Source organism: Poromitra crassiceps (assembly GCF_964638095.1).
Source record: "Poromitra crassiceps genome assembly, contig: HAP1_SCAFFOLD_157, whole genome shotgun sequence".
Lineage (NCBI taxonomy): Eukaryota > Metazoa > Chordata > Actinopteri > Beryciformes > Melamphaidae > Poromitra > Poromitra crassiceps.
In genome coordinates this window covers 68,667-140,755 of record NW_028152211.1, presented here as the reverse complement: position 1 = coordinate 140,755, position 72,089 = coordinate 68,667, and the positions used below count along the sequence as shown (strand labels likewise).

Genomic DNA, 72,089 nt, shown 5'->3' with positions numbered 1-72,089 from the left:
CCTAGAGGGATTACCCGTAACCATCTACATAGATGACATCCTAATTGTAACGGAAACAGAAACGGAACATTTAGAGATTTTGGAAGAAGTAGTAACCCGATTGGCCAAGTGGGGGTTTAAAGTAGGGTTGAAAAAATGTAGCTTAGGAACGCCTAAGGTAAAATACCTCGGGTTTATCCTCGAAGCTGAGAGCAGAACAGTGGATCCAAATTACTTTGATGGGATAAGGACGCCCAAAACAGCGCTCCAAGCGGAAGGGCTCCTGGGGAAACTGGAATATATACGCAGCCATGTTCCAGGCTTTGCGGCCCGTGCGAAACCCCTACACAAAGTAAAACGTGGCCTCCGGACAAAAAGACCCGACAGACGGGGTGTGATAACACAGGACCGTAAACTGACGAAGGAAGAGATGAAAGCAATAGAAGACTTTGTGCTCTACTGCAAAGAGAAAGCAATAACCTTAAAGCCGCTCGAAGAAAGCCCAATAGAAGCTAAAATAACGGTGGAGCAGGAAGGAGGTCATATCATAGTCTGCCAAAACAGACAGCCGGTATTAGTGGAAAACACCAGCTGGAACCCAACGGAAGAGAGATACACGTTAGCAGAAAAAGAGTTGACTATAGCCTACAAATATTACCCATATTTGAGAGCACAAGTGGGCGAGGGCCAGCTAACGTATATAACCCAGAACATCACTAGCACGGTGACGAGAGATGGAATTGAAGGAGCTCGAAGCCTGAACGGACGTTGGGATAAATGGGTTGTTATGATTAATGACCCAGCAGTGAAATTTAGGAAGGAAGGAACTAAACCTCCTCCGAAACCCAAAGGCATAAAAAAATTAGAAAAGGCAAATTATGTGCTGTATACCGATGGGTCAAAAAAGGCGGAGGACGACAAAAAGGCCCATTGGGCTTTTGTGTTAAAAAAGGATGGTATAACCATACTGAAAGAAAAGGGGCCAATCGAGGGGTCCGCCCAAACAGCGGAAGTACAAGCTGTGATCCAAGGATTAGCAGCATGTAAGATTAAAAAGCTGAGCCGCGTACATGTAGTCACCGACTCTAAATATGTAAAGGAGGGTCTTGACTATGACCTAGATGTATGGGAAAAACGTGAGTTTCAAACTAACACAGGAAAACCCCTGACTCACTCAGAACTCTGGAGAGTGATGTCTGGATTAAGAAAGGCGTTTGTGCTAAGCGTGGAACATGTTTACAGCCACACAAAAGAGGAATCCGAAGCCCATATCGGAAATAGAGAAGTGGACGAAATGGCCCAAACAAGAATGATGACAGATATCTTTGTGCCACAAAGTTGGCAAAAAGACAAGGAGGGTATGATCATCATTCCAGAAAACGAAAAGAATTAATTTCATCAAAACCCACCACAAGGCACTAGGGCATTGTGGCTGGGCACGGTTTAAATTGTTCCTAAGAAAGCATGAAATAGCTTGTACCACCAAGTTTTATGCCGTATTCAGAGGAATGAAAAGCCAATGTGAAGAGTGCGCCCTAAGAGGAGGGCAATCAAAACCAAAAGTGAAGCCGCTGCAAATCAAAACTGAGGAGCCCGGCCGGCACTTCTCAGCAGATTTAAGGGAAGTGACGGTAAACGGAATGGATGGCCATAAACACTTTCTGCTAATAGCTGATAACGCGGGAGGAGACACAGTGGTATATCCAATAAAAAAGGAAACGGGCAGGCTAGTAGCCAACCGGATGGCTATACACTTCTCATCGCGAAAAGCAGAGACACTGAGGACTGACAATGGTTCACATTTCATGAATAGCCAAGTGGCTGACCTAATGGAGGGGTTGGGAATAACACACATCCAATCCATAGCGTACGAAAGCCATACCAATGGTGTGGCTGAAAGAGGAATTAGGAACGCCAAAGGCTATATATTAACAACGGTACAGCGAGAATGGGACCAACCAATCGGATTGGCCATGCTTAATAGGTACCTGAGTCAAGAAAAACTGAAAAGATCTGAGAAAGTCACTGAAATAGACCATTCTCCTGCGTTTCAGAAAGGAGAAAAAATCTGGCTATACCAGGACAAGAAGCCAACGAAGACCGGGGTGAATACCCGACTTAGAGGCGAAGCAGAAGTCACCGAAGTCACAGGGAACGTGGTTAAATTGACGGACGGACGGTTGGTACATCCGTACCAACTTAGGTCTAAATTGCAAGGCGAAGACAAGTAGGTCTAACTAAATTGCAATAATAAATTAATTATTATTATTAAATTAATAGTAATTAATGATAAAACAATTTTTGCTAGTTTAGATAATCAAGCTAGCAAGCAAGAAGGCAACCTTAAAGGTCCCATTCCGTGCAAAAGCTGTTTTTACTTGTAAATGCATATATACTGCTGTCAGCCCTCCCTGTAATGAGTGGTCACACGCTCAGAACTGCCACAGTTGGATTTGTCCCTATCCAGCGTCCCTCTGCAGTCTCCTCCAAGCCACACCCCCAAACGCTTCGTTTGCCCAGAGGGGAATCTGGGGGAATCGGGACGTCACTAGCTTCCTCCTGCATACTACGCGGGTCTCTCTCACACAAGCTACCTGCACTATTTAGTCTATAGCCACAAAATTAACACTTCTAGCTGGAGCGACGCCAACTGTACGTGATCCAGCAACTGCAGAGGTGCATTCGGTAAGTCTAGGCATTTTGAGATGTCCTCTTTAGCGTAGTACCGTTTAGTTAACGATAACTCCCAACCTAGCGTGCTGGTCCACAGACGCTAATCTGATTGGCCGCTGGGAGCCTGGGGCGGGCTCTCCCTCAGCGGCCAATGGGAACTGTTAGTTCTGAATATATTATAGAAACAAGCCGTTCTTGGGAAGCAACCAGAAGAGGGAGTGAGAACTCCGTCACAACAAACGGGTTTGCTATATTTTCGACAGATTAATCCAGAATCATGTTTTATGGACCAGAGACACACGTTTTTAAGAGGTTACAGCTGCACGAATTGGGACCTTTAAAAAAATAAATAACTCTCTTAAGAAGTAAAAAAGCACTCTCCTCCATGGCCAGCCGGAGCTCTGTGGGATTGACTCAGAGACACTACCTTATCTCGGCCAACACCGGGGGAGAGGTTTATGTGGGTAAAAATCATGGAGACATGGGGGTGTATTTGGATTTTGAATCCTACACGCCTGGGCAATGTGTAGAATGCCGCAATCCGGTCTTTGAACGGATATGGGAGGACCTACGACGTCACAGGCCTAGTTTGAACCGAAATCCCCCCGTGCAAAACGGAGGAATAGAACTGGCGGGTCAACATAGAGTGACCTTTTGCAAAGAATGCAAGGAGAACACCATGTCGAGTTGCACTATTTCCCGGCAAGATCATCCCTATATGGGGGATATCAGAGATGGACACATGACGGTCCCCATAAAGGACATCAAATGTTGCTCCATGGGAAAGAAGGGTGTAATAAGTTGTACCCCCGGGGTGAAACCCAAGGTTTGGGGGTGTAGTGTTCTGGCACACAGAGGGGAACCTGAGTTGGTGCCGGAACATGAGGACGCACGTGTGAGACGGGCATTCCCAGAATTGGTAATGGCCAAAGGCACTCCCTTCGCTGGAGGAGGGGAGACGCTGCAAACCCTAGGGGCACTCATGGGAGAACTCATGAGGTCACAAGGAATAGTGACTAAACTAGAAACCTTGTTTGGCCGCCGGGCCCGGAAAAAGAAATGTACCACTCAAGGGGGAACTTACTCTAAGGTAATACAGGATCAGATGGATTGGGTGACTACAGGTACTCAGCCTAAGCCAGATACAGGGGATCCTACTTTTAGAGAAAGATGGGATGTAAAGGTGAAGCTTCTCAGTAAAGGCCCCCAGGGGGTAGAGAAGTACCGAGAGTGGCAAATCACTAGGGTAAGAATGAGAGAAGAAGTTAAAAACAAAAAGGGAGAAGCAGTACCGGGCCGCGTTAAAGCGGCCATGTACTATGTCCAAAGACAGGAAGATTGGCAGGTGATTGTGAGTGAAAGGCCCTCACCTGAAGCCCCGGAAATAACCCCGGAACTGGAAGAGGAGATTCCTATAAGGAAGACCTCCAGTGCAGGGAAGAGAAAAAGGAAGCAAGACCTGGTGGTCAGATTTGAACCCAGCAAAGGGAAAATCCAGGTCCAGGCTAGAGTTCACCAAAGACAGGAACAAAAGGTTCCTGGGAGAACTTCACCAAGATGGCCATCATGCCCATCTGCAGAGCCTAGAGCAATCTGTCCAGTGGATAGCCCACCAGGATGGAACCTCAGAGAGGAGGGGGACTCCGGAACGGAGCACTCAACCTCTGGGGAATGGATAGCATAAAATAAAGAATAAAATACCTGTCCTCCTTACTGTGTTTAACAGATGGAGACAGAAGGCGAGATGGAGGCCTTACCCGAGATGGGGCCTGAACCTCGGAAGAAACAAAATGGCTGTTGCTGGAAGACCCTAAAATGGGTTTTTATAATAATCACTATAGCGTTAGTAGCAATGCCTTTAGCCCTGGGAGTCAGGGTAAAGTATGAAGTAACCAATCACACTTCCTCTGTACAAGAGGGGAAGTTAGTGTCACTAAAAGTGATAAAACAGGAGGTACCCCTGAGTCCTGGTCCCCATAAGAATTGGATTAAGACTTTCTGTTCTGTGGTCATAGGCAACCCTCAGTGTACTGTGACCCGCTTCGGCCGAAGTGGGACAGTTAAGGTGACACCCCCAAATGGGGTGAATCAACCTGCAAGTACCAAGGAGGGATTTGAGGACTTAGTCGAGTCATCTTCAGAAGGCCTCAAATATGCGGGCCCAGAAGAACCAGACCCAGGAACAAAGGAATGGCAGCGGTGGACAACTAAAGCCTACCACCCAGATAATGACACAGAGTGTAAAACTCTGAGGTGGATTTTGAAAGGGCCTGAGCTAACGGCTATGCTAGCTTGTGGAGTCAAGGGCACAACGCTAAACATGACCAAAACCACTCTGCATGGCCAACTAGAGATTCTGTCCCTATATGGGACAGAAAGAAAGGGATGGTCCCTAACTAACCTCAAGGCCCACATGCTCCTTGATGGAACCGAAGTGTACACAGTCGGACTGGAGTATGCACTGTTTCCCCCCGAAGGCGAGATACAGGGAGATAAGAGGTTGGCACAAAATGGTTGGTCACCCAGTGAGTTCTTTGAGGAACTGTGGGAAATTGAGGCGGAACCACAGCGACAGGAAAAAACTAGAGAGACCACGATAGTAGGGGCACCAATGCCCACACCTCAGTCAAGAGGGAGAAGGGTTTCACATCGGAGAAGGAGGGAGATAAAGAGGCTCCTCTCCAGCGAGGAAAATAAGAAACTCTTTGAAAAAGAAATGAGAAAGCTGAACCTAGATATAGATCAATGTCAGCAGTTGCTCCTCACTCTTGGGGTTATGAAGAACCGAACTAGTCAACAGGAGAAGGAGTTAACTGTTTGTAAAGGGATGCCCCCTTCTGAGCAGCTCACGCAGTATGAGCAGGAGGGTAATCCACAGCCTAAGCTGCATCTACCAAGTCCGGTAGAAACACAGGCTGACAAAGAGCTCTGGGAACAACAACAATCCCAACAGATTTCGCCTACCTGTAAATACTGCCCCCGCCATCCTGTAATCGGGAAGGAGGGGTGGTTTGAGTGGACATTATTCACTACCTGGAAGGATAAGTGGAGTAAACCAGCCCTGATAATTCAGGACTTACTTAGCTATAACCACTCAGATCGCACTGAATGGTACATTCGAGTACCGGACGTAGCCAGTAGCGAATGGAAAGAGTACAAAGAGCACAAGCAATCCAGCTGGTGGCCTATGACGTTAGCTTGCATAAAGCGCCGCCTGGGGATTAAAAGGTGCGATACCTGCATACCCGGAGCATTTCCGGTAGGCAAGAATCGACGGTCAGACCTGACTAATCATACCCAGAGGGGCGATGCTCGAGATTGGTCGGCAATACAGGAATATGAACACGTAATTTGGGCATCGGTACATGAGTGGGAAATCCCTTGGCGCGCTGATGGAATATATTCTACAAAACCGGGTACATCATGGCATCAAGGACGTGACAATGTGACGGTCTATGCGCCAGGTCATGGCCGGCTACGAACCACGTATTGGCCGGCGGGGACTAAGTGGACAGGCCACTTTCTGAAAGCCGCTAGGGTTTGTTCCGCGGATAGCACCGGTTATGACAAGTTCATGTGGTACCAGTTCTTCGCCTTAGTTGCGGGGGAAAGGTCAGAGGGAAAGACCAATCAACTAGTGCTCCCTTATGTCTACGCAAGGCCAGACGCTGGAGAATATAGGTTGATACTCCCCTATTTAGAGAAAATGGGGGCCGATAACTTATATTATTACAATCGAAATCCCGAGGGAAAGTTCAAAGCACAATCTTACTACCAAAAGCCTGATGACTATATTTATTATAGAAATAAATATAACTGGGCTGAGTTAAGAATGCTGCGAACATGTGTGTGGACCATGAACACCACGTGTGGCCCAAATTTCCAGGCGATGTGTCATTATAACGTTTCCAAGGGGTGTGAAGGAAATTGGAAGGAGGTACGCAAAGTAATGTTTGTTTTCGATAACCCTGAAGCAGGCAATCGGTATACCGAATTACACATAACCGAAGCATGGAAATTGCCCCCTTACCTGGTAAACAATGAGGAATTTCCTAGCCTTAGTCCTGACCAATTGACCCTGCAGACCCACATAGGTAATCTATTGAACTTCTGTGGGCGCAAGGAGATGGCAACTTGGGTTAGATATAAGGGGGTTTGGGACCATGCCTATGGATACCTAAGTCTGCAAGGGGGTGGAGAATTTGGAATAGGAAATATGACCAGCTGTCATCCCCCTATCTACATAGAGATGATGCAGAAGAGCTGGAAGGTTCAAAGTGGAAAAATAGATCTAAGGATCCACAAGGCATTAACTGGCCTACTTTTAACGGCCTCAGTTACAGTGCTAAAGGAAAATATGGTTCATGCAGGTGTAACCATAAAGAATTTTGCAGAGGACACTTATCAGGCAGCTGTGGGCTGGCTAGAAGGACTTCTCTGGGGAATGTTAACCTTCGCCCTTACTGCAATAGCGATAGTAATTGGCATGGTAATAGTGGGCAAATTGAGCTTTCTGGGAATAGCACAGTGGTGTAAACGAAAGCGCTATAGCCCAATAAAAAATGAATAGGAAATGCGTTCATTTTTAGAAATAAGGAGGCCTTATGAAGAAAAGGGAAGAATGCACATACTTAAAATAGCCTCACGCTCTTTCACAGGTCTCCCGGAAGAAGTCAACAGCCGTGCAGAGGATCTAAAAAATTAGCCAATAGAATTAAGTAGAAATGAAGACTCTTGCAGAATTCTCTATAATCTATAATCCTGCAGAAACTTGCGAAATATGGATTAAATACAACACTGCAAGACTAGAAGTGGGGTTAAGAATTGAAAGGGATTCCTCTCTTACATGGTTCCTCACAGTGGACAAACGGGAGGATTCAGATTTTGAAACAGAAAGGTCCGACCCTTCTTATGATCAGGCTGATCATCTGTTAGGTAATAGGTGGCACCTAGTAGGGGTAAACACCTGTTGCTCCTTGTACGAAGTCAGGAAAATGGCTACTGAAGTCCTAGTAAAATTAGGACAGCATGATACTCCTGAGTTTGAGAAAATAGCTCAGGAAGCCATAGAGGATCTTAACAGGCTGAAAGAGGTTCATCTGAGAGATAACAACTCTTTGGAGGAGTGGGGACCAAACCGAGTAACTATATTTCATGAACCCACAAAAATGTATGCAGAAAGGCAAGCAAGGCAGGAGTTCTTCGCCGCCATGGATGCTGAGGAAGAAGGGGCCCCAAGCAATGGGGATGAATGGGAAGACGAGGACTCGTTCCTTGGGGACAACTCAGTTTAGGAAGTGGTCTTCTGTAAAAGAACACCCGGTCCCCAAACACCCTAGTCTACTTTTAGTTTCCCCTAGGAGCCCTAAAAAGAAGAAACTTGTTCAACTCCCATTAACGCGGAGTTAGATAAACAGTTGTTAACCCATAGAATAAGGGTGGCATAGGGGTTCTGTTTTAAAAATAAATACTAACAACTAACCCAATTAAAATATGTTAGACGGGAATTTCCCTAGGAGGGAATAGCCAAAAAAAGGCAAACACCAAAAGAAACAAAAAATTAAAATGCCATAAAATGGCGCTGGGGGAGTGGTTTGTATCACACCACTCAAAGACGCAGTCATATGTCAAATGACGCGCACATAGCCTGACCAACGGGGCATCAAAATCAGTTGGCCCCTCCCATTAAAGGGGTGTGACCCTGGGAGGGGTAGATAAGGCTGAGCCGCAGAGAGTCACCTCAGACCTAGGAGTGACTGCCGGCAGAGCTAACCATCCGAGTACGGTTCTCTCGGTGTGTGAAATTTACATGACGAGGAAACGGATTACCACCAGGCTTGCGAATCCATCCAGTTTAAGATATCGTAGACGAGTGAAACCAGAAGTGGAAAGAAGGAATTTACCAAAAGAACTCAGAACTCTGAAACAATTATTAAGTTTAATAATAATAATAGTAATTATTTATACAGGAATAGCGATAACTGGATATGGACGAGCAGCAGGACAATCCGGAGCCCATCGAACCCGAGACTACCCGAATCGGATCAATCAGTTTAACACTGGGTAATCCCTCTCCGGAGGTAAGAACAAAGTTTGAATATTTACAAAAATATTAAACAACTACCAGGAAACCCACAGACGCCAGATGTCTGGGGTTATGAATAAGATGGCTAAAAAGATAATTACTAAGAGATCTAATGACTACGATTGAGTGATACCCTTTATTAAACAACAAATAAAATGTTTAACAAATAGGTTTGATGCCTGGAAACACATTAGGTATGGCTTTATATTTAACCTGTAAAGTTAAAAACATTTTAGCAGATTTACTTGGACCATAATGAGCAAAAAATAACATGTAATGTATAATAGGTCAAGTGAAGTGTGACAAAATATGTAATGGAAAATGTGTATGTTTTAGACAGGACCATTGGAATATCCAGGACATTCAACCCACCTGGGCATCAATATATTAACAGGAGAAATCACAGGCATAGAAGCGGAAGTATGGCCAATAGAGGGAAAGGTGGTTCGAACCCGCTATAGAGTAGCACATATATACCTGTATGATCCTTCTGCTAGGGGGCCGGACAACGAGTTGTACCGGTGCCCTCTGACGGATCCCCGAGCAACTCGACCCAGATGGGGACCAGCCCCAACCAACAACCAGGCCTTCCAGATAGTGAGACTGACGCCCCCCAACCCAGAGGTGGGGCAGCTGTACCCATACCTGGACTGCCTGAGGGAGAGGCTGCCGGAGGTATATCGAGACCAGCTGGTCAAAATGAACGAGATTCCCTCACCAGTGATGGGAGAGGGAGGAAAAGAAGAAGAAGAGGAAATGACGACAGGCGACCAGGCCCCCATGGTCCCCGAGCAAAAGGGAGCTTATATGATGCCTGGAGAAGCCCTGACAGAAGCCCTGACACCAGATGGCCTAGCTGCCCTGACAGCTGTCGAGAATGTCGTCGCCCATTCCGCAGGCCCTATGTCCCCAACCCTGCAGCCTCCTTCCAGCAACGCGGGAAGCGAGGAAGAAGAACAAGACCTAGAGGTAATAAAACCTTTTGGTATAAAGGTACCATGGCCGGTACTAAAACAATATTACCAAGATGTGATGAGATGGTCACACCTGTCCGACGGGGAAAAGACACCAGAAGCAAGCGAGGTCCCCGAGTATCAGCCCAAAACCCCCCCGTCACCGATCTACGAGCCCACGAGCCCAGAGATGACGAGTCCTTGGGGAGGTTCCTTGCGGGACTGTCCCTGGGGGACGGGGTGGCGAGCCAACCTCCGCGTCACTGTACCAGACAGGCCCGCATCGGCGCCACCACAACTCTTCGAGGGAATGAGCAGAGGCCTTCTCAGCCCAGAGAGGGACTGGATGAACTCATCATCTACGTTGGAGAGCTGGCACCTGCCAAGACAGTCAATGCTCCTGACAAGACACAGACACAGAGCACAGAGCTGCCAATGCATCCTTTGCGACGACCAATGGTGCCAAGACTCGGCCCACCGTGTTGTGCACACCGTGCCGTGCACAGCGGCCCCTTCCATTCAGCAGTTGGAGAGCTGCCAATGCACTCATTGCGTCAGCCCACCAGGCACACCTGCCTCCCCCATTCAGCAGATGGAGATCGCCGCCCCTCTTCCCCCATCCCCCAGGGGGTCAACGCCGGAAAACCACAGAGCGGCAGAGGACGAGGAACAGGCCGAGGCATGGGGCCCCGAACAATCGATCCTGCAATCAATCCTCCTACAGCCCCGGCGGAGTTCGGGAGGAAAAATCCAAAAGGGAAGGATGATGCTAACCCGCCTCCAGATGTTCAACAAGCCCGGGCGAAGAGAAGTGTCCTGGGGCATACAGAATTGGCTCGCCAACACAGCTCTCCTCTCAGAAAATCACACGACAAGAAAACACAGACAAGATTCCCACTCTGGGGTCCTTCCCCCAGTGGCCGGCGGGGATGGGACTCACCAGTGGCCGGGGCAGCAACAGCCCGACCATCACTTCAGCCACCTCCCCCTGGATCATTTCCTCCTCAAAACAGAGCAGGAACTACACGAGCGATCAGCACTAAGCCGGGCATTTCCCGAATGGGCCTACGAAACCTTTGGTCCCATGGGAGAGAAGATGAAGCAAGATGGAGAGAGATATCAGAAAGAAGAGGAAACCGCCCGCCTCATGCGCCAAAACCACCGCCTTCGCCGCCGCAGCGTACGGATCGCCAATCAAAGATCCAGATCAGAGATCCAGAAGATTGGCTCAGGGATCCAGACGGCCAGCCCCGCAGTCATAGGGAATATGTCTGCCTAGAAGAAGAGAGACGGGAAGAGATCCCCCTGAAGGTTGGGCCAACCATGATGGCAATCTACAGCCTAAACTACATGGGGGAATTCCGAAGGATGAATCCGGGACAACTGGGGTTTCCGGTTCGTGGGGGTCCCTGGTATAATTGGCAGAAAATTGTTGCGATACGCCCCGGGGTGGTACCATCCTACATGTGGTCTGTGCTAGACGCCGCCCACCCCTATAGAGAGGGGAGGGCAGAAGAGGAGTACAAGATCTTCCACGAAAGAATCCGCTTCTCAGCGGGCAGAAGTGACCCCTATGGCCCGGTGGTGACAGGGCCATATGCCGATCCCCGCTTCCAGCATGTCACCTTACCCCCAGGTGCTGTTCCAGTGAAAGTCACCCAGCTGAGGGGAAGGGAAGGGGACTGGTGTTATGTCAGCACCCTGGAAGATCAACCCCTCTGTATGTCTGTATCCCGTTTCTGGCCCAAGGAGTAAGGAGGGGCTGGGAGTTGACATACAGAGGGGGAAGGATACCAGCTAGCGGTTCGAGAGAACATTAATGAACAATATCACGGAGCCAGGCTTGAAGACAAATGGATCGCACCAAGAGCCCTCCTATAGTAAAGGAGGGTGTAGCGATTTGTGATATTAGAGTTACTATAGCAGGCCTTTGGTACTTGTTTTGACATGCTAACTCATTATACCGCTGGTTATGGTCCTCTAGTGATAAGAGTAAGAACTGAGCGCACCATGATTCATGAAAAAGAATGGAATATGGAGTTATGTTGGGCTTGTTTTTAATTGTGTTTGTCACAATGATATATCTCATGCTATGTTTAGTGATGCATTTATGCTGTGTAGTGCTTATTACAGTGAGCTAACAAGGATGGCATTGCTTTTTAACCCTACGACATTATACTAGTCCTGCTTAAAAGTGTAACAGAGTGAAATGTACTCTTCTCTCTGAGAGAAGATATGTGCCTGAGGCCTAATGTTTGACTATGCAAAACCTTTTGAAGAATGAGCAAACTGAATGTTGGCCGCTATATCAGGCCTTTAGCTGAAGTAACCCAGTAAAATGATAAAATGTTTCTATGCATGAAGAAGCCTATCCATATACTTTTATTCATGCTATAATCCTTTTATTCATGTTATATTCTGCTGCAGTAATTGCTGTGTTATGCTTAGGATGAAGGAGGAGAGAAAAGCATGTTGGCTCCAGCTCTCCTGGGAGAGAAGATATGATATGGAAAGGAGGGGAGGTTGCCACTGAAAGGCCAGGTGTTGGAAACTAGACAAAGCACTGTCTGGACTCCCTCTCTCCCTGTCAAGGGAGGCGATAAGGATGGACGATACACTCTACAGCGTGACCAAATATGGCGGAAGGCCAGCTAACTAAGTGTATGTGTGTGTGTAACTTTGGAGCGTCCTGCAGAGATAATTGGATATTTACTCTGCTCCCAGGCTTTTAAAGCCGTGGGAGGAGGGTTGATACCAGGCACCTGTGCGGTACGCCCGACACCATATGAAGAAATGTATCTTTGCTTAGATAAATTAATGAAAGGACCCATTTGGATTCCCCAGCTGCCTACAGATAAAATGATGAGGCCTGTCAGATAACAGAAGGGAGGGATGGGTATAAATTAAAAACAAAGTCTACTATCTATGTAGCATAAGGTTCATGAAGAGGCCGAGTGAACTCCGGAACACTTAAAAAAATTGGACAAGGTCCAGCAAAATTTCAAGCCCAGCCATTGGAGGAAAGGAGTCACATTTCTCTGGGAGGGGGGCGACTAGATAGTATAACCAATAAAACCCCTAACTAGTCCACTAGTGGGCAGGGAGCCAGGGCTGGCCACCTGCCTCAGCCGTCACATGACCAAAATGAGCTCATGAGAAAACGGGCCCAAGGGTGGGGAGGTATCTGGCATATTGCCAGATGGAATATCGACTATAAATATGGGACGCTCTCTAAGAGGAATCAGATCATCCCAGCTCTTTTGAAGACTGCTTTGTATCCATACCTTGGTAGCTTTTGCTAGCAAACTTTGTATTTTAGACTTTGTCTTTTTAACACTTTGTAATACTCTAACTTTTGATTTTGAACTTAAAAATAAATAATTTTTCTTTAAACTCGATCCACCTTCCTGTGTCTCCTGATTCATCGATCTTTTGAGGTCTCCAGGCTTCCAGCCTTTTTCTTCTTCATAAGATCAGTAAGTATCCCACAGCTTACACCCCTGGCCCCTTAGGGGCCACGGGGTACTTAGGTTACCCCTCCCTTGCTTGAGTTGTTGCAATATGTGTGAACAGTTGCAGTGAAGGAGTGAACCGTAACACTTATCACTCGATTTAAGGTAGAACATTTCTCTAAGGCTTCAGGCTACATAATCTGTACCTAAGCAGGGGAAAGTGCCCCGGTGACTACTGACTGGGACAGACTTTTTTAGTCTGACACGCTGAGGGTGGTCATCAACGGGGTTTGTCTGTTGATAGGATCCTGATGAACAGAGCTCTGGTCTGAAATACTGGTGATTGCTAATCAAAGAATATTTGTTGTGTGAATCAGCGGGTATGAGAAAATAAGAGTAATTAAACACTGCTATCTATGAATATAAATTTATAAATAGAAAAGATTATTTGTACTCTCAACTCCGGTGCTTCCGTAGGCCAGTAGGGTAGGGGACCACGTTCGACCGATTAAAGCTGGATTAGCAAAGCCGGAGTATAAATATAAAGAGCATGAGGTCGGAACCTAGAACGACTGAGTAGCGGGTAACTGAAGGAACTCTCTTATACCGGATGAGGGTTTTCTCCCCAGGCATCAAAAGGTGCTGAAGGAGATAATATTTTGGTATCGCCTCAAAAGTATATTATTGAGTTAATATATTTTGATACTTTAAAAATATTCCATAAGTGACCTGAAAGGTCGTGTCTAGGGGTCCTTTTATTCAACAGTACATATTTGGTCCACTACAGGGAAAAACACCTTGTACCCCGTAAGTATCCCGTAAGTACAGGGTACAACACATTGTACCCCTTAAGTACCCTGTAAGTACATATTTGGTCCACTACAGGGAAAAACACGTTGTACCCCGGAAGTACCCTGTAAGTACGGGGTACAACACAGATCTTGTTACCCTGTACTTACAGGGTTATTTGCGGCCTGTATTCTAAAGCGTTACCGACATTGGTAGAGGTAGTGACAACACTGTCCTGAAAGGGGCTACTTAATCAAGCGATCTACTCCACTTACCACTGTCTTTCTTTCCCCTCTTTCTTTCTTTTCTTCTGTTTCTTTTCAGCGCCAGTCAGACAGAATAATAATAATAATAATATGGAATTTATATAGCACTTTTCAAGGACTCAAAGACGCTTTACACTAAACACTAAAAGGGCGGGGGCGACAAAGGTGTAACAGACAATAGACAAACACGACACAGACACACAGGGATAGGCAGGGGGAACTTAAGAGAAGGCAGAGGAGAAGAGAATGGATAGAACTCTTCATTTTCCTTCATTGACTTGCAATTTATATTTTGGTTCTTCAGTTCAGCTTCAGCAGTGCAGAGCTACTCTTTAGGCATATTTTACTTTCACTTTTGCAAGATGCTGCAGGCTGTTGCAAATGGGCGGTTCCTCCATGCTGTAAGTCCCATATAAATTACATCACAATCGGAGCACTGCTGCTGATTGGGTGGTTGGAATGTGAGTCATGGACAAACAAGTTTCATTATCATCCAGGAACAACTGTTAGTTGGTGAAATCAGATTGTGCGTGTGGCACAGCCTTCCTCTCTTTGCGGATCATAATAACGGTGAAGATGAGGAGCCCCGCAGGGCTACAGCGCGCGCTGACTCTTTATACACGGTGTGTGGGTCATCATCTTCATCACCGCCATCATCATCATCAGTCCACCTCAGTGGGGATCATAGGAGCGCCTTTCTCTAAAGGACAGGTGAGGCATCATGTCTGCAGCCTGTCAAGCTGTGCATGGACATGGACTCATGTAGTGCAGCGGGGTAACACTGTAGAATAAGGGTCACTAAATTAATGTTACTTAGGTTAATTAATGCTTAATAAACATGACGTAACACTTATTTTAGTGACCCTTATTGTATTAAGTGTTATGGCTTAGAGTAGAGCATTGAGTTATACACTTCAGGACAAGGAGAGTGAAGACGCAATATTGTTTGATAATTTGCATACGTGCAGCACAAGAGCCTATTATCTTTGAGTTCAACTGAATACCCTGAAAAGTCTCCTATTGCTCAGACGTTTTCACATCAAGGACTCAAATTAAACCACGGGCCCCCATTTGATAAAATGTTGGGTGCCCATCTGATTAAGATGTTTTGCTTTAAGATGATTTATTACAGAAAGTGTATGAAACCCATGACCAAAATAGTCATTGTGTCATTGTGTTACTTGGATGGATGGAATTCTAGTGAAAATAAATTATTCACCATTTTTTGGGGGACCCCCTGGAACCCCCTCAAGGACCCCTGGCGGTCCCCGTCCCCACATTGAGAACCACTATAGACGGCCATCAGTGATGTAACTTCTGAATAGATGCACTGGTGTGTTTAACAGAGCCAAATGGAGGCAGGAGTCACATAGGCTATTAGAGGAGACAGACCACAGTTCAGCCGACTCAATGTGGACACATTAATAAAGCTAAAATAAGTGTCTTCCTGGTTTTGCTAAATATGTTCTTGATGCCATGAAAGTGATGCCCATCTCCTACTTGGCATCCTTGTAATAAGAAGCTGTCAGAGCCATGTGGTTATCTGAAATGTAATCATCCTTACTCCCTGAAGTCAAGCAGTACAGGTGAAGTTAAGTGACAATACTACTGGTCCTTTTTTGTGTGTGAACTACAAGAGTGCAAGAGTAGTGTCTCATTCATAAAACAGGGTGTTTATCCTTTGCCGCTTCAAAAAGTTGACCCACTTCTCCAGGCACTACACCACTGGGAATGGTTTGCCCGTCCCATTAGCAGCTTACAAAACATTAGGCATTTTAAAGAACATTGGAAGTAGTCTAAAACTATGCTCAGTAGATTGTGTAACTTTTAATTGTGGGTAATGGGTATAGTAATTCTATAAGGTCTAGGTATTTGTCATGCTACATTAAGCATAGCGAATTGTGTTCTAATATTTGTATTTTGTGATGTAGTTTTAAACGCAATGCCTTTATATGCAATTTAACCTGAATTGAAGATTTGTGTGTCTATGGTGTGGATATTCTGTAACTACAAGATTGGGTGGTATGGCTTGTGATTGGGTGTATTGCTTGTATGCATTATCTGTATAGGCTGTGTTGTTGTGTGTATTATGTCATCAATGTGTGTGAATGTGTTGAATGTATGCTTTTTCTATATTTCTATACTATATTAAATAAATATTAAATGTTGTTTTATGGTATGGACTCTTGGAAGAATTGTCCAATAGGGCTAAACGAGATCCAAATAAACAATCAATCAGACTGTGTGTTTGATATCTCTCTCTGTAGCCCCGCGGCGGGGTGGAGCGGGGACCCGACCTAATCCGAGCTGCAGGGCTGGTGGAGAGGCTGCAGGCGCAAGGTGACACCCCCCTTTGTCTCTGTGTGTGTGTGTGAGTGTGTGTGTGTGTGTGTGTGTGTGTGTGTGTGTGTGTGTGTTTGTGTGTGTGTGTGGGGGGGGGGGGGGTGCATGCGTGCATGCGTGCGTGCATGTGTGTATGTGTGTGTCTGCAGGGATATGTGCTGCAGATACACGTGTGTTGAATGTGATGTTACAGGATATGTTTCTCACCAGGTAGAAACCAGACCGATGCTTCTCATTTGAAATATATTGGAAAATGTCTGGTACAGGATATACAGACTCTCCATACAACAACAAACACACACACACACACACACACACACACACACACACACACACACACACACACTATATATATATAAATTTAGTTATTGAACTAAATTTGAACTGATGATGACAAGCTTTTTTGTTTGCAACACTTTCTATGAAGTTTATATAATATACATTCTGATCGTACACCTTATAATGCCATCACAATGCATTCTAAGTATAGATATAATCATGCATACTGTTATAACATTATAAACACATTAACTGTTTATGCATTATTATAACTATACTTAGAGTGCATTATGATGGTATCATTCTGCGCTTACATTCTGTGTTGCTGTGAGCTGGGATAGAAGAGAGGATCATGCGTGTGTATACCTCATGAGAGATCTGAGTCATGCACATTCTCTCTCTCTCATTAATGGAGCACAGCAGACATGAGGCAATAGAGGAACTTGGGCCACTCCCCCTACACATCCTGCTTTTCATTTAAAGCCATAAAGGATTGGAACAAACTCCCCACTGACCTGAAAGTCTGTACACATTTTAACACTTTCTCACGTGAAATGGATTATAAATAACCAACAATATGATATCTGTTGTGTACCATGCAATTTATTATTTATTGTATTGTTGTTTTGTTTGTGCTGGCAACCCTGCCCTGGGACTGCAGATGGAAAATAGTAATTTGCTATAATGTGGTGCAAAGCATATTTTCTCTATGAGATCAATGTTATCTTTTGCACATGGTCCCTGACAAATAAACATAATAAACTAAACTAAACTAAACATAGCTCTGTGTGTGTGTGTGTGTGTGTGTGTGTGTGTGTGTGTGTGTGTGTGTGTGTGTGTGTGTGTGTGTGTGTGTGTGTGTGTGTGTGTGTGTGTGTGCGTGTGTGACCTACATGCCTGTGAAACCATGCCCTCTCTCATGCCATGCCGGTACTAGGAAAAGCATTATAGAGCAGTGGTTCTCCACGTGGGGTCCAGGAACCACCAGGGTTCATTGATGGGATTCTTGCAGGTATTCTGGACAAAATACAAACATATTCTCTGATTTGGGTCTGGGGGAGAAAATCTCAAACAGGAGTCTGTGGCTCAAATGTGGACTAAATTAGGGTCCTTGACATGAAAAAGGTTTAGAATGACTGTTAACAGAGCAGTGGTGTGGTTCTCAAAGTGGGGTCCGGGGACCCGCTGGGGTCTTTGAGGGGGTCCCAAGGGGTCCTCAGCCAAAAGGTGGATAATTGATTTTCACTTTAATTTGATTTGATTTATTATTGATTTTAAAAGACAACACAATCAAAGGGATAAAACATGCGAAAGTGCAAACACCAGCATGGTCCCTGGTCTTATAATGACCCATCCATAAGTAACACAATGACAGAATGTATGTGTGATAATGTAACCAGACAGAGACCCAAATGCAGAGACTGAGAGACTGAAGATGGTTTCAAAGGATTTACTTGGAATGATGGAGAGTAGTACAAGTCCAATCCAACAAGGCAAATCCAAAAAGAGAAGACAGACATAAACTAGAACGACCGCACAGCGGATTTATGCCTCCGCCATTAGTTCATTCTTAAGTCCAAATCGCCATTTGAGGCAAATTGGAAGAAATTCTGTCAAGGCGCTCCTGAGATGTTGCGTTAAAGAGCTTGGAAATTGTGTGTGTGAGGTCACAGTGACCTTGAACTATGACCTTTAACCATCAAAATCGAATCAGTTCATCGTTGAGTCCAAGTTAATGTTTGAGGAAAATTTGATTCCGTCAACGAATTCCTGAGATATTGCGTTAACAAGGTTGAAAATGGCGTTCGAGAGGTCACAGTGACCTTGGCCTTTGACCTCTGACCACCAAAATCGAATCAGTTCATCCTTGAGTCCAAGTCGATGTTTGAGGCAAATTTGATGAAATACCATCAAGGCATTCCTGAGATATCACGTTAACAAGCTTGGAAATGGCGTTCGAGAGGTCACAGTGACCTTGACCTTTGACCACCAAAATCTAATCAGTTCATCCTTGAGTCTAGGTCGATGTTTGAGGCAAATCTGATGAAATTCCATCAAGGCGTTCCTCAGATATCACGCTAACGAACATTGGACATACGGACGGACGTACGTACTGTACGGACGGACGGACAACCCGGATGCATAATGCCTCCGGCCTGGCTATCACCGGCAGACGCATAAAAATGCATGCATCTGGCAAGAGTTAGACCAAGCTGATAAAAGCAGTCAGAAAAGGGCAGCTAGCAACAAGCTAAGCACATCAGACAATCCAGCAAGACACATGAGCTCACAGTCACATACTATCTCAAGATTCAAGATTCAAGATTTTTTATTGTCACTCCGTAGTACAAGTATCACGTGTGAAATTCTTGTGCTGTGGACTCCGTTTACAACATAGTACAAAATATAACAGGGCATATGAGTGCAAAAACAACAAGAGACACAACAAGCAATAAGGCAGTAGAGTGATAAGACAAGTCAGAGACAGTGGCATATTCACTGCACATAGGTGCACATGGCATGTGTATACTTTAGACGTACTTAAACATTTTAAATTCGACATTGTGTTTGCACATGGCATGTGTATACTTTAGACGTACTTAAACATTTTAAATTCGACATTCTGTTTGCACAGGTGCAAATAGCATATACTGTACCTAATTAAACATTAGACATACGTAATGGTAGCAGCTACAGTACGGTACAGTACAGCTACTACACTATTTGTGGTGATTGCCTAGATCAAACCACAGCACAAACACACACATGTCACATGACAGACAGGGAGGAAACAAAATATCAATTAGAAGTACATGACAGATCTAACCCCATGACAGGATGACTGTTTTGGTCACTGGTTCCTTACACTTTCTGTAATAAAACATCTAAAGGCTAAAATCTTATCAAATGGGGGGGTCCATGTTCTAATTTGTGTCAGTTTTGTCCTTGACAAAAGGTTTGACAATCGCTATACACTACAGTATAGAGAGGACTTAGCTGCACACGTGTGCCTGTTTGACATTGGTCGGGTCACTTATTGGGAGGTCGTGAAGCGTGCAAAGCACACTAGAAATGAGCGTGTAATATTTCTAGTTAACATTCTGTAGGCTACATATTTGATGATGAGTGAATGGGAAATTGCATGCACATGAAAACACCACAAAATTACTAAGTAGAGGAGAGGAGACGAAAAGTAGAAGTGTAATACAAGAGAGAAGTGTAGCGAACAATTAGGCTAGAAAAAGTATTTCATACAACTATTAATCATTAGCTTACATATTGGGTTTGAATATGTCTGAGTAATTTATTAATTATGTGTCCAGAATAGCTGGTTCGGATACCGTGGTTAGCTGCCCAGTAGGTTTAAGGCTGTTTTATGGTTAGAGTGTCGACAGGTGTCTTACGAAAAGTGTCAGACGAGACTATAGCATATCGGGAGGGATCGAGACATCTGCACAAGCTGTCACTCTCTCTCACACACACACACACACACACACACACACACACACACACACACACACACACACACACACACAGACACACACACACTAAGAAAAGTCTGAAGAGAAAGAGTAAAGATGGCTGTGGGCGTGGCCTCATGTCTGTTTCCTGTTATTGACTGCAGTAGTGGTGATTGTGGTCTGGATGCTGTCTGCAACTTGCTGTGTATAGTGTTCCTGGGGAGTGCCGTGCATGTCAATGTGGGAACTGCTGTGGTCTGTAGGAGGAAGCTCTAGCAATGCTTCCCACTATGTGCAAAAGTTATGCATCCAGCCTGTGAAATTTTGTATCAGCAGACTGTCAATAAGAATTATTTCAACAGACTATCTGCTAGGTACTTTTAATTAACACATTTTCAACAAACGATGCAATTTACAAGTTGATTGTCAAGTATACCTGCTCAAATGAAGGCAACTTACAAACTATGGTTAATGGACTGTCTACATTCAGTTAAGGTTACGTTTATTCTAACCTGACACATGGTTTTGTTTTCACAAGTGTGATCTCATCTCATGATCTCGCACGAATAAAGCTGCCTTGCAAGGTTCAGTTTATTATGCACATAAAATAAATTGTTTGGGGCAGGGGTTGATTCCCAAACTTTTTCAGCTTTCGATCCAAAAGATAATTTTAATGTTTCCTGGGGACCCAAACTCATGAATATACATGAGTTGCCATGACATCGATCTTAATTAGTAAACTATCAATAAATCCAAAGAACACACACACCTGGATTGAAATAATTATATGGAATGCATTTAATCAATAAAAAATTCACATCCACAGCAACATGTACTTCAATCATGAGAGGCCAGTTGGTAGGATTAGACAAACTTTATTTAGCAATCGGCATGCATGGCAAATACTTTGGCGCTTGACTCCATTGGCCAGTGGCGCTGCTCTTGAGGCAAGAGGAGGGCACCTGCATAGGCTAGGAGATCCCCCCCCCCCCCCATGGGGGATCAGGAGTCAAGACTCGTTGGTGGCGGACTGGGGAGGTGGGTGGGGCAAAACAACGCTTCGGAGGACGGCTTCGAGGGAGATGGACTGCCGTGAAGCTACTGCTGCTATGATCGGCCAGAGAGAGAGAGGTGACGTAGAACCCTTGCTATATATATAAGGATTAACTGACGTCATATTTGAAGTCATAGCAGACGTCATACTAGGACTTTGACTGACCACGTTATGCTAGGGCTTGACTGTCGTCAGGGGATGATCGGATTATGCATGAGTGGCCTTCAGCTTGAAATATGGTCTGGAGACCTCACTTCAATCATGAGAGGCCAGTTGGTAGGATTAGACAAACTTTATTTAGCAATCGGCATGCATGGCAAATACTTTGGCGCTTGACTCCATTGGCCAGTGGCGCTGCTCTTGAGGCAAGAGGAGGGCACCTGCATAGCCTAGGAGATCCCCCAAAAGGAAGATCTGATTACCGGAGGTTAATTGAGATCTGCAGGCGCCAGTAGTTGATTGTACTTTTCTGGCCTTCGACCTTTTAGCGACTTACAGCTATTTGCGGCTGGCGCTCCCAACTCGGTCGGGCCTTCGATCTTGATACAATAATGTTTACTTGGTACGTGCTTTTCCTGCCTTCGAACTTTTTTGCGACTTACAGCTATTTGCGGCTGGCGCTCCCAACTCGGTCGGGCACCTCGCGATAGCGCTTCCCAGCTTGGCCTACCTGGCCGCCTTGGCGCTTCGCGATTGTACTTTTCCGGCCTTCAACCTTTTTAGCGACTTACAGCTATTTGCGGCTGGCGCTCCCAACTCGGTCGGGCCTTCGATCTTGGTACATTAATGTTTAGCTTGGCGCTTCCCGGCTTGGCCTACTTGGCTGCCTTGGCGCGACTACCCTGACTTTCTCCGGCTCTCTTTTTCTCTATCCCCCCCAACGCTTCCCAGCTTGGCCTACCTGGCCGCCTTGGCGCTTCGCGATTGTACTTTTCCGGCCTTCGACCTTTTTAGCGACTTACAGCTATTTGCGGCTGGCGCTCCCAACTCGGTCGGGCCTTCGATCTTGGTACATTAATGTTTAGCTTGGCGCTTCCCGGCTTGGCCTACTTGGCTGCCTTGGCGCGACTACCCTGACTTTCTCCGGCTCTCTCTTTCTCTATCCGCCCTTCTTTTTAGCCTATTTAAATTTTTATTTTTACATGTTTCACCCTCTCCTTCCTACTGCCCACCTCTCTCCCATTGTGCGCATGCAAGCACACACACACACACACACACACACACACACACACACACACGGGGTCAGCTCGCCATTCCGAAGTGTCGGCATTCCGATCATTGACTTCTATGCTTTCGGAGAGGCGGCCCTTTTTATCTCCAAAAAATGTTTCGCCGAGAGGTTAGGTTCTGGGGGAGGTTAGGCTTAGGCATGGGGGGTGGGAGAGGTTAGGTTTAGGGTTAGGGTCTGGGGGAGGGTTCTTTCGCAATGGCGAGGCAGATCTCAATTTTGTCGGAATGCCGGTATTTCGGAGTGCCGACATTTCGGAATGCCGAGGTGTCCCCCACACACACACACACACACACAAGCTACAGTAGCTAATCAAGTTGATATTATAGTAAACTGACATATTAACATTACCTGTCACAATCTGTTGCTGTTTTACTGCCAGTTACTTCCACTAAGAGTTAGAGAAGTGTCAAGAACCATCTGGGTTCATTGCTTTTGGTGCACCTTTAAAAGCCCTCTGTGTCGGCATGTAGGCTCTAGGCTGTTTTACTAGCCCTGCATGTCGACTGGTATAGGCTGCAGCCATAGGTGATTCTAGACCTTTCAAACAGGGGTTGCATAACCCCAAAGTCAAATGTTACTCCGATTGGGGGCTTTCCGGATAAAGAAATTTGGTAAATTTTAAAATAAAATGCATTAATCTGGGGCACTCTGAGAGCAAAATGAAGAGGCTAGTATATATGAAGAACTACACACATCACATTAATATCCTCTTAAGTATGCTGTGGCTTTACAATGATGAAAAAATAATTGTCTCCTTAGCCTATTCTATCTGCATGATAGTGTTTCTCAACCACTGATACGGCCCAGAAGTCACATGTTCACGTGCCTTCTCCGGACCGAGGCATGGGTCCCTGACGTTGGGCTCGGACCCGGCTGCTGCGGTAGTCAGAGCCGGGGGTGTGACAGGCGCAGCCTGCGTGGTTGTCACTCACCGGTCGTCCACCGCCGCGCTTCCCCCCTCATCTTCGTCGTCCGAACTGAGAACAATGTTGCTGCTGCCGCCGGCTGCTGCTGAGGTGATGGTGTTATTGTTGCAGTCATGTTTCTCTGTATCAGTCCTAGTTTTCTTAGAGAAAAGTTGGGTTGACCCTTTTAGCCATGTTAAATATCTTCTGTCTATATATGTGTCTATATATGTATACGGCAGTGACAGGAACCCGGGGGTTGAGACTCAGGGTGGGGGTAGCGTCTTTGGGTGAAGCTCGGTTCTTGAGCGCAGCTCGGCTTCACGGATGGAGTCCCAGCTCCATCAGCCACCGTGGTTCCTGTGAGCAGAAGATAGAGATGCAGGATTATGCAGCCCTAACTAGCATGTCTTTAGCTGTTTGTGGGAGGAAACCGGAGTGCCCGGAGAAAACCCACGCAGGCACGGGGAGAACATGCAAAGTCCGCGTGTGCTGCCCGTAATTAGCATGTCTGTTGATGTTGTGGGAGAAAACTGGAGTACCATGGGGAAAACCCATGCAGGCACAGGGAGAACATGCAGACTCCACGTGTGCTGCCCTTAACGGAGGAAGAAACTTAGGGTTGGGGGGGGAGAGTCGTGACGACTCAGACAAATGGGGGAAAGATGGAATGGTTGTGTTTATATATGCTACAGGTGATTAAGTTGATAGAACACAGCATCAGTGAGGTGATTGGATAGAGTGCAGGTGAATAAAGTAGTGAGGCGTAGGTGATTACATGGTGTGCTCTTGTGTTCCTGAACTTCAGTTATCACACTAACTCCATTTCACTAACACAGACCACACCATAGTTTGAACGAAAATATGATTTATTGTAAGTGAGTGTTGTGTGACAGTGACAGGAACCCGTGGGTTGAAACTCAGGGTGGGGGTAGTGTGTTTGGCTGATGGAGTCCTGGCTCCATCAGCCCAAGAGTGCTTCAACATAAAAGTGAATGGGCTCTTCGGATGTCGTTGAGGTTGTCGCGGATGTAGCTGTGATAGGCTTGGGAAGACGAGCGGCCTAGGATTTGGACGGTGCAGTCCGGGAGACCTTGAGTGGAAGCGGTCGTCACCGCGCCAATGCGGAATGAATGGCCGGAGTACAAATCTGGAGAAATTCTTGATCTGAGGATGACTTGGCAGAGGTGATGGTGGAACCAGAAGCGTGTAGTCACTTTGCCCGATTCTGTGGTGAAGAGAGGATCTTGGGGAGAGGAGTGTTGTGCTAGTCTCCTGTTGACGTAGTTTAGAATGGGCTCGTAGGGGCTCAGAAATGATTTTAGACGGAAAAGGAAAATGGGATGAGACAGTCCGGATTGGTCGGTTTTGCTTAGTTTGAGGTTGAATTGGAAGGTGTCTGGGGTGTGGATGGAGATGTCAGAGAGACTGGTGTGCCATGAGGGGTCATAGGTGGAAGAATTGGTTGTGAATTCTGAGCAAGATAAGAAGCCGAAGAAACCCAGGAGGAACATGGATTCCAGGGTGGAGTTGATGATGGGGGTTGAATACCCTGGTTTGGACGCACCGGGTGAGGAGGTCGGTTGTCAGGGGAAGGCATTTCGGTGGAAGCCGAGGTTCATCCTTGTGAAGGCCTTTAACTAGTTACATGGGGGTGAGAAATAGAGGGGGCCAGAGCGCCGGTGAGCAGTTTAACAAAAAATTTGATACCGCAGAGGTAGACTTGGATGGTGGATGATCTAATCCTGAGGACTGAGTGAACGTAGATGATGTAGCTGGTTACAGAGATTATGTCGACCGAAGGGAATGGAAGGTGGTGCGTGATGTGGAAGGCTTTGAAAGAGCACCATCCGGAGTAGTAAGCTGATAGGGTTTTTGGGGCCAGGCTGTTTAAGATGTGATGTTTGGTGGCGACAAGGTGGAGGACCTGAAGGTTCAGTGGAAGATGGTTGCTGAAAACGGTGGGACCGGAGTTGGATGCTGGTCAGAGTCTGGTGCCAAGGTTCTGAATTTCTGGAAGGAGAAACGAGAGAGGGAGTCAGCTATTGAATTCTGGTACCCGGGAATGTGGGCGGCTCGGAAGACGAACTGGTTTTTTGCTGAGACCAAGGTGAGCCTGCGGATGAGTTTCATGATGTGGAGTGATTGTGAGCGACCTTTGTTGATGATATCAACAGTGGTCCGGTTGTCTGTGTGGAGGAGGATTACTTTGGTGGACCACTCGTGCCCCCAAACATGGGCACTCCTACATGGACAAGCTACCAACGGAGGCGGTCGCATTTTCTACTCGTCTCCCTACTCCTACTCCCTTCCCCTCTCCCCCTCATCCCTCTGCTTCTGCTACCTGGAGCCAATAACACCCAGAGCAAACTTGCATTCGTCTACTCGAAATGACAAATATGGATTTATTGGATTTACTAAGCTGGTCTCTCAACGCAAATCAACTAAACTTTGCGGGGTCCGGGGAACCCCCACTCTCTGCCCAGACGGATCTTTCGCCGCGGGATACGGGAAGACAACAGCGATTGACCCTAGGCTGTGGCGTCATGAAAATTGAGATGGGCGGTCAGTGAATTTGAACTGTGAAAAATGGATTATATCTGGATATATCATGGAAATTCCACCGATCTGCAATAAGAGAAATGAACTAAGTTGAGAATCAGAGACTTGACACCTGCTGTTGACTTTCTGGTCTGTGTGACCTGAAAGGAATTCCAGGCAACCAAAACATCTCTAATCTGGACTCTCGTACTGCCAAGGACGCAGCTCTCCTGATATTTCGTCTGCAACTGAGCTCTTGTCTCCAACCCCCCCCCCCTAACCCCCCCCCCCCCCCCCGCCTCCAGCAACTTCCCCCCGCTTTGCAACCCCCCCCCCCCTTCCCTCCCACGACGAACCAAACCGGCGCCGTAATGGCAGCCTCCCTGGTGTCGTGGTGTGGGTTGTCTTTGCTGGTAACCCTGTACATTTACAACAAATGTATCTGTATTGTATAATATTGAAGTGTGCCTCTATTACTTTTCTAATTAGTAATAATGTGAATTCTGAGTTATTTCATTTATATGCTTTGTCCAATCCAAATTGCTGGCGCTGTTCAATGGCGACCCGGTTTTGCTCTCCGACTCTGAGAGCGAACCAAGCAGAATTTCGCTCGTGATACTTGTACCATGAAGTGACAATAAAGTTAATCTCAATCTCTCAATCAAAGGATAGCTGCAACGATGATCGGGTAAAGCTCGAAGAGTGCAGAAGATGGATTGAGAAGGGAAATCTCCGGCGGCCAAGCAGAGGCAAACCACCATGGTACCCGCCAAAGCCGATGGAGGGGGCAGCATCAGTGAACAGTTGGATGTCTTCTGGGTGGGTGATGGAGTCCTCATAGAACAAGTGGATTCCATTCCAGGAGGAAAGAAAGTCATGCCACAGAGTCAGCTCAGTCCTGCAGCTGTCGTCCAGGGTGATGTGACAGTGCAGGGACGGAACGGCGGCGGACAGGGACAACAAGTGGGAAATGAAGGAGCAGCCCTGGGGGATCATGTGGATGGCGTAATTCAGGTGCCCAAGCAGTGAAAGTAGCTGGCGCTTGGTGCACCAGCGGGCGAGGAGATGGTTTGAGATCTAGAATGAAATGCGGTGGAGCTTCTCGGTCGGGAGGGAGGCCTGGAAGGTGACGGAATCCAAGGTGATGCAGAGAAACTCGAGGGACATGCAGGGCCCCTCTGTCTTCTCCGGGGACATTGGAACCCCGAGCTGCAGAAAGGCAGACTTGAGGGTGGAGAGGTCATGTGATGGGGGTGCCGACGGTGGTGTTACCATGAGGAAGTCATCCAGGAGGTAGACGATAAACGGAAGTTTATATTTGTTCATATTTGTTCAGGATCCAGCAAAGTGCGTAATAGAGTGTACTCACTCGTGCGAGGACAGAGAGAGCTTATTGACAGTTCGCCTGTGGTGCCAACGAACCTCCGGCTTATGAAGGTAAATAGCCTATGTCCATTGTCCAACAAGTTTTCTCAAATGTGCAATGTGATACAAGTTTCTCAGTGAGTTATAGTTGATTGCCTCACTGAATTATCTGCTAATACCCAATTTTAGCAGCATAATTTGATGTCTTGGCGTGGCAAGGCTGTGCGTAATGACATATCCAAAACAAATTCCAGTTTCCACTGTGCAAATACCTCTCTGCGCTGGGAGCGCAACGGTAATCTCCATGCAGCGCACCCAGCACAGAGAGGTATTTGCGCGTAAGAGGTCCTTTTCAAAGCTCTTAGCGCAAAGTAATTGTGCGCTTCTGACGATAGCATAATGCCATCTATCACCACATTTTAGTGCTGAAATGCCTGCTTTGGCTTGTGGCAGCCAATGCCCAGTACAATTATCACAGGCATGCGCTTGTGTCCGCCCCTAATTTGCATTGTGCACGGCGTTAAACGAGCGCAAACGCTAAATTAGCGCTTTTGGGAAGATAGAGCCCAACATCTTCTGCAAGGTGTCTCCAGACTCTGCCAGGATTATATCATCCGCATAAAGTAAACATTACTAAAACGACATTGTCAAATTGTAGCCCTAAACCAAAAATGTTGATCTCCAGGGCTAGATCATCTATCTATATATACATTTGGCAATGTGGACTCTGTTTCAATGTGGACTCTGTTTCAATGTAGCCTGATATTCAGACTGCATCGTCAACTCGTCAACTCATTTCCTCTTCTAGTCTGAGATTGCATCACTAGAGACCAAGGTGCCTACGGCAACCGGCCGGCAGGGCACTAGGGCAGCCGCAGCAGTCTTGCTCTGCCTGCTGGAACAGAATCTCTCTGGGCTCCCTGGCTAACACTGATTTGGGAGTGAGCGAGGATGTAGGACTGAAGTGGTAAGATCTGAAAATATGTATCTCATTCCAGCGGCGGTTGTACGGCGGTTGTAAAGCACTAATGTTAGTGCTCGCTAATGCTAACGTTAGCCGAGCACAGCTGCCTTTCATAGACAATATGAACAACCGATGCCATTTAGCTGGAATCCTAACGAAGGCACACATTTTCAGAACTTGTAACAATGGTCCAACTTACTTGCTGACTTCTCCAAGTCCTAATTATCTTTTGTCTGTATAGCCTTTGCTAGGAGACATGTTCCATACAACCCCTCTGGCCCACCTACTAGTCACAAGCTCAAGCTAACATAGCTAGCAAATACTAGCCAGCTTCTCGACCGTAGCTAGCAACAATTTTTTGGCAACAGTTGTCCACAGTCCCCAAGAATGTCTTATCGTACGCTGCAGTACCTTGGTAATCGTTAAAACCAAACATACAAAGTCGGACGACTTTGGCTGCTTAACATTAGTAGTAGTAGTGTTAGTAGTAGTGTTTCTGTTGTGCATGACAACAGCATTAGCCAATCAGCGCCCGTGATTGGATTTTCAACCGGAAAAATATTGTTTGCACATGGCGATGCCAGAACAAGAAGAGCAAAATCCACAACCGTGGAGTGGATGTGGCTTTGAAGGTCTGTAGCCAGGCTAGTTTCAATGTGGACGCTGTTTAAATGTTTGTGCCGGCCACAGCTATGCCACTTTATGTGCGATTGGGCTAAAACTTTGAGGGGGTGTAAAGAGCACGCGTGCAGGTGACCTGAGGGGGCCAGATTATTTTTATTACGTGATTGCCCTAATTACCTATGTCATCGGTGAAGTCATCAATGATGTCATACCATCGCTGATGATTTCTACAGTGATGCCATACATAGGCATTGTGACATCACTGATGTCATCAGTGACACACCCACAGAGAGACTGAGGGAGAGGAGGGGGAGAGAGAGAGGGAGAGTCTGAGGGAGAGAGATGAGAGGAAGAGAGAGGAGAGGGAGACCAGTGGCTATTCTAGAGTCTGTTGGGGCCCTAGGCAAAGATTCCCCGGGGGCCCCTCCAACCAGCATTCATCGCCATTATTTTATAAATAACCTGAGACCAACAAAAAAGACATTACATAATAATTAGAATTCCTCAAGTTCCTAGGACATTATTTCATTAGCCTATTCATGACTTTAATACATGGTACAAAATTAACCTTTTTGTCCACCGGCCAAATTAATTAATCGTTTTTTAGATGCATCGCAATGAGTCACGTGACGATTAAAATCGATTCACAATGTTCGATTATCGATTTGCAAATATATATATATATATTTTTTTTTTTTGCATTTTTTTTTTTGCAATTTCTTTTTTGCTTTATTTGCAAAAAATATGGTATTTCGCCCGGAAAGCAGTTCCTTAACTGTAAAACGAGACCAAAACCGAAGTACTGGAAACTGGAATCACTGAAGAAAGCATGCAGGGTGGCTGTAACATGTGATGCGTGGACTTCAGTCGCAACTGAAGATAATGGAGGTACATTTGTTTGTTTACTTTAATTAATGGATACTGACAAATATACCTTGCTTAAAAAAAATCCTGTTTGGTGAAAAAGATGCATCGAAAATCGTGATTAATCGTAATAATCGTAATAATCGTTTAATAATCGAATCGTAGCACCCTTAATCGTAATCGAATCGAATCGTGAGGTGCCTAAGGTGGCACACCCCTAATTCAAATGTTACCAGCCACTCAATAGATTATATTGTTTGTTGGTTTTTGGCTGGTGGTGAGTGAAGCAAATATATCAGCCAATTGCATATTTACAGTATACATTATTTGACAAGCGAAAAAATGAGCTGCTTAGAGTTTAAAGATAAATAAACTTAATAAGAAGTAATTTGTACCTGCGTACTTCACAGTTAACAAACAGTGTACATCTTCACATAGTTGATACGGGCAACAACACAAAACGCAACGCGTTTCAACCGTTGGTTTTCGTCAGGCTGTATGGAAACCAACGGTTGCAAGCTTGACGGGAATGATTCACATACATTTTTTTTTAAATATTATATTTTCAATTTTAACAATATATGAACAAAACAAGCTCAGAGACAGGATAGGAAAAGAAAGAGAAATATCAACATTCATTATAATGGGGTGCTCCCATCCATATAGGGTGCTTATGTACTTGTAAGAGATGTCGTGCATGGGGTCCCATGCAAGGCGCCCAACAGGACCCAGCCGGGCAACCAGCCGGGCAAGCCCAACCTCGTCGAGGTAGGATAGAAATGGGTCCCAAATAGTTAGAAACTTTTTAAGTGAGTTGGTTCTCAGGGATCTGAGCCTCTCCATCCTTATAACAGAGATCATGTCCGTCAACCACAGTTGGAATGAAGGTGAAGAGGGGGACTTCCATTCTTTCAGAATTAATTTTTTGGCAACAGTTGTCCCCAGTGCCAGATAAGATATTTCAGGGATAAGAGTCTTTGAACCACTGACATAATCACACACATTTCAGGATTGCACCGGTGTATTCAGTGATTTACGAGCTGTGTGTGTGTGTGTGTGTGTGCGTGTGTGTGTGTGTGTGTGTGTGTGTGTGTGTGTGTGTGTATGTATGTGTGGACAGGCTGTGCAGTGAAGGATTATGGGAACTTGGAGTTTGAGGAGCCGGTGGCTGACGAGCCAGTGGGCAGGGCTAAGCGGGTGCGAGCGGTGGGCGGAGCCAACCAGAGACTGGCCGAGGCGGTGAGCGCCGTGAAGAGAGATGGACACACTGCTGTGATGCTGGGAGGCGACCACAGGTGGGTATGTGTGCGTCAAGTCAAGTCAAGTTTACTCATATAGCCCTAATTCACAAGCATGTCTCAGAGGGCTTCACAGAGAATATGTCTAGCTAATTCTAGCTGACACAACAGTAGCAAATTACAGAATAAAGCTAACACTTTGAACAATTGATAGAGAAATATAGAAAATATAGAAATATAGGAGAGAGCAGAGGAGAGAGCAGGAGAAGGGAGGAGAGCAGGGGGAATGTGAGAGAGTGATGGGGTGGGGAGGGAATGGGAAATAGTGGATGGTTTGTCCATATTATTTTATGTCAGTAGACTTGACTTGCTGTTCTACTGTGTCAATGTTAGAGGTGAGACTTGAGCCTTTAAGACTTGAGATTGACTTGGGCCTCAAGCAAAGTTGAATTGGTCATCTGTAAGTCAAGAGTGTGTTGTCTTGAGGTGTCTCTCTCAGTCTGTCTGGCTCTTTGGCTTTCTCCCTCCCACTCCATCTGTCTCTCTCTGCCTCTCTCCCTATTGCTCTCTGTCTCTCTCTCCCTCTTGCTCTCTCTCCATCTCTCTCTCTGTCTCTCTGTCTCTCTCTCCCTTTTGCTCTCTCTCCGTCTCTCTCTCTCACGCTGGGGACACACCAATACGCAGAACTTGCGCGCATGCGCCGTGCAGCGCACCTCCGCGCAGAAGGCGCTCTCTGTGTCCACACAGAGAGCGCAGCACACTTGCACGCTCTGCTCGTCCGCTATATATTTTGCCCCAGATCTACTGTCTTCGTTATCATGGGTAGTAAATAACGACATAAATATATAAAGTAATATGTTTGGGATAACTGTTAATGTGGCTACCTTCGGCGTTATAAAATGCAATTGCATCATATTTAAGTCTGTTCTCTTGTTTTCCCAGTGCGTGCTGTTGTAGAGAGAAGGCGAGTCCTAGCTCTCTACTTGTTGCTTCGCAGGCAACGAGCCCCTAGAAGCAACTCCCCCTCTCCAACTGCTCTTTCTCTCTTTTCACACTTCCAAAGGGGCAATCAACAACGTAAATAAACATTATTTTACTTTAAAATTGGTTTTATTTGACGAATGTCCGATTTCCGAGTTCCTGCCTGCCCTGATCTGATCTGTTCAGCTTGACAGAGTCGCTCACGGGCGCAGAGGTCCGTGCACAAAAATAGAAATCTAGGCTATCTTGCGCGCCCTGAGCGTCCGCGGAGCTGCGCGCAAGACAGACGCTTGCGGTGTGTTTTCACAGTCACTCTCCATATTGCTCACTCTCTCCCTCTGTCTCTCCCTCTGTTTCTCTCTCCCTCTGTCTCTCTCTCTCTGTCTCTCTCCCTCTGTCTCTCTCTCTCTCTGTCTATCTCACTCTCAATCTTGCTCTCCATCTTGCTCTCTCCCTCTGTCTCTCCCTCTGTTTCTCTCTCCCTCTGTCTCTCTCTCCCTCTGTCTCTCTCTCTCTGTCTCTCTCTCTCCAGCCTGGCGATTGGCTCGGTGCTGGGTCACGCGGCGGCGCTGCAGCAGCAGCTGGCCGTGGTCTGGGTGGACGCTCACGCTGACATCAACACGGCATTTACCTCGTCCACAGGAAACCTGCATGGACAGCCCATGTCCTACCTGCTCCACGAGCTGCACGCCAAGGTCATGCTAGCCTCATATAACACTGATGGCCCGTGTCCTACCTGCTCCACGAGCTGCACGCTAGCCTCATAGCACACTGACAGCCCGTGTCCTACCTGCTCCATGAGCTGCACGCTAGCCTCATATCACACTGACAGCCCGTGTCCTACCTGCTCCATGAGCTGCACGCTAGCCTCATATCACACTGACAGCCCGTGTCCTACCTGCTCCACGAGCTGCACGCCAAGGTCATGCTAGCCTCATATCACACTCAAAGCCCCTGTCCCACCTGCTCCACGAGCTGCACGCTAGCCTCATATCACACTGACAGCCCGTGTCCTACCTGCTCCACGAGCTGCACGCTAGCCTCATATCACACTGACAGCCCATGTCCTACCTGCTCCATGAGCTGCATGCCAAGGTCATGCTAGCCTCATATCATACTGACAGCCCGTGTCCTACCTGCTCCACATTACATTACATTATGTCATTTGGCAGACACTTTTATCCAAAGTGACTTACAATAACACATTTTTGTCAGCAATAGAGCAATCAACTATGCAACACAGTCTATGACAACTACAACTTCTGAAGGAATAGTGGTAAAAGTTTAGCTTTTTTTTCTTTTTTTCTTTTTTTTTTAAGAGAGAGAGAAAAAAGTTAGTTCAAGAGGGGCCCAGATGGAGCCTGAAAAGGTGTGTCTTTAGTCTTTTCCGAAAGATCGGCAGTGATTCGGCCGAAGGTGGAAGCTCGTTCCACCATTGAGGTGCCAGGGACGAGAAGAGTCGCGAACGGGATGAGCGACTTGTGAGCCCCAGTAGTGGAGGAGGGGCGAAGCGTCCTGCGCTGGTGGAGGAGCAGAGGGAACGGTGAGATATTTGGAGCCTGACCATAGATTGTAGGTACAGAGGGGCTGTCTGGTGTACTGCCCTGTAGGCCAGAACCAGTGTTTTGAATTTAATGCGTGCTGAGATGGGAAGCCAGTGAAGGTCCCGGAAGAGGGGAGTGACATGAGAGAATTTGGGTTGGTTGAATACCAGACGGGCTGCAGTGTTCTGAATGAGCTGAAGCGGTTGGATGGCTGCAGCAGGTAGCCCAGCCAGAAGAAGATTGCAGTAGTCCAGGCGAGAGATGACAAATGCATGGACCAGGAGTTGTGTTGCTTCCCTTGTGAGAAACGGATTTTGCGGATGTTGTACAGGGAAAACCTACAGGAGCAGGCAGTTGCTGCGATGTAGGCTGAGTTGGACAGCTGATTGTCAAGGATCACTCCAAGGTCCTTAGCTGTCTGAGAGGGAAACACAGTAGTGTTGTCAATGGAGATGGAAAGGTCGGTGAGGGGACAGTCTTTCCCGGGGAGGAAGAGTAGCTCTGTCTTACCAAGATTGAGCTTGAGGTGGTGGGCAGACATCCAAGCACCAATGTCTTTGAAGCATGCAGCGATACGTGCCTCGATTTGGGTGTCTGAGGGGGGGGGGGAGAGGTAGAGCTGAGTGTCGTCAGCATAGCAGTGATAAGAGAAGCCATGCGATGAGATCACATGGCCAAGAGATCTGATATAGAGAAGGAATAGCAAGGGGCCCAGGACTGAGCCCTGGGGCACACCTGTGCTAAGAGTACAGGATCTGGATAGGGATCCTCGCCATGGTACCTCGAACCTGGTATGAGCGGTTAGAGAGATAGGAGGCAAACCAGGAGAGTGCAGATCCTGAGATGCCTAGATCAGAGAGAGTAGAGAGAATAATCTGGTGATTCACTGTATCAAAAGCTGCAGACAAGTCAAGGAGGACAAGGACAGAGGAGAGGGATGAAGCCTTAGCAGTGTGTAAGGCCTCGGTGACTGAAAGGAGAGCTGTCTCAGTAGAGTGAGAAGCCTTGAAGCCTGATTGTAGAGGATCCAGTAGGTCATTCTGGGAGAGATAGAGAGAAAGTTGTTCAGAAGCAGCCCGTTCAAGGGTTTTGGAAATTAATGAGAGAAGAGAGACAGGACGGTAGTTCTGGATGGCAGTAGGGTCAAGGGAGGGTTTCTTAAGGAGTGGCTTGACTCTAGCAGTCTTTAGAGGAGCTGGCACAAGACCAGAGGACAGAGAGGAGTTGATAAGGGTAGTGAGGAAGGGAGATATATCAGTGGAGATGGATTATAGAAGAGAGGAAGGGATAGAATCAAGGGGGCAGGAGGTGGCACGGTTAGACCTGACAAGCTCAAGGACCTCTTTGGGGGAGAGGGGAGAGAAGGAGATGAGCCCAGTAGCAGGGGTCAGAGAGTTGGAGTCGGGAGTATTGCAGCTATTGACTGGAGGGGGGAAGGAAGAGCTGATGTCATCTACCTTCTTAGCAAAGAAGGTTACAAAATCATCAGCAGAGAGGGAGGATGGTGGGGGAGGTGAGGGAGGGTTGAGGAGAGAGGAAAAGGTGGAAAATAGTTTGCTGGGGTTGGAGGCAGAGGACTGGATTTCAGAAATGAAGAAGGAGGTTTTTGCTGTTGAGACAGCAGATGTAAAGTTAGAGTGGATAAGGTGGTAAGCAGAGAGATCCCTGGGGTTCTGTGTTTTTCTCCATTTCCTCTCAGCTGCCCGAAGCTCTGTTAGATGAGTTCGCAGAGATTCAGACAACCAAGGAGCAGGGGGAGAGGATCGAGGAAGTTTCGAGGTGAGAGGGCAGAGAGAGTCAAGAGCAGAGGAGAGAGAGGATAAAAGAGTAGTGGAAGCCTCCTGAGTGGATAGGAGAGAGAACTGCTCAGCTGAAGGGAGCAGGGACAGGACAGCCGAGGAGAGGGCTGTCGGTGAGAGAGTTTTTAGGCTGCGTCGGGTGGTGATAGTATGAGTGGGAGCTGGGAGGGAGATTATATAGTGGTGGAGGTTATAAAGTGATGATCAGATACAGGGAGAGGAGTGACAGTGAGGTTGGAAGTGCAGCAGGATCGGGTGAAGACCAGGTCAAGCAGGTTCCCTGCCTTATGAGTGGGTGGAGATAGAGAGAGGGAGAGATCGAAGGATGAGAAGAAGTTAAGGAAGAGGGGGGATTGCAGGGCTACTGCCTGGATGTTGAAGTCACCCAGAAGAATGAGTGGAGTGCCATCCTCAGGAAAGATGGAGAGGAGGGTATCCATCTCATCAAGGAAGTTGCCAAGCGGACCAAGCGGGCGGTAGATCACCACAATGTTGAGTTTGACAGGTAGGGAAACAGCAACTGCATGGGACTCAAAAGAGGATATAGAGAGATGAGAGAGAGGAGTAACCGTGTAGGTCCATTTTGGTGAAATGAGGAGACCAGTGCCACCCCCACGCCCAGAGGCTCTGGGGGTTTGGGAGAAAGAGTAAGCCACAGAGAGTGCAACTGGAGTAGCAGTATTCTCAGATATGATCTAGGTCTCTGTGAGAGTTAGAAAGTGGAGGGATTGAGATAGAGCATGAGCTGAGATGGTCTCAGTTTTCTTAACAGCTGACTGACAGTTCCAGAGTCCTGCAGTAATAGTAAAGGGACTTGTGCACTTTGAGGAGGAAAAATTACATGGGTTACTACATCTGAAGCTGCCATATCTACGCCGTCTATGGGCTGATGTTATAACGTGGATGGGGGAAAGACACATAGGTAGAAGAGTAGGTAGTTAGTAAAAGAGAAGTAACACAAAGCCCTATTCTCTGGCCTACCCTTGATGGACTCCCGCAGATAGACTCCCTTTGTCTTTGTGCCCAGAGGCTGCCGCTTACAGCTGCCGCTGTAGGCTGACTATGCTAAGAAATACAGGATCAACAGAGGTGCTCCACGAGCTGCACGCCAAGGTCACGCTAGCCTCATATCACACTCAAAGCCCGTGCCCCACATGCTCCACGAGCTGCACACCAAGGTTACGCTAGCCTCATATCACACTGACCTGTCCTACCTGCTCCATGAGCTGCATGCCGAGGTCATGCTAGCCTCATATCACACTGACAGCCCGTGTCCTGCTAGCCTCATATCACACTGGGTGTCCTACCTGCTCCACGAGCTACACGCTAGCCTCATATCACACTGACAGCCCGGATTATACAGGGGTTCCCACACTTTTCAGACCAGGTACCACTATGTACTAGCCTGGTAAACCAGCTGGTCACGTGCACTCACATTTCATTTAGTTCTGCGGGACCGTCTGGCCTCAAGCCCTGGGAGGGCTTTAAGCAGAAACGGCAAAGTGGAAGAGCCAATTGCACTGTGATTGACAGTGCAAGTTGACCAATCAGGAACACCAGCACTGCACTAACAAAACAATAATGGCCGCCTCCTTGCCTGTCCCCATAAAGTGCAGTTATTGCAGAAATAGACTCAATAATAATCAAACAAGTATCGCCGCAACCGCAGAGTTTCTCGGCGGAAAATATGTTTTTGCCGTTCTCCTGAGTGGATTTGGGTTTGACTGGATCCAACGCTGATTGGCTGAAGGAGTTGTCTGTCAAGGCAAGTACACCCGCCCAACCTCTGCCCACTGCAAAACACAGGGTGAAGGCTTCAGGCCAGACGGGAACGAAGAACGAAATGAAATGTGAGTTCACGTGACCGGCTGGTTTACCAGGCTAACTATGTACCAAACCAAATTTCCCAGGGAGCACTTCCACTGTGGATACTAACTATTTTCCCCCATTAAATACAATTTTCTGATTTAACATGCAATGGCATCAGAAAGGCTAAATAACAACATAAGGCTACTGGTTCAAAAGACACACACACACACACACACACACACACACACACACACACACACACACACACAGGCTGTGAAAAACAAGACCCCAACATTTAGCCGAAATTTGCAGCATTATTTAGCTACCTTCCTGACAAGATAGCATGACATAGTTGATACCGCCTTAGGTCTTCTAGTTTCATATGATACCAGTACAGTATCTTCAGTCAGTCAGAAACTTCACTCTGGCTTTAGAACTGAGCCTGCTAGCCTCTGAACATAGATTTTCAAAATCATGATATTTCCCGAATATCGCAATATTTCCGAAAATCGGTCTCAATACTCTTGAGGGTTACTGTGTACATCTATGTGTAAAAACTGATACATGTATCTATTTAAAAAAAAAAAATTGGGAACCACTGTTCTAATCTAATAATATTTGGACAGAGAGCGATCTGTCACCAGATTTCACTATGTTTAGAACTTTCTGTTTAGAAATGAACAAACTTCCATCAGAGAACAAAGCATTCAAAGTGTGGTAAATCAAATGTGTCTGCATTAAGATATTTGCTCTGGATTTAATAGATATTAGATAACACAACAAAGATTACATTTATATAATTATATAAATAATGTTAGGATGCTTTTAGATAACAGAACAAAGATTATATGTATATATTTTTTTTTTATCAAAGACTATAATGTTAGGATGGTTTTGGGAAAGCGGACCTTATGTCACTGACTATCTGTGAATATCTGTGCCTTCAGATTCCTGCCTTGCCAAACTTCTCCTGGGTCAAGCCTTGCCTAGCAGCCAAAGATATCGTCTACATCGGCTTGAGAGACGTGGATCCAGGGGAACAGTACGTTTCTGCATTTGTTTCAACTGAAAGTTGTATTTGTTGTTGTTGTTGATGGTAGAGAACAGATGGAATGAATGGAAACAGCGAGTCCCCATTCATATGCTCCCCATATGAAAAATACATTGCATTCAAAGAAAAAAGGAAAAAGGAAAAAAAACATGGCTCCTGTTGAATTAATCGAGGACTGAAGCCTTGCAGTTGTTGCCGGCCACATTTAAATTAAGCCCTACTTACCACTTTGGAATATGTTTTTATATATTCATTTTTGTGCTCCCAAGTAGGCTAGATATGTTTGACCCCGCCGATCGATTGCAGCTGAACGGTGAGTGGAGAAATATCACTAAACCGGCGTAAAAAGGTTACATAAATGTCTTCAAAGCGCACGGTGCCGTGTGCGCAATGGAGATGAGGCTGACGTTGGGTTGGACATGGTCATACATGCTAGAATAGCCTACTTAGTACATATTAGTACATATTAAATTGCTTAGATGTAGTAGGCCCTACTACATCTAAGCAATTTAATATGGGATCGCCTGCACACAGATGATTCATATCTAGGCTACTCCTGCATTTTGCAGCTGCAACTGTGTTGCTTTTTGCTGCCAATAATATGTGACCACAAAATAGTATATATTTTTTTATAAATTAAATCCATGCCCGCACGTACCGTGTCGATTCAGTTCAGCAGCCTTTTTATGCCTCCGCCGGCGAAAGCCAGGCCGGAGGCATTATGGATCCGGGTTGTCCGTACGTACGTACGTCCGTACGTACGTCCGTACGTACGTCCGTCCAATGTTCGTTAATGCGATATCTGAGGAACGCCTTGACGGAATTTCATCAAATTTGCCTCAAACATCGACTTAGACTCAAGGATGAAGTGATTAGATTTTGGTGATCAAAAGTCAAAGGCCAAGGTCACTGTGACCTCTCGAACGCCATTTTCAAGCTTGTTAACGCAATATCTCAGGAATGCCTTGATGGAACTTCATTAAATTTGCCTCAACATTAACTTGGCCTCAAGGATGAACTGATTACATTTTCGTGGTCAAAGTTCAAGGTCACTGTGACCTCACGAACGCCATTCCCAAGTTCCTTAACGCGATATCTCAAGAATGGCTTGATGGAATTTCTTCTGATTTGGCTCAAACATCGACTTGGACGCAAGGATGAACTGATTCCATTTTGGTTATCAAAGGTCAAAGTTCAAGGTCACTGTGACCTCACACACCCAATTTCCAAGCTCTGTAATGCAACATCTCATGAGCGCCTTGACGGAATTTCTTCCAATTTGCCTCAAATGGCGATTTGAGACACATCATGAGATCATTATTATTTATTGAGCCTATAAATGGTCTAAATACACCTACGGACTTTGGAAATTTAGACTGAAATAGATTGCACATTACTTCCACTCGCAAAAAAGACATGCAGGTTTTATTGAGTTTATTGAGAGGGTGAATTGAGCTGCTGTAGATAGCCTATTTGGAGGCAGAAACCGCTCTTCAAAGAAATTACTGATGTGAATAAAAGTAGTAACTTTAGACAGTCATTCGGGAACAGACTAATAATATCCAACGCGGATTTTGATTCTGACATACATAGTAAAGCTTCACGATTTGCGCTTTGAATGAATGAGGAAATAGGGGTGTCTGGTGCTTTTAAGGCATTTTCATGTGCACACGCTCTCAACTTGATTATAAAAACCTGGATCCACTTAACGAGTTGAGAACTACATTCGTGGTATGACTTAACTAGAATCATGCTGGATGGCAATGATCTGGTTAAGCCAAACCAGATCAAGGGACAGATCCTGGATCTGCATGCTTACCCTACATCTGTGGTATAGCCTACAGGAGAGACAGTAGAGAGGTTTCTGATTCCAACAGTGCAGATGCAGGCTCTTCAGCAATAAGTAAGATTTGTATTGCCCCATAGCACAACATGCCCTCAAACTGTGGGTGGTTGATATATTTGTTGATGACCACCTAAATTGATATCATCAGTAATGTCACTCAAGCCAGCCTTTCTGAGAATGCGCAGTTGAGCTTGCTCATAGTCATTTGATATTGTTTGACATGTATGGAGATGTAATTATGTTCTTTTCTTCATGCTATTGCTCCTGTATGTATGATATAGTGTCTTGTGAGCCCATGTGGGCTGGGCACCTTTTGGTGCATAACACCAAAAAATAAACGACTTACTTACTAAAACTTTTTTTTGCATTCCTTTAAACCAAGACTATGACAAGTAAATAATAATAAATATTCTGTCCAATGATGATATTTGAAATCATTTATTTCGTAGCTTTGATGAATATGATGAAATGCAAAAACACTTTGGCGTAGTATGTTATGCGATATTTGGATTTATGTTTTTGATTTACTGATTAATCTTATGCAGCAAGATTTTTCTCAAATGGATATGTGACATCTTCTGAACGGCAGCTCTTGGTTGATTGGAACTGTCTGGTGTGTGTTCTTCTCCAGTTACATCCTGAAGCTCCTGGGCATCAAGGCATTCTCCATGACGGAGGTGGATGGACTCGGCATAGCCAGAGTGATGGAGGAGACCTGTGACTATCTCTGTGACAAGTAGGCCCACGTGTTGGTCTGGTTCCTCATTAGATTCTGTGTGGTCTGGACCTGAACGTCACTGTCAGACGTTCTAACAGCTTGTGAGCTGCTGCAGATCAGTCATGTCCAAAAATATTGCTACTTTCCCCCAATTACTCCACAAAAATGTTCTTGTCTCGACTTGTTTCAGTGAGCGAAGTAGCTAATTGCACCGCTAATCAAGCTAGCAAGCAAAACACGTTTCACTTCCTAAAGTTACTTCACAAATAAAAGCATCCCGTTACATTACATTACATTACATTATGTCATTTGGCAGACGCTTTTATCCAAAGCAACTTACAATAACACATGTTGTCAGCAATAGAGCGATCAACTATGCAACACAGTCTATGACAACTACAACATCTGAAGGAATAGTGGTAAAGTTAAGTTAGTCATTTTTTATTTTATTTTTTTTTAAGAGAGAGAAAGAAGTTAGTTCAAGAAGGGCCCAGATGGAGCATGAAAAGGTGTGTCTTTAGTCTTTTCCGAAAGATCGGCAGTGATTCAGCCGTCCTGACTGAAGGTGGAAGCTCATTCCACCATTGAGGTGCCAGGGACGAGAAGAGTCGCGATCGGGATGAGCGACTTTTTAGCCCCCGTAGCGAAGGAGGGGCGAGGCGTCCTGCACTAGTGGAGGAGCGAAGGGAGCGGTGAGAGGTTTGGAACCTGACCATAGATTGCAGGTACAGAGGAGCTGTCTGGTGTACTGCCCTGTAGGCCAGTACCAGTGTCTTGAATTTAATGCGTGCCGGGATGGGAAGCCAGTGAAGGTCCCGGAAGAGGGGAGTGACATGAGATAATTTGGGTTGGTTGAATACCAGACGGGCTGCAGCCTTCTGAATGAGCTGAAGTGGTCGGATGTCGGCGGTAGGTAGGCCGGCCAGGAGCACATTGCAGTAGTCCAGTCGGGAGATGATAAGTGACTGGACCAGGAGTTGAGTCGCTTCCCTTGTGAGAAAGGGATGGATTTTGCGGATGTTGTAGAGGGAGAACCTACAGGAGCGTGCTGTCGCAGCTATGTTGGCCGAGCAAGACAGCTGGTTGTCAAGGATCACCCCAAGGTTCTTAGCCGTTTGGGAGGGAAGCACAGTGGTATTGTCAATGGAGATGGAGAGATCTGCAAGAGGGCAGTCTTTCCCTGGGAGGAAGAGTAGCTCTGTTTTACCAAGATTGAGCTAGAGGTGGGCAGACATCCAGTCACCAATGTCTTTGAGGCATGCAGAGATGCGAGCCTCGATTTGGGTGTCGGAGGGGGGGAAGGAAAGGAAAAGCTGGGTGTCATCAGCATAGCAGTGATAAGAAAAGCCATGAGATGAGAGATCACATGGGCAAGAGATCTGATATAGAGAAGGAAAAGTAAGGGGCCCAGGACTGAGCCCTGGGGGACACCGGTGGTAAGAGGGCAGGATCTGGAGATGGGTCCTCTCCATAAGACCTGGTATGAGTGGTTAGAGAGATAGGAAGCAAACCAGGAGTGTGCAGAACCTGAGATGCCGAGGTCAGACAGAGTGGAAAGAAAGATTTGGTGGATGACTGTATCGAAAGCAGCGGACAGGTCAAGGAGGACAAGGACAGAGGAGAGGGATGAGGCCTTAGCAGTGTGAAGGGCCTCTGTGACTGCAAGAAGAGCTGTCTCAGTAGAGTGAGAGGCCTTGAAACCGGACTGCAGATGGTCCAGGAGGTCATTCTGGGAGAGATAGAGAGAAAGTTGGTCGGACGCTGCTCGTTCGAGGGTTTTGGAAAGGAATGAGAGAAGAGAGACAGGTCTGTAGTTCTGAATAGCAGTAGGGTCAATGAAGGGTTTCTTAAGCAGAGGCTTGACGCTTGCAGTCTTTAGAGCAGGCGGAACAAGACCAGAGGACAGAGAGGAGTTTATGAAGGTAGTGAGGAAGGGAGATATGTCAGGTGAGATGGTTTGGAGGAGAGAGGAAGGGATAGGATCGAGGGGGCAGTAAGTGGCTCGGTTAGAGCTGATGAGTTTAAGTACTACATCGGGAGGGGAGAGAAGGAAGTACATCCGGGGACGGGGGCAGAGAAGGAGGATTGGAGTCGGGAGTGTTAGTGAGTGTAACTGGAGGATGGAAGGAGGAGCTGATGTCATCCACCTTTTTGGTAAAGAAGGTTACAAAATCATCAGCAGAGAGGGAGGAGGGAGGGGGAGGGGAGGGAGGGTTGAGGAGGGTGGAGAAGGTAGAAAACAGTTTACTGGAGTTGGATGCAGAGGACTGGATTTCAGAGATGAAGAAGGATGTTTTTGCTTTGGAGACAGCAGAGGTGAAGTTGGAGTGGATAAGGTGCAGCAAAAGAGATCTTCAGGGTGATGTGATTTTCTTCATTTTCTCTCAGCTGCCCGAAGCTCTGTTTGATGAGTTTGCAGAGATTCGGTCAGCCAAGGAGCAGGGGGAGAGGATCAGGCAGGCTTAGTGGTGAGTGGGCAGAGAGAATCAAGAGCGGAGGAGAGAGAGGATAGAAGAGTGGTGGACGCAAACTGCTCGGCTGAGGGAAGCAAGGAGAGGACTGTAGAAGAGAGGGAGTTAGGTAGAGAAAGTTTTTAGGTTGCGTCGGGTGGTGGTAGAGTGAGGGGGGAGGAGGGCAGGGAGATGGGAAGAGAGAAGGTGATAAAGTGGTGGTTGGATACAGGAAGAGGAGTCGCAGTGAGGTTAGAGGTGGAGCAGGATCTGGTGAAGACCAGGTCAAGCACATTCCCAGCTTTGTGAGTTGGAGGAGATTGAGAGAGGTAGAGGTCGAAGGATGAGAAGAAGTTAAGGAAGTGCAGAGATTGTAAGGTTACTGGCTGGATGTTGAAATCACCCAGAAGAATGAGTGGAGTACAATCCTCAGGAAAGACGGAGAGAAGGGTGTCCGTTAGTTTGTCAGCAGAAAACTTTTGGACATGGAAATGGACTTAAAAGTTCCAGGCAACTTGACACTGTCAACCGCCTTGAGATAGCTCTTGTTATAATTTGGCGCTATATTAATTATGAATTGGTTCATTGATCAAGGACGCAGACACCATAGCGCAGGAACAGGGCTTCGGAGGGCACTGCGTGAATGAGTAATCTTAAAGAAAAAAAATCTAAATGATCTGATTCCAGCATCTTAAATGTGAATATATATATATATATATATATATATATATATATATATATATATATATATATTTTAGAACAATATACGAACAAAACAAACAGGCTCATACACAGAAAAAGAAAGTACATAAGATAGGAAAAAAAAAAACATACATCATGAACATTCAACATTAGTGCTGCTAACAGCCGTACAAAGTGTTTATGTGCTCGTAGGAGATAATGGACAAGGGATCCCACGCAAGGGGTCCATAAGATACCAGCTGGGCAAGCCATCCATCACCCCCAACCTTAGTCAACTCCTCTATGATAGTAAACTGAATATCTTTGGGTTGTGCACAAAACAAGAGATTTGAGGACATCATCTTGGGGCTTTGGGAAACACAGAAAGACATTTTTCACCATTTTCTGACATTTTATAGACCAAACAACTAATCAATTAATTGAGAAAATAATCGACAGGACAGTTTTTCCTTCAAACGTTTGCTTTTTGGGATCTTTTTTGTCTCGCTGTAAGACTTGTGACCTCGAGACCTCGGGTCCAACATCATTCTTTAAAACACCTTGATAACCTCCTGATGTCATGATGCCAGGCATGTGTTCAAGGCTGATGCTGTCCTTGTTACAACTGCCCAGCCCCGAGCCAGTTATATGGTTGGGAACTCTCCAAGGTGCTGAAGCCATGTCCACTGCGGTGCATAACCCATGCTGGGTTATGAGAACTGTCCGACGTGCTGAAGGCAGCCCCGTCCACTGCTGGGCAGAATCTGCGCCAGCTTTCCCCCGGGGACCTGAAGGATCTCCAGGCAGGTTGCTGGTTTGCTGCCAGCGAGAGTCAGCGGACTATAGGAGATGGGTAGCTATCAGTCTGCAAATAGTCTCACTGGCCAGCATCCTCTCCCTTCCGTCCGGGGAGTCTGGCACCACAGGTCTCCATAGTGGGATTGCGATGGGCAGCGCTTAGCGGCAGTGCCCTTGGAAAATAGTTTCAAACAATCCAACTTGCCATTTTCAGCGTGTAGCAATGAGCTAGCGTGTAGGTTTCTGCCATTAGCTTGCTAGCTAGTTAGCGTCACTGCGGCGGCAGGGCACTATTTACAGTGACACACGGAGGAGGGAGCGGAAGCAGCTCTGATTGACATGGTCGGAGCCAATGACAGAGCTTGTAATAGGCCGGGAGCGGACATCCGGCTGCCACCGAAACAGTCGCTCAAATGGGAGGGCAGAGTAGAGCAGGGGAGGGTTTATCCCAGTAATGGAGACCTGCAGCGCCAGACTCCTCGGACGGAAGGGAGAGCTCTGACCATGTCAATCAGAGCGGCTTCCGCTCCCTCCTCCCTGTGTGTGGCTGTAAATAGTACCCTGCCGCATCAGTGAAAACAACAACGCTAACTAGCTAGCAAGCTAATGGCAGAAACCTACACGCTAGCTCGTTGCTACACGCTGAAAATGGCAAGTTGGATTGTTGGAAACTATTTTCCAAGGGCACTGCCGCCAAGCGCCACCCATCGCAATCCCACAATGGAGACCTGCGCCGCCAGACTCATCTAACGGTAGGGAGGGGAGGCTGGCCAGCGAGACTATCCACAGACTGTCAGTGCTGAGTCTTGATTCAACACCACACATCCTCACTGGTCCACAGACTGTAAGTGCTGAGTTTTGATTCAACACCACACGTCCTCACTGTCTCCAGTCAACACCACGCATCCTCACTGACTCCTATCTCCAGTCAACACCACATCCTCACTGTCTCCTGTCTCCAGTCAAGACCACGTGTCCTCACTGTCTGCTATCTCCAGTCAACACCATCCATCCTCACTGTCTCCTAACTCCAGTCAACACCACACATCCTCACACCAATCTGTTTTAATCATTCTTTTCTGCCCTCATGGTCAGATAGAATTTGCCATGCCTGGAGTGAAAAGGGGCTGGTCTCCATCAGTGACCTGTATATTGATGGCCAATTTGCATCCTTTGATCTTCTGAAGAGAGCATTTGAGTTGCCCCAAAGGCATCTTTATAGATATATACAAGCTAGACATTATGTCCGATCCAAGATTCTCAATTTTGAAGTTCTCCCAGATCAACATGTTTTTTTTAAGGTTTTGTTAAGCCCTCCAAACTCCAGGCATCTTATTTCTAAGTTTGTGTGTTTGTTCGACGATTGCATTAAGGCCCCCACTGAGAGGATCAGAGAGGTATGGCAGGAGGAACTTGATGTGGATCTGTCTGAAATCATATGGGACAGGAGTCTGTCTGTGGTCCAGCTCTACTCAGTTAATAACAGACATAAACTTATCCAATTTAAAGTTGCTCACCGTCTTCATTACTCCAAGCATAGGTTACACAAGATATATCCTTCGGTCTCACCACTATGTGATAGGTGTCGGAGGGCACCCTGTCCCATGCTTTTTGGTTTTGCCCTTCACTATCAGGATTCTGGGCCAAAATATTTGACTGGTACTCCAAGGCCTACAAAATAACCCTCCAACTGGAGGCGGAACTCACCATCTTCGGCTGCTCAGAGTCCTCTTTGCTCCTCCCAACGGCCGTGCCTCAATCTCTGACACAGGGAATGACAGTTGCCAAGAAACTAATTTTGAAGGAATGGAAGTCCTCCTCTCCACCTTCTTTTCAGCTGTGGCTGACAGACATGATCTCAGTTATACGTATGGAGAGACTCAAATTCCAGAGGACAAATTCTTTAGGGAGATTTTCTGTTGTTTGGGACCCGTTCCTGACCTATTTCGATCGGGCTAGGGGCGGTAATTGAGTTTCTTTTGGATCCTTTGCACAGTTTTTTTTTTTTTTATCGTTTTGTAAGCACATTTTTTTTATGACTGGTAGCACCATTTTGTGGCATTGTAATGTTGAATGTATGTATATATGTTTTTTCTTTTCTTTTTTCCTGTTCTTGTTTTATTTTCTTTATGTTCTGAAAATGTAAAATAAAAAAAAAATAAAATAAAAAGAACACAACACATCCTCACTGTCTCCTGTCTCCAGTCAACACCACGCATCCTCACTGACTCCTGTCTCCAGTCAACACCATGCATCCTCACTGTCTCCTGTCAACACCACGCATCCTCCCTGTCTCCAGTCAACACCATGTGTCCTCACTGTCTCCTGTCTCCAGTCAACACCACATATCCTCAATGTCTCCTGTCTCCAGTCAACACCATGCGTCCTCACTGTCTCCTGTCTCCAGTCAACACCACCCATCCTCACTGACTCCTGTCTCCAGTTAACACCACGCGTCCTCACTGTCTCCAGGCAACACCACCAAATGTTACAAATACTCTGTAGACTCTGTAGGTGGATTATCCAAATAAAGTGTTACCAAGACTTTAAACGCACCTTTTGTCTCTGCATCCTTGTGTCCAGCCATTACACGGCCTTTACAGTCCTACTTTAGGGATAAAATTATAAATATCAGACTAACTATTTCCACATCAAGAACAAATGTGGCTCCGCCGCACCCACAGAATAGGTGCTTAATTAACATGACTCAGTTCAATGTCATTGACCACAAGAAACTAGAAGAAACGATACGAGGCCTTAAATCCTCATCGTGTTGCCTAGACACCCTGCCAACAAGCTTTCTAAAAAATGTCTACAGTTGCCTGGCGACCGACATACTGAAGATAATTAATACCTCTCTTCTTACAGGCATTTTTCCAAAATCTCTAAAAACTGCAGTTGTTCAGCCCTTGCTAAAGAAGCGTAGCCTCGACCCCTCTATAATCAGCAATTACAGACCAATATCAAATCTTCCCTTTATTAGCAAAATACTCGAAAAAACTGTCTACCAACAACTCAATACCTTTCTATCCTCCAATGACCTCCTAGATCCTTTCCAATCAGGCTTCCGACCCCATCATAGCACCGAAACTGCGCTTATCAGAGTTATAAATGACATCCGAATGAACACTGATTCAGGTAAAATCTCAATCTTAGTGTTACTAGACCTCAGCGCTGCCTTTGATACGGTTGACCACGAAATTCTATTGGACAGACTGGAAAACTGGGTCGGGCTTTCCGGCACGGTCCTAGAGTGGTTCAGATCTTATCTGCAAGACAGGAACTACTTTGTCTCCATTGGCAACTACACATCTGACCAAACCAAAATGACATGTGGGGTACCCCAAGGATCAATTTTAGGTCCTGTCCTGTTTAACCTTTATATGCTCTCTCTGGGCCTAATTATGCAAAAAAACAAAATAGCTTATCATAGCTATGCGGATGACACCCAACTCTACATAGCCCTCTCATCGGATGACTATGCCCCCATAGAGACACTGTGTCAGTGCCTTGCGCAAATTAATGATTGGATGTGCCAGAATTTTCTCCAACTTAATAAAGACAAAACAGAGATAATTGTCTTCGGCAAAAAAGAAGATAGGCTCAAAGTTACTGCTCACCTCGAATCCCTATCTTTGAAGCCAAAGGACCAGGTAAAAAATCTTGGCATTATTATTGACTCTGATCTAAATTTCAACTCCCACATCAAGCTTATAAGAAAATCTGCCTTCTATCATCTAAAAAATATAGCAAGGATTAGAGGCTATATGTCCAAACAAGATCTTGAAAAACTAATTCATGCTTTCATTTCTAGCAGGCTAGACTACTGCAACAGTCTTTTCAATGGTCTTCCCAAAAAAGCTATTAAACAACTACAGCTCATTCAGAATGCGGCTGCTAGAGTTCTAACAAGAACCAAGAAAGCTGAACACATTACACCAGTTCTCAAATCCCTGCATTGGCTGCCAGTAAATCTTAGAATAGACTTTAAAATTCTGCTAATAGTTTACAAATCTCTCAACGGGTCAGGCCCACACTACATCTCTGAAATGCTTCTACACTATGAACCATCCAGATCCCTGAGATCTTCAGGCACTGGTCTACTAATTGTCCCGAGGACCAAATCAAAACATGGTGAAGCCGCGTTCTCCCACTATGCCTCTCATAACTGGAACAAACTCCCTGAACACATTAGATCTGCCCCTACTCTGCCTATTTTTAAATCCAAGCTAAAGACCTTTATGTTTACTCTTGCTTTTAACTGCTACTAAACTACTGCCTCTCTCGGCCTGTAATTTTTTATTTTTTTTTCCTGTACATTTCCAACAAATGGACTGTACATGTAATAATAATACTCAAGAATGCCTTGTAACTTATCGGCTGTGTTTTTATGTGTTTTTTATATGTGCATTGCTTTGCTGCTTGTTTTTTCGATTATTTTTTTGTAAAGCACCTTGAATTGCCTTTGTGTATGAAAGGTGCTATATAAATAAAATTTGACTTGACTTGTTTACCTCCATAACAGAGTGAAGAAGCCGCTCCACCTGAGCTATGACATCGATGCCATCGACCCGTCGGTGACGCCGGCCACCGGGACGCCAGTGGTGGGCGGGCTGAGCTACAGGGAGGGAATCTACATCACAGAGGCCCTCTGCCAGACAGGTGGGACCACAGCAGCAAGATACTTAATTAAAAGTGACATTTCTGGGGGGTGTCTGCTGGGTACTGTAGAGGTAAAAGCACTCGCCTACCACCGCAGAGACCCGGGTTCAATTCCCGGCAGCGGTACTTCCGGCTTGGTCAGATGTTCCTACAGACACAATTGGCCGTGTCTGCGGGTGGGAAGTTGGTGGGGTATGAGTCCTGATCGCAGCACTAGTGCCTCCTCTGGTCGATCGGGGCACCTGTTCGCGGGGAGGTGAACTGAGGGGAATAGCATGATCCTCCCATGCGCTGCGTTCTGCCAGTCAGGTGGAAAGAAGCGGCTGGCGACTGCACATGTATTGGAGGAAGCATCTGCTACTCTACAACTGTCCCCAGATCGCCAGAGGGGGTGGAGCAATGACCAGGACACCAGGGAAAAGTGGCCAAGTACAATTGGGGAGAAAATGTGAGAAACACTGATTTAAAAAGTACAGTATATATATATATATATATATATATATATATATATATATATATATATATAGTTACAAGATCGGCACAGTCGTTTGCTCAAATTCTTGCTCATAGTCTAGGACTGGCATTATGATGTATAACATGTGAACAGAAACAATTAATCAGGCTGTTGGATTGAGATGCAGACTCACTCATTATCTTTAGCTGACGTGGTCTCCAGGAGTGATCCCAGCCCTGGAACAGCTCTGACGGTTGGATACGTGAGGGATCCGGGGTACTCCTCACGTGCTCTGATAGTCCTATGAGACAAAACATAAAGAGGGTGAACAGTGCACAACGAAAATATAAACTAGCATAGACTATCAACAAGCTGCCTTGCGGGCCGTCCATGTGTTCTTACAGTGTTGTTTTGTGAAGGCTGTATAAATGTGTAACCTGACACTGTCATATGGTTTGTTTTCACATAACCATATGGGAACGAGTCACGCGATAAACCTTGGTACTTGGCCACCTCACAGCCTACCACCTCATCCTCTCCAATTTCACTGCTGCAGTCTCTCATGCTAAAACCTCCTTCTTCACCTCGCTAATCCAGTCTTCTGCCTCCAACCCCAGCAAACTGTTCTCCATTTTCTCTTCCCTCCTCGACCCCCCCTCCCCCCCTCCTCCCTCCTCCCTTTCTGCTGACGACTTTTCAAACTTCTTCACCAAAAAGATCCAAGACATCAGTTCATCCTTCCCACCCCCAGTCTTTCCTATCATCAATCCAATCTCTCCACCCCCTATTTCCAGTCTCTCTTCCTTCTCTCCCCTCTCCTCCGAAGAAGTTCTGAAACTCATATCATCAAAGCGTGCCACCTCCTGCCCTCTTGACCCTATCCCTTCCTCCCTGCTTCAATCCATCTCCCCCGACATCTCCCCCTTTCTCACTTCCCTCATTAATTCCTCTCTATCCTCTGGTGTTTTTCCGGCACTGAAGACTGCACGGGTGAAACCCCTACTGAAAAAACCATCCCTCGACCCCACTGTCATTCAGAACTACCGTCCCGTCTCTCTCTTGTCATTAATTTCCAAAACACTCGAACGTGCAGTATCCAATCAACTTTCCATTCATCTCTCCAATAACAACCTATCCGATGCTTTTCAATCTGGCTTCAAACCCGCCCACTCCACTGAAACTGCTCTCCTCTCTGTCACTCGGGCTCTTCATTCCGCCAAAGCTGCATCCCTCTCCTCAGTTCTCATACTTCTCGACTTATCTGCTGCATTCAATACCGTCAATCACCAAATCCTCCTCGCTACTCTCTCCGACCTGGGTATCACTGGCTCTGCACTCTCTTGGTTCTCTTCCTATCTCTCCCACCGCTCCTATCAGGTCTCCTAGAGAGGATCCCTTTCGACCCCCTGCACTCTTTCCACGGGTGTCCCTCAGGGTTCTGTCCTTGGTCCTTTTCTCTTCCTTCTCTACATGACTTCATTCCGCCACATCATCACATCCCATGGTTTTTCATACCACTCATATGCCGATGACACCCAGCTGTTCCTTTCCTTCCCCCCCTCTGACACTCAAGTTGAATCACGGATCTCGGCTTGCCTCATAGACATTGGCACCTGGATGTCCAACCACCACCTCAAACTCAACATCAGCAAAAACTGAGCTCCTCCTCTTCCCCAAAGCCTGTCCTGTAACCAACCTCTCCATCTCCCTCAACAACACTACTGTCCTTCCCTCACAAACAGCCAGAAACCTTGGAGTCACTCTTGAGAACCAACTGTCCTTCACTACCCACATCACAGCAATAGCCCGGTCCTGCAGATTCGCCCTTTTCAATATTCGCAAAATCCCTCCGTTCCTTTCCAGACAAGCAGCGCAACTTCTCACCCAATCACTCATCCTATCGCGTCTGGACTATGTTCTACTGGCCGGTCTGCCTGACATTCAACCACTCCAACTTATTCAAAATGCTGCAGCCCGCCTTGTTTTCAACCTACCAAAATTCTCCCACATCACCCCCCTCTTTCATGAACTTCACTGGCTTCCCATCATTGCAAGGATCAAATTCAAAACACTAGTTCTGGCCTACACAGTTCACCACACAGCCCCACCATACATCAGTTTCTAGATCCCTCACCGCTCACTCCGACCCTCCACAAGCTCAGGATGCCTTGCCCCTCCCCCCCTACGTGGTTTTAACAGCTCCCGATCACGACTTTTTCCCCATCTTGCACCAAAATGGTGGAACGAGCTCCCCTCTACAATAAGAACGGCCGAATCACTACCCATTTTCAAAAAACAGTTAAAAACCCATCTTTTCAGACTTCATGTTGCCCCCCTGTAAACCCTCTCTAGCTCCTATGCACTTTGACTCTTATGCACTTTTATCTCTTCTCTCTTCTACCTTGCTATCCTCCTATTCTTATCCGCACCTCTATTGTCTGTAAATGTGTTTTAATTTAATTGCTGTTTATACATTTGTTCGTTTAAAACTTGTATTTATTTTTTCTTTTTATTGCTGTACTGTGTTATAACCCGGTTGTATGTCGCTTTGGATAAAGGTGTCTGCCAAATATCAATAAAGTAAAGTAAAGTAAAAGTAAACCGTTTCAAAGGGCAGGCACTTTCAACAAATACCTGACAGGTGATTGGATGAACCATCTGTCACGTATCACGCCTCTCACGGGCTCGCTCTCGCTGGCGTCACACCTAAATCCCGCCCGTAGGTGTCTCATCGGACGCTGATTGGTGCAAACCACTGGTGGTTCAGATTTAAACCAATAGATTGGAGCGTGGCAAGATGATCGTGATCTCATGATATCACACGAAGGTTGCGGTTATTCAATCAATCAATCAGATAAAGGGATGTGTGAATTAATTCCTTGTGCTCTCCTCGACACAGGCCTCCTGTCGGCGGTGGACCTGGTGGAGGTGAACCCTCTGCTGGGCCCGACGGAGCGGGAGGTGCGGTCCACGGTGAGCACAGCCGTGGATCTGCTGCTGGGCTGCTTCGGCCGCCGGCGAGAGGGGAACCATGCGCCGGACTATCGCCTGCCCGAGCAGTGACCCACACAGGGAGGCAGGGAGACAGAAGTTGGGTTTCCATAAAATGTATCGCAAATTTGAACCGAATTTTCTGAAAATCGGCAAAACAAAATGATATAGTCTGCATGTTTCCATCCACTATTATTTAGGAGTTGGTGCGCAGCAATTGTGCTGTCTGCCAGTGCCTGCTGATTAAAACCTGATGCGTGCTGTTGTCTTGCTGGCAGCAACCAAGCTGTATGAAAATTAATGATTAATTATTCAAACTGTTTTGATTATCCACAATGCTACACCATGAAATGGATTACCAGGTGCCACTCTTCGATTCGGGATAGGTACATAATGTGTAATCCATGTAGCAGTTACTGTAAGTGAATAAAATGTCTAAAATGTCGAATACAAGTCTTCAGCTTACTGTGATATTGTTATATATTGAGTGTAGTGAGTCCAGTGTCCTTGCCTGCTTTTTTGTATGTGTGAAAATAAAATCACAAATATTTTCATGGTTGTCCGTGTATAGTTTCATGTTATGATCCAAACCCCTAGACTGGGTCATCCTAGCCTACCTATTCATAACAAGCCTTTTACGTTCGGGGTGTAACTTTTGGCAGTATTAGCAAGACAACATGAAAGTGCATGGTTTTTGGTTAAACAAGAGGTAACCGAGAGACAGAGATGGGAAAAGTGCTGACATTCTGTACTTGAGTAGAAGTACAGTTATTTGTGTAAAAAACTACTCTGGTAAAAGTAGAAGCACTGATTCAATTATTTTATTCAAGTAAAAGTAAAAAAGTACAGGCTCTGAAATGTACCCAACGAGTAAAAGTAAAAGTAAAAGTATTTTTACCGTATCTTTCTGAATGACTGAACCTCACATCATAGAATATAATTTGAGGATAAATGACCCCCTACAAATGTTTTACACATCTTAAAACTCTACTTTAAATAGTGCTATGTTTTTTCCACACAAAAACCCCCCCATTAAAATCACATCTAGTCCTCCCTCATTAATATTTCCATGATATATGAATGTGCAAATAGTTAGACAACTTTAACTGCTAGATACAAGGGGCTCTATCGTTGCATCGGCCTATGAACTGCGCCCAACGCCAGACGCAGCCCAGAGTAGTGGGCGTGGACCAGCGCACTCGATATTTTGGTATCGGCGCTACACGCAGCCTTAGCATTACAACCACGCCTTTTAAGCGTAAAATTATGCACACTCTGCTCATTGGACAAGTGCAGTAAACCAGTCCCCAGCTTGCCTTTTAAGCTCCAATTCCACGGAGCGATCCAGTCCGGTCAAAGCCAAGCGCTCTGCTCCCCCCCTCCCTTTCATCCCCAAGCGCTCTGCTCCCCCCCTCCCTTTCATCCCCCTCTGTCTGTCTCTAAATATATAGGCTATTATTCCATATTATTATGCTTCTCAAACCAATCTAACTGCAGTTTAAATACTGCAAGCATGTAAATACGCTACACTATAGCAAGATCAAAGTGACAAGAATGTTCTAAACGCATCGGCTAGAAGAAAAATAGTGTAGCCTATCCCTATGATGAGATTAGATTGGTGAAAGTTTGTCCAGAATGATATAGTTTTCTCTCCCCTGCTGCACAGGTAGGATGATGCATATAAATATAGCCTACATTATGTATAGTCATTGCAGAAATGTTTTTTTTTTTGTAAAACTAAATGTGAAGTAGGGCCAATTTATTGGAGCAGACATCACAGTATAGCACATGACAGTAGAACCGCGTTACACTGTCACTTATCTAAATCACGTTAATATGTTTCACATATGGCTGTGTTTGGATTTTGCGATTTTATTTTGTCCAATATTGAAATGTGCTGCAATTGCATGTTGTGGACCATTACACATTATTTCGATCTATTTTGATGTACCTTTCTATCTATTTAGGCTAATTTGGATGCGATTTATTATCAAAATGTATTAGCCCAATGCATGCTGGGAGATTTCACGTGTGGCTGTTGCAGGGCAGCCAGGCAGTGAATGTTTGGCCAGAATGATCTCGTTTTCTCACGCCTTCACTGCACAGGTAGGATGATGCAACAGTCTCTGAATGTCACAGGCTCAAAACTGTCATGTTAGAAAAAACTGTCATGTTGTTATACTATGTACGGTATAACAACTTATTTTTTCTGAGAGAGAGAGAGAACTGGCAAACTTTTTTTCAAGCAGTCGTATTGTGCCTGTCAGACTGATGAGCAAGAGAGAGGGAGTGACACAGAGAGAACGGGGACAGAGGAGAGGCAGAGGACCGCTCCGCACAACCGGCGCACTGAATAGGCCTGGTTCTCAAAAGCGCAAAGCGCTAAATTAACGCCAGGAGGGAAGATATCATTAGGCCGGTATTTAAGGCCGAAACGCCCATTCTCGCCCATTCTGGGACTGTGCCACTATATATAATGCTTTGTTTTGACAAACATACATACCTGATTCACGTTGACTGATATATCTATCTGCATTCATGGTCAGGAAAGAGCACTTTTTACAGGCTGAAAAAAAGGCAGGGGCTCCAGCCCCCTTTGATGTATATGTGTGCACGTGCCTGGCAGGGACATGCAGAAAATATTAGAGGGGCAGAGGCTCAAATTCTTGCTGTCTGCACCGCCGAAATTTCAACATGAAACTGAAATGGGGAAGGGGGGGGTGGGCGGCTCTCTGTATAATGCTTTGTTTTGACAAACATACATACCTGATTCACGCTGACTGATATATCTGTCAGTGTGCGCCTGTGCTGCTGTCGTTCAGTCTGCATGTGGCTGAGTGCGCACTGCTGGAGTGGGCGGGGATGGGCCGTCTCGCTCTCAACAGTCAATGGGCAAGCCACGTGCGGTTTTTGGGCTGCTGCCTTCAGGGGCGGCTTAGAAAAACACTGGTCCATGCAGAGGCCTATTAGAAATGGTACATTCAAGGCCAAGAGAGCTCGGAAAAGGCATTTCTCTTTGAATGCTGCCTTCAGTGACTGCATGGAAAGGGCAATTTCCATACAAAGCACCATTAGAAATGCTTCATTCATGGTCAGGAAAGGGCACTTTTTACAGACTGAAAAAAAGGCAGGGGCTCAAGCCCCCTTTGATGTCTATGTGTGCACGTGCCTGGGGGCATGCACATGCGGTTATTTAAAAAACAACGATTGGAAAAGCCGGATTATTGGCAACTCTGGCAGCAGCGAGATGAAAATCCTCCTCTCCTGGGAGAAGAGGTGGGAGGAGTGAAGAGGAGCAGGGCGCTTTTCCTGTTCAACTTTCCTCAGCTTTCAGCGCCAAGAGCGGCGCGCTGTACTAAAAAAAAGAAAACACCACCAGCTTTTAAACGCGATGAAATGCTTCTTGAAAGAGATGCGCGCTAAGCGCGTACTTATAGAGAATGAATTGCAAAAAGATGCTGTGAGCGCATACCAGTGTTTTTCAGCTCTGCCTATTACGACTTACTTTGCCAATTCCTCGCCTGCCTTTTGCTATCTTATCTTTTCTCTGCATGCGATATCCACATCGCTACTCAATAACTCTTCTCTCTCAATCCGCGGACATCTGAAACAACCGTTCTATCGCTAAACGTTAGCCTAGCCGCCTGCTAGGCTAACGTAAACAAGAGCTGCTAGCCACAAGCTAGCAGCTAACGCTAAACTGTTTACAATGCCCTCGCTCTCCCCCCTGGATAATCACCATGCTACAGGACTATTCAATACGACGACGCTTAGTGGATCCGTGGAATCACGCTCATTTCCTTCGGATGATGAAGTTTTCTTCAAGCTGCCTGATGCTACTTCAACACCAGCTCCCTCAGTATCTCGAGTCCTGTCCATCGCGCAACTAACTACAACATCCGAGCGACTGGTCCGTCAACCTAGGCTACCAGCCTCTGCTCCCAAGGCCTCGGGTCCCCGGGCATCGCAACGGCGTGAGCTGCTTCTGGCCGCAGCACTATGACACGCTCCTGACATGGCTAACGCCAGCCATCCCCCTCCCGAATCGGGTAAGATCGATCCAACTCTTACTATCCACTCTCTCTTAGATATGATTAAACTATTAGAAAATCGTGTTTCCCAACTAGAGAACGATAAACGCCAGTCACTTAATGATAGTCTTGTTACACTTAACCAGACTGGCGTCCCTGATAATTTACAATGTACCCCAGTAGCTGATGTGCATTGTGAATTAAGCGAGGATGCTAGCTGCGGTCCAGCTGGTGCCCTCGTTAATGCTACCCCGCAGCACGAGCAGAACAACCCGGCCAATGTCTCGTTGGCCCCACAGTCTGTGGATGATGGGTTTACAGTTGTCTCACGCTGCCATGGCATTAAACGTGCACAGCCCGCCGCTGTGCAGCCCGTTTCCCAACAAACCACTTCGGTTGAGATTCGGAATAGATTCACGCCGCTTGCTAACTCTCCTGTTCAGCATGCTGCATCGTCCGCTCCGCCCGACAATATTAAACCCTCTATTCCAGTGGTTCCCAACCTTTTTACACCAAGTACCACCTGAGAAAGTAGTTGGCTCTCCAAGTACCACCATATGACCGACGTTAAAATACAGTCTATTCAGCCAGGCCCGTAGCCAGAGTTTGAGAAATACCGAGGTCATTTTAGCGCGGCGTGGGGGGACCAGGGGGGGCTGTGCACCCCCGAATAGAAAATTTTGTCCATTTTAAAGTAAAATGCTTCAATCTGGTGCACTTTGAGAGCAAAATGAAGAGGCTAGATCTATAAAGAACTACATACATCATGTTAGATTAATATCCTCTTTACTGTGCTGTTGCTTTAAAATGATACAACAAATAAATGTCTCCCCATATGATATAATTTATATTCTGCATACAGGTCACATGGCAGAATACTGCTCAATTAAATACAATGGCCCATCTACACAAACATCACTTACAGGGGAGTTACTTACCCATTCACTTCAATAGAACTGTCCCCAAAGTCTAGCCCCAATCTAGCCTCAATGCAAAATATGAATGTTGTGAGTTATCTCTCTTCTATAGCACACAGAGAGGAAGCAAATTGTTGCATTTCCAATCAACTGTCGGATTAAAACATCAATGACAGATTAATAGATCTGGGGACCAGGGCTATTTAAAAAAAAAAAAAAAAAAAAAAAATTTGGTGTGGAAAATACCGAGGTCATGACCTCGGTGTGCTCAATGGTAGCTACGGGCCTGTATTCAGCTATGCACAGTTCACGCAGGAGGCAAATTTATTCCAACCTGCAGCCTATGTGCAACCTGCAGCAGCTGCACTTGTGCTGGGTTGACTGCTGTCTTCACCTCCTTGTGCTTCATCGTTGCTGCTCTCCTCTACTACAGCTCTTTTACGATTCCCTCCCGTTTTGATCCACTTCATAATTTAAACATTGGGATTCCAGGGATCAAGTACCACCAGCAGGGGGGGCGCAAGTACCACCTACCTTGAGAAACACTGCCAATAATATTAATAATTATTATTATTATTTCACTTTCACATGTTTGAAAACTACTACTAATGACCACCATGGATTTTGCACAAAAACTAAAAAAAAAAAAAAAAAAAAAAAAAATTCACAGAGCCTTCCAAGTACCACCAGCAGGGGTCGCAAGTACCACCTACGGTACGCGTACCATAGGTTGGGAACCACTGCTCTATTCTATTGATTGGAGACTCTATAACCCGCAATATCAAGCTTAACACACCAGCCGAGATAGTTTGTCTGCCCGGGGCCAGAGTACCCGACATTGAAGCTACTCTTATGGCTCAATTCCACCACATTTAACAGCCCTGCACAGCTCGTCCCCACTCGGCTCTAATCGTTTCGGCTCGATGGACGTTTTGCTTCCACCGCGGATCATCTGCCCCCACCCACCCCCACCCCCGCATCTCTGTCCTTCGCTTATAGCCGAAGTAGACATAACGTTACAATTAAATCCATCCACAGAACTTTTAAACTGTTTATGAAATACTGGTGCCTCCAAATGACCTACAGTGGACATGGGCGAATGTGACAATCGGCCAGGAAAATGGATATCACTTTGTAGTTAGTCAAACTCAGGCATGCGCTGCGCTGCGCGCGGACGGAAGAGGCGCAACAGAGTGAAGCCTGCCCTGTACCCCGCGGCCTCTCAGGCAAGACCGCGGCTTCACCAAACACCCGCTGCGGCCTAGCGGAGCGCTGCAGCTCAACTAACTACAGGAGCTTGCTGAGCAGCTGACTTTTTTCACTCTGAAAACAATTGAAACCACCGCCACGACTTTATTTCACAAAGGCGAAGGCAGCAACACAAAGACTGATGGAAATAACATAACAGAAGAGAATGTAAGCCCACTAAACTGGTATGCAGCGCATTGACAGTCAGTAGATAGAGTAAACACGATTCTGCCTGGCCAATCAGTCGTCTACAATGTTTTCACGTCACCGTATGAACCCGGGTTGACAGAATAGAACCCCGACGAGGCAGGTACGAAAAGTAGCACGACTCGACTCCAATACAACCCGGGCTGGGACAGTTTAAACCGGTGGAATGAGACAATTTATCGAGTCGAGCGGAGCGGGATCGCGCTACTACCTGCGGTGGAAATGAGCCATTAGGGTGCTAACAAACAGCCATAGACAGACAATTACCCAGGCTACCCATGATAACATCATACTACATGTTGGCACCAACAATGCTAGGTTTAAACAATTGGAGATCACAAAGCACAGCATAACTAGGACCTGTGCTTTTGCTAGCAAGATGAGTCGGCATCCATTAATTGTCTCTGGTCCCCTCCCTGTCACACTTAACTCTGACATTTTTAGCAGGCTGTTCTGGCTCAATAACTGGCTGGCCAAACACTGTGCTGATAAGGGCTACCTATTCTTAGATAACTGGCCCTCCTTTAGAGGCATGACTGGCATGCTTAAGGTGGATGGCATCCACCCTACCCCATTGGGCGCCAGCACTCTATCAAAAAACCTGGATAGTTGCCTACGGCAAACCCAGACTACTATCCTTGATTGACAGTTTCACCCACAACATGCAGGGCCACAGGCTGCTAGACAGCCTGTTAGTTCTACTTGTGCGGTTATGGAGTCTGCTAGTTCAATTAACATAGTCTATCCAATACAGACTGTGCTCCGTCCGCGCCGCACTATTACTAGTAACCGACCCATAAACGCTCTGCAAAATCCTAACCCAAACCGTATTGTTATTAATCCGATTGTTACCACCGCCGCTCCGTCTCCGTATTATACCACGATCTCTCAAATTAACACAGTTTCTCTTCGTCGCTCCGTCCCCTCACGCCGCTCTCGTCCACCCCTCAAAACGTTAAACACCAACCTCATTGAGATTAAATCTACTCTTGGTGTCGAATGCTCTAAATTAACTAACACTGATGATAAACCTATTCGATTTGGATTCATTAATATCAGATCAATCACCAATAAATCCCTCCTGGTCAATGACTTAATCATTGAACATAATATTGACGTTATGGGATTATGCGAAACCTGGCTAAAACTGGACGTTGTTCTTCCACTCATTGAAGCCTCCCCCCCTAACTTTGACAATTCGCATGTTGCCAGAATGTCAAGAAATGGTGGGGGCGTTGGCCTAATTTATAACTCAAATCTAGGTCTTTTGCAGGATCAAAAGTATAAGCTCTTATCTTGTGAGATACTTACTATGAGACACTCTAATATAGCTGGCCTCAGAGCCTTCTACCTAGTTATGCTTTACCGCCCACCTGGGCCCTATTCATCTTTTCTTGATGAATTTTCCAATTTTCTCTCTGACCTCGTAACCTGCACGGATAATATCCTTATCATTGGCGATTTCAATATTCATGTTAACTGTAAAGCTGACCCACTCTGCAAAGCCTTTCTATCTTTAGTCGACACCCTTGGCTTTGCTCAGCTGGTTCATGAACAAACGGATTCTAACGGCAACACGCTTGATCTCGTCCTCGCTCGTGGGGTTAACGTCTCAGATCTGTCAGTCATGATATACCCTCCAGCACTGTCAGATCATTATCTCATTCAATTTAAAATAGACCTGCCCCTCCGGCAATCAAACCTCGCCGATACCTATACCGCCCGGCGTATCGATAGTTCTACTCCCACTGAACTCGCTGATTTGTTATCGGGCCGCTTTCCTCTCTCCCAGAGCGGATCAACTCCATTAATTAATTCACAAATCAATTTAACTCAATCCTACTCGCCTCGCTTGATTCTATCGCACCTCTACGTACTAAAATCCGTCGCCCTAAAAAACCCTCACCTTGGTATACTGACGATACACGCGCACAAAAACTAATATGCAGAAAACTAGAACGTAAATGGCGATCATCCAAGCTTGAAGTCTATCGACTAGCTTGGAGTGATAGCCTATTAAAATACAAATGTATGCTCTCCGCTGCTAGAGCCTCCTACCTATCAGATCTTATTAACACTAATAAAAATAATCCTAAATTTCTATTTGACACGGTCGCAAATCTTACTCGCAAACCCTCCCCCAATACAAACACTCCATTTACAGCTAATGATTTCCTTGACTTCTTTAACCACAAAATTATCTGTATTAGAGATGAAATTAGCAACTCTCTATTACTCACAAAGGGTGCTAACCCCTCTCCTAGCCCTGTCCTTAGAACCTTAGACGAGAGTATTATACTCTCGAATTTTGAGACTATTTCTCTAAATGCACTTTCAAAAATTGTACTTTCATCTAAATCCACAAGCTGTTTATTCGACCCTCTCCCTGCAAAGTTGATTAAGGAACTCCTTCCAATATTAGGCCCCCCCTTACTTAACATTATCAATAGCTCCCTCTCCTCTGGCATTGTCCCTGCCTCCTTCAAATCTGCTGTAATCAAACCTCTACTCAAAAAGCCAAATCTTGATTCTGAGGTTCTTAACAACTTCAGACCAATCTCAAATCTCCCCTTCCTCTCTAAAGTTCTTGAAAAAGTAGTCTCGACCCAATTAACTGACTACCTCTCGCATAATAAACTTCTTGATCCCTTTCAATCTGGTTTTAGATCACTCCATAGTACTGAAACTGCTCTTACAAAAGTAACCAATGACCTTCTCCTCGCATCCGACTCTAATTTCTCCTCTCTTCTCATATTATTAGATTTAAGTGCAGCCTTCGATACAATCGATCATAAGATCCTCCTAGACCGCTTATCTAACTACGTAGGTATCCGGGGCACTGCCCTATCCTGGCTAAAGTCATATTTGTCTGATAGGACACATTGTGTCTCATATAAAAATATTATGTCCACATTCTCCTCAGTGAAGTTTGGTGTACCGCAGGGATCAGTCCTGGGTCCCTTACTCTTTGGTGTTTACTTACTGCCTCTTGGCGAAATTTTCCGTAGAAATGGCATTAACTTCCACTGTTATGCTGATGATACCCAAATTTATATACCAATTAGCCCAGACGATCGCTCTAAACTCGCTAATGTTGAATCCTGCTTAATCGCTGTTACAGATTGGATGTCAAATAATTTCTTGCGACTAAACGCCAACAAAACTGAACTACTAGTTGTTGGCCCAAAAACCCAACTTCCATTTCTCACTGATCTTAGTCTGAACATTGAGAACTGCGTAATTACTCCAAACTCAAAGGTGAAAAACCTAGGTGTTACCTTTGATCCTACTCTGTCATTCGATGCTCACATTAAGGATATCACTAAAATAGCTTTCTTTCATCTTCGCAATATCTCAAAGATCCGTCCCTTGCTAAATGCAACGGATGCCGAAACCTTAATACACGCCTTTGTTTCATCTAGACTCGACTACTGTAATGTCTTATTCTCTGGCCTTCCACTTTGTAGCACAAATAAATTACAACTCGTGCAAAACGCCGCTGCTAGAATTCTAACTAGAACTAAGAAGTTTGATCATATAACTCCGGTCTTAATCTCCCTCCACTGGCTCCCAATTCAGGCCAGATCAGACTTTAAGGTGCTTCTGTTAACCTATAAATCTTTGCATGGGCTCGCACCCCCGTACTTATCTGAGCTAATCATTCCTTATGTTCCCACGCATACTCTCCGCTCACAGGACGGTAATTATCTTACCGTCCCTAAAATTAAGAAAAAATCAGCAGGTAGCAGAGCATTTTCTTACCGTGCTCCACATCTCTGGAACCAGCTTCCTCTGTCAGTTAGGGAAGCTGGCTCCATTGAAATCTTCAAAACTAGACTCAAAACCCATTTATTCTCCCAATCATTTGGTTGTGCTTGATGGTTGTGTTTGATGATGTCATTCTCTAGAAATATTTATTAGCTCTTGAGTACATACAATCCTGAATTGCTGAGCGGGCTGTCTCAAGCCAGCAATATCAGTATAAACTTAGACTTGACCTAATTTAATAATATGGCATCAGTCGACCCAGTAGCCTAGATAGAAAATCTAATAGCTGGTGAATAAACTTAGTCCTGAACTGCTGAGCGGGCTATCACAAGCCAGCAGTATCAGTATAAATTTAGACTTGACCTAATTTAATAATATGGCATCAGCCGACCCAGTAGCTCAGATATAAAATCAAATAGCTGGTGAATAAACTTAGTCCTGAACTGCTGAGCGGGCTATCACAAGCCAGCAGTATCAGTCTAAACTTAGACCTAGACTACCTAGACCTGAATTAGCAGTATAGTATTAGTCATCCTAAATAATCCTAATAAATTTTGATTTGACCTAATTTTATTGTTGTCTATAGAGTTAGTTCCACCTCTGCGCAGATTCCTCCGCTCTCTTCTCTCTCTCCCCCTCAGGTGTCCTTCATTGGCCTGACGTACACCCCCGCCGCTGCAGCCCTAGGTCCGGCCGTCATCGCCCTAGCCACCTGTCGTCACTCTAGGCCATCTACCCACTACTCCTTCTCCTGTCTGACACCCTGACACCCCGGGCTCATCATCACCACCGACCCCTATCCTCATCATCCTGGTCACCTGCCTGCCTAAGGGAAGGGGGGGGATGCCTCATCATCACCTCCAACTCCTATCCTCCCCTCCTCTTAATCATCACCTCCGACTCCTATCCTCCCCTCCCCTCCTCTTAATCAATGTCACCGCGGACTCATGGATTCCTCAGATCATCCTCATGGAACTCCCAATCTTGTTACCCTTTTTTTTTTTTTTTTCCACCTAGCTAATTAGCTAGTATTCTCTAAACCTACGAACACTTAAAGACTACATTTTCTATTTCTTTTTGGACTCTACTTTTTACATTTTCAACTCTCTTCCCTGATCTTAGGATAATTTAAAAACTACATTTTTATATCCCTTTTGTTGGACTCCTTTTTACATTTTCAATTTTCTGTTCTTTTGTAAATTTTATTTCCATAATAAACCATTTACAGAGTTTCATTATCGGAAATCTCTGTACATGGTTTAGCCCGGCATCTCTCGGCCTGTCTCGGAGGGGAGTCCCCGGATGGGGTCCATTGCTGGGCCCCTACAGCACAACGACCTCACAAGGTTCCTCCTCAGCCAAGTCACTGAGGCAATCCATGTGGCGATCCATGTGTGGATTGCCACCATATGGTGGAAAGGTTTTCTTGCGTTCACTGGGGTGAGGGGGCGCCGCTGTGTCCCAGCCTGGCCTTCTCTCCCACGCCTTATGTGGGCGGGGGCCGGGGCGGGGGGCATCGGTGCTCTTCATCACTGGTCGAGGGCTGCCGGTTGGTTTAGAATAGCTTAGGTAGGCGATAGATTAGCTACAGCCTAAGGCTGACCTGTTATAGTGTTCAGGCAAAAATCAGACTAGAGCAGAGTAGGATAGGCCAGATTAGGCTGTAGATTAGCTAGATCCCCTATGTCCCAGTTAGCTCTGGTTAATGTTTAGAGTAGTCAGTTGTCTGATCTTCTCCCCCCCCCCCTCTCTTTCTCTTTCCCCCTTCCCCCGCTCCTTCTCTTCTTCCCCCTTCCTGTTCTCCCCTCTCCCACATTTCCCACTCCCCCCCACCTCCTCTCTTTCCATGCTCTTTCCTCCCCCACATCCCACCCCCCTCCCTTCTCCTGCTCTCTCCTCCTTCGCCCCTCCTCTGCTCCTTCTCCTTCTCCTCTTCTCCCCTATTTTCCCGAATCCCTGCCACTTCCTGCTCTCCCTTCTCTCACATTCCCCCTGCTCTCCCTCCCCTGCACCCTCCCACCTCTCCTTCTCTGTTCTCTCCTCCTCCACATTTCCCATTTTCTCACCACCCTCGCCCTAATCCGGGCCCATATCCTACTCCCTCCCCTCCCCCAACCCTAGACCCTACCTCTACCCTGGCTCTCCCTCCCCTGCACCCTCCCACCTCTCCTTCTCTGTTCTCTCCTCCTCCACATTTCCCATTTTCTCCCCACCTCCTCCCTCTCACATTCCCCCTGCTCTCCCTCCCCTGCACCCTCCCACCTCTCCTTCTCTGTTCTCTCCTCCTCCACATTTCACATTTTCTCCCCACCCTCGCCCTAATCCGGGCCTGTATCCTACTCCCTCCCCTCCCCTCCCCCAACCCTAGACCCTACCTCTACCCTGGCTCTCCCTCCCCTGCACCCTCCCACCTCTCCTTCTCTGTTCTCTCCTCCTCCACATTTCCCATTTTCTCCCCACCTCCTCCCTCTCCTCCCCCACATCCCCCCGCTCTCCCTCCCTCCTCCACTCTCCTGCTTTCTCCTCTTCCCGGTGTTTCTTCCTCTTCCCCCCTTCCCCCACTACTCTAAAGCATAGTACACATTCTACTCCAAAGCATGGCACCCACTCTATCCCCTCCAATATTTCGCCACTATTTAAAGCATGGCACCCATGCTCTTAGTATTTCGCCACTATTTAAAGCATGGCACCCATTCTTCCCTAAAGCAAGGCACCCATAAGCTCTATATGTGAACATGTGTTTATTTGGCAAAAGGACTCACTACTAAAGGCTTGCAGCCAATTAAATTAGGCATAGTTTGGTTGCTAAGAAATTGACATATGTCCGTTTGCAAGATGTGTGTCTATATATTTCTCTATCATATAATTGCTCGATATGTTATTATTACTATTGTAATTTGTTAATGTTGTGTCAGTTAGACACAGTTAGACACAGTCAGTTAGACAGTTAGCCCTCCCTTCCCTGTTCTCTCCATATAGTCTCCCATACTCCTCTATACTCTCATACTCTTCCTTACGCTCTCTCCTCCCCCACATTTCCCATTCTCTCCCCACCTCCTCCCTCCCCCTGCTCTCCCTAATGTCTGCGTGTGTCTCCCCTCAGAGAACATCCATGTTTCTCTTCTTTGTGCTTCTTTGTCCACGCCCCTTAAGAGACCATCTAGCCAATGAGGTTTCATAATACTGAGAGAGAGGCTGAGAGAGCCAATCACAAGCAGACATCTACGGCACCGGAGGAGTGCCAAGTCATACTATTGGCGGAGCTGGAATGAGCTTTTATCTATTACTTCTGCTCCGTTCTCCCATTTCTACTCGTTTTTAGCTTACTTTCTCGTGCATTTAAACAAAAGTAACAAACCTGTTTTGAAAATGTACACAAGTAAAAGTACAGATACTTGTGTTAAAATGTAACGAGTAAAAGTAAAAAGTCGTCAGAAAATTAAATATTCAAGTAAGGGACCGTTCGTTATTTAGAAGCGGGGTCACTGGAGGGATTTCGAGTCCTCTGAAATAAAAAGCTGTAACCCTCCTGTGACCAAAATATATTTTTCTTTGGCCCTCCCCAAGTGATTGGAAACATGTGATTGACCCTCCCCCAACACATGTTATTATAGCCTACTATTTTTGCTGGAAAAACAGTGTCAATAGCAATGTTCATTGTCAATAAAATCATAGGCAGCACAAGGCGGGCATCACGCATGAGGCAAAGCACACAAACACCTCGACTTGCATTATGAGATGAAATATAGGATCAATGCATTATTAAGCTCTCGTGCATTTTTTTGATTAAACGAGCTCCCGTTGCCAGCTGCGCTATGCGTAATAGGTTGAGGACCAGCATTGTATGGTTAAAACATCTTCATTCTTCACATCCTGTGTTCTGGTGATGGTGAAACTGCATGGATTTTTGGGGGGATTTTTTGCGTGATTGCCGTCATCAGAAGACAGCAGACCAATTTAACGTAGGCTACCTATGTATAGCTATGTATAGCCTATGGCAAATGAGAGGCATGGTCTCATTCGAGCCAGCTTCTTCTGTGATAAGATTGTTCATTAGTCTATTTATTATTAGCCTATCTTATTATTTTCAGGTGGTCATATCATCTCCATTATAGCCTATAGACAGAAGTTGTAAGGGTTTCGTTGTTTTCTTTAACCAAATTACCGCAGCCAAATGACAAATTAGGCCTACCGCTTGTTAATATTAGCCCTACTTTTGCGTTTTGGTCGCAGTCTTTGATTGCCAGGTGCTATAGCATTCTTGGCACATACAAAAATGTCAGTTGGGAGCTTGTGGATACAGAGCAAGTGGAATGAAAGCAATCGGTTCTATTTTGGGGATTTCAGAGCGACGAACAGGTCTGTTATAAGGTGCAGGTTCACTGCATGTTGTGACGGATTGTGTCTCCCTTCCTCTACACATGCACACATGCACACACACACACACACACACACACACGCTGAGCCTGTCACCATATTATGCATAGCCTAACAACACCTGTCGGATAGGTCATTTGGCAACAGTAAGTCATGGCAACTGATGATTTCAACCACATTGAAGCCGTGGGTCGATCCTGTGCGCAATTATGCAGCTGAGCCTCAAGTCCAGCTCATTTGTTTCAGTGGCTTTCATACAGCCCCCGAATCGCACGCTACAAGCTGAGAAAATTAACTTGTATATTGCTGCCGACTCCTGCCGAGGACAGAGAGAGATGGAGAGAGCTTGTCGACAGATCATCTGTGTTGCCAATGACCCTCCGGGTTATGGGAGGTGAAGGTGAATGGCCTATTGCAAGTAGGCTACAATGTCTACTTTTCTCAATTCATTTGCCATTAACCCCTCTTTGCGATGTGATAAAAGTTTCTCAGTGAATTATAGTTGATTGCCTTACTGAATTATCTGCTAATACCCCATTTTAGCAGCAGAATTTGATGTCCTGGTGTGGCACGTCCGTGCGTAATGACATATCCAAAATGAATTCCTCTGCACTGCGCTGGATAGGCCAAGCACAAAGATCGACAGATAGGACCGCCAAAGAGAAACAATGCACAGGGATATACCAAACAATTTGGACAGGAGGGGTGTAAATGAAGCAACTCAGTAGTTGTTGAAGTCCGGAAAGCAAACATAAAAAAAAAAAAGTTTATATATTTTTATCGAATAAAAATTGTATACCCCTCCCTCAGACTAAATTTAAAACAGGATGACCCTCCCCTATTTTCCTCCAGTGGACCCTTCCCTAAATAACGAACGGTCCCTAAAGTACAGATATTCGAAAAATCTACTTAAGTACAGTAACAAAGTATTTGTACTTCGTTTCTTCCCATCTCTGTCAAGAGACAACGCCAGATTCGCTTCATCGATTTCCACTGCATTAGTCACATTTATCTTTTATCGATACGCAAACCTTTCCACCTCCCGCATGCGTGAAAACTTTTTTTACTGGTGTTTCCACTCAGGTTTTTCATGCACAAATTGAAAATGTGCGTAAAAACAGGTGAATGGAAATCTTCAGAGGAATGGAGGTATAGGCGTTTGAATTTTGAGGACTTCAATACCCTTGCAGGCATGGAAGGCCTTCAATATTACATTACATTACATTACGTCATTTAGCAGACGCTTTTGTCCAAAGCGATTTACAATATCACAATTTGTCAACAGTACAGAAAACCACTATGCAACACAATCAATGACAGCTAAGATATTTTGATAGACTAGCACCATGTAGGAAGTAGTTTGAGAAGGAATAAGTAACATGTAGCATTAGTATTTTATTTTTATTTTTATTTTTTTAATAGATGTTAGTTCAGGAAGGGCCCAGGTGTAGCTCCGCCGAAAGATTGGCAGTGATCCAGCCATTCTGACTGAAGGGGGGAGCTCATTCCACCATTGAGGGGCCAGGGACGAGAAGAGTCGCGATCGGGACGAGCGACTTTTGAGCCCACGTAGCGGTGGAGGAGCGAGGTGATCTGGACGGGTGGAGGAGCGGAGGGGGCGATGAGAAGTTTGGAACTTGACCATGGACTGCAGATAGGAAGGGGCTGACATGTGGACTGCCCTGTAGGCCAGTACCAGTGTCTTGAATTTGATGCGAGCCGAGATGGGAAGCCAGTGAAGGTCACGGAAGAGGCGAGTGACATGAGAGAATTTTGGTTGGTTGAACACCAAACGGGCTGCAGCGTTCTGGATGAGCTGAAGCGGTCGGATGGCTGCAGCAGGAAGCCCAGCCAGAAGAACATTGCAGTAGTCCAAGCGAGAGATGACAGGTGCCTGGACCAGGAGTTGTGTTGCTTCCCTTGTGACGGATTTTGCAGATGTTGTACAGGGAGAACCTACAGGAGCAGGCAGTTGCTGCGATGTAGGCTGAGTTGGACAGCTGATTGTCAAGGATCACTCCAAGGTTCTTAGCTGTTTGAGAGGGAAACACAGTAGTGTTGCCGATGGAGATGGAAAGGTCGGTGAGGGGACAGTCTTTCCTGGGGAGGAAGAGTAGCTCTGTCTTACCAATATCCAGAAATCCTGCAATACCCAGAAACCCTGCAAGGCTTTGCTGGCATCGAAGGACTTCAATACCCAGAAATACTGCAAGGCATAGGCTCGTTTGAGATGAGCAAGTTCTGCGCAGATTTGACCAGCGGCTTGCTTGGCCCGTTGCATGATGGTTAGAAAAGTTGTCCGACTTGCTCCGCCTGCCCGACTGCGTGAGCCACGGGACTCTCTGGGTTATGGGATAGGTGAAGGTGATGAATAGCCTATTGCAAGTAGGCTACAATGTCCAACACGTTTTCTCAATTCATTTGGACCTTTTTGAAATGTATATTATGTGCAATAACTTTGTTGAACAATTTATCATCATAAAAATTTGTGGGCTCTGTCTGTCTTTCTGTCTGTCTACCATTTTGGTCCCACATTGTGAGATTTGTGATGATTTTGGTCGTAATGATGTCACTGACGATGTCACACAATGTCTGACATCATCAGTGATGTCACTCGAGCACTCGATGATGTGATCAGTGATGGTCACTCGAGCAATTGTGATGTCATCAGTCGAGTTATGTCATCAGTGATGGGAAGTTGACAATTGTGCGCTGCGCATGCCAATAGAGCAGGGGAGGGCGAGGCCGCGCAGCAGGTGAGCGAGGCCTAGGTTTTTTATTCTTTATTTTACAATTTTCAGGACAAAAACAGGCTCAGACAAAACAGAACAAAACAAAACAAAAACAAAAATATACATAATATGTATATTTTGACAAACACACGCGGAACGCTGTAAAAAAGCTGGATGTCGCGCACCCTTCACTGTGCACAGCAAACTCAGCAGAGAGCCACCAGAGAAACTCCCATACGGAGGAGGAGTGTGCAGTTGAGGGGTGGGAGGGGGGGGGGGGGGGGCACGCAGAGCAGCACACAACACCCAGACAGACCCAGACAGCAGGACAGGATTAGCAAACGCAAGCCAGAATATCCGATGCCCACCAGCAGCAAATCAAGACCAGCAAGAAGCTGCAACCAGCAGCGCACGCAGGGGCCAGCGCTGCTGGTTGCAGCTAAAAATATTATTCTGCCAAACAAAATTCCCTGGCCTTCACTGTTTTATTGAAGGAAATTATTTTTGAGGTGTGACTACATCAGAAAATTAGCTTCAGAGTCAGTGATGTGTTTGAAATGATTAATTTCACAAAAGGGCCATTATCTCAGCTTCTAGAAAAAAACTGCTCTTTTTGGTTAAATCAAGCTATCTTCTCCGGCTGATAACTAAAGAACGGAAAATTATATCAATAAACCTGTTTTTGCTGATGATAGAAAAGAGTCTCATCGTTCTTTTTGCGTGTTCAGTGTTTACATAGTAATATCACACAATATTCTGTGGGCCTCGAGAAATCACTGAAAAAAGCTCTGAAACTCTGGCACTGGGAGCGTCCGTTCTCCAAAAGTGGCTGGCACTCAATGAGTTAATAATCCGACAATAGGAAAAACCCGGGTTTACATGATTCAGTCAATTAGTCGGATTTCTCTCCAGAAGGCGGCGATAATTCAACTTTTTACATGCAACTTGTACATGCGCAGATGTATAAACCCACAAGAAACCTGATAGGCTGTATACATGCACTGAAAAGACAGGTTATTGGCCAAAAACCTAGGTATGTTTATCGGTTTATTCATAACCTGATAACGGCCATAAACAGATAAAGCTTATCGGTTTATGCTGTTTACATGACCATTTTAATAATCAGGTAACTCCAGAAATCTGCTAATAAACTGTTTATTGTCTGCATGTAAACGCACTCAGTGTCTGCATATTGTATCGGATCTGTGCCACATGTGAGCAAAACTGAAGTTGGTCACTTGTACCAGACAGTGTAAATGTGACCTTTGTTAAGACAAAGGGGAGTCTGATCTCAAGCTCCGGTGGGTTGCTGCTGCCATTGAGCCCCTTACCTCTTGGAGACTCTGTAATGGGTCGCGTGGTCAGTTTGCCTGTCTGAGGGGTCATGCACCGTGGCATGTCTGCCCGCCAATCATGCCCCTTACAGAGAGAGGGAGGGAGAGAGTGTTGTGGAATGAAGAACACTCTCTCATGGCTGGTCAGAGTTTGATTCCAAATTTATTATGAACACAAATCATATTTATACTGCCTCTTGTGTCACTGGTTCGACTTCTTCAATAGCCATGTGTCCTGCTGCTCACGTAAACTGAACCGCTACCTGGCTGCTGCTGGCTAAAAAGCACCAGTTGAATGTGGAAAAGTGTAAAAATGTAAACGCTTCTTCAAGAGTATCTAAACTTTAAATCCAAATCTGTGGAAATATTTGGTTTTGGGGGTTAGTTCCTCCTTAAAATGAATGATCAGTGATTTTATAAGCTTCTGCCCTCTACTAATCACTAATTAAGGCCCTCTTAGAATCTGCCCAAAGTTTTCACTTCGGGAGTTGTGTTTCTGTCAAATCTGCAACCACCTCCTACTACACTTCTACTTTTCTTCTCCTTTACTTTGTAATTTTGTGGCGTTTTCATGTGCCAACGTGGAATTTCTGTGCAATATTGTTTTTTTTCCTGCATGGGAAAT

General features: G+C 45.9%; 1 protein-coding gene across 1 annotated transcript; it reads left to right on the top strand.

The window, feature by feature from the left end:
* Positions 1–14,716: 14,716 nt before the first annotated feature.
* LOC310770670 (arginase-1-like) lies at positions 14,717–53,358 on the top strand. The gene is made up of 8 exons (XM_083663410.1): positions 14,717–14,908; positions 16,465–16,537; positions 30,949–31,123; positions 32,580–32,742; positions 38,147–38,241; positions 40,728–40,832; positions 49,269–49,405; positions 52,759–53,358. Exons 1-8 carry the CDS (start codon positions 14,774–14,776, stop codon positions 52,920–52,922), a joined length of 1,047 nt encoding a protein of 348 aa, XP_083519536.1. The 5' UTR covers positions 14,717–14,773; the 3' UTR covers positions 52,923–53,358.
* The last annotated feature ends 18,731 nt before the right edge of the window (positions 53,359–72,089 follow it).

Bases quoted from the DNA above. Each gene is read 5' to 3' on its own strand.
- LOC310770670 (XM_083663410.1), top strand. From the start codon at position 14,774: ATGAGGAGCCCCGCAGGGCTACAGCGCGCGCTGACTCTTTATACACGG. The intron at 14,909-16,464 runs GTGAGGCATCAT...CTCTCTCTGTAG, and splicing joins CGCCTTTCTCTAAAGGACAG to CCCCGCGGCGGGGTGGAGCG. The intron at 16,538-30,948 runs GTGACACCCCCC...ATGTGTGGACAG, and splicing joins GGAGAGGCTGCAGGCGCAAG to GCTGTGCAGTGAAGGATTAT.